We start from the raw sequence: 72089 nt of genomic DNA, 5'->3' as shown, positions 1-72089 counted from the left end.
AGTGACACCTGTTCTCTGGGCAAACCCACATGTATCTTTCTGTCTCTGTCTCTCTTGCAGTGTGTCTGTCTCATTTTGTGTGGCTTAGTCTGTGTGTCTCCCAAGAAAACACACTCAACACACATTCACAGTCACAATCACGTGACACACACACACACACACACACACACACACACACACACAGAACCACCCCGGGACTCATGCCCACAAAAACACACCCCACTCGAGGAATTCATTATCTTTCTCCTAGTGTAGAAGCATCCCATAGTTTTGTCACCTGGGAGGTAGGTCCTTCCCCCCCACTCACAAGCACCAGTCCTCCCTGGCCTCTGGAATTAGGGTAGCTCTCCAGAGTGAAGTCAACAACAATGCCCCACCTGCATCACCAGCTAAACATTTTTCTCAGCAAGAGACAGTTTCCGGGATACATACCCGTGTCCTGTGCTCCTTCGGCCACCTGAATGTTAGGAAAGAAAACACCATCAGGGTGAGATCATGACATACACTATTGGCACCACTCTTCAGTTCCCTTTGCGTCTTTACGATACAAGATGGGACTCAGCGGTTGAGTCGAAGGCCACAAAAGCCAATGAATAGGATGCCGGTCAGAAGTTGTTTCTCCTGGGGATGTGTCTCTCAGGACCACTGAGGATGCCTACTACAAAATTCTTCACCCAAGCAGGACAGATGGCTGCTGACGGAAAAGATCCTAGGACACTGTTTGTTACCAGGTTTGGCACTGCCAGTGGTCAATGTCCCCCTGGCCAAGGTGACCGTTGGCAAGAGGCAACCACTCACCACTGTCCCCATCCGGGAAAGCAACAGTATCCTCGAAAATGTAGACTGTCATAGGTACAACAGAGGTGGATTGGAAAGCCTCTAAGAAAGCAATTGTGCTCCTTCAGGGAAAGACAGGAAAGCTCACCTCAGCACCAGCCTGCTGCCTCCTTTCAGGAAGGGGCCGCCGCTTTTTCACCTTAGCGACACCTAGGAGGACACAGAATACATGTCACTATCTTCTTGGTGCTGCTCAAGAATACCTCCGGGACTGTTCCTTATAGGAACATGGGCGAGAGCGTACGGAGGCTTTTGCCAACTGCATGGACGGAATGTTACTGCTGAGCCACGCTCAGCAGTATTCCTGGAAGTGTGCAGTACGCAGAGATTTTTGAGAATGTAGACTTTGGTCAGTTTTCAGTGTCAGTGGCACATATCTCGTGGGCAAGCCCACGTCTGTCTCTCTCTCTCGCTCGCTCTCGCTCTCCCTCTCTTGAAATGTGTCTGTCTCTTTCTCTGTGTGGCTTTTTCTCTGTGTCTCTCAAGAAAACACACACACACGCAGACATACACTGTCACGATCCCGCGACATACACCCACATACAGAACAACCCCCAGACTCAACACACAAAATTACTCCGCACAAAAGATATACAGCATCTTTCTTATACTGTAGAAACATCACCTAGTTTGTCACCTGGGACGTCGGTCTTTCGCCCCCACCCTCGAGCACCAGTCCTCCCAGGACTCTGCATTGTAGATATCGGTCATTGTCGAATGTCAGTGGCCCATATCTCTGGGCAAACCCACATCTCTCTCTCTACTCTCTCTCTCCCTCTCTTTCACTGTGTCTGTCTCTTCCTGTGTGTGGCTCTGTCTCTCTGTCTCTGAGCCTCTCAAGAAAGCGCACGCACGCACGCACGCACGCACGCATACACACTCACCATCATGCGACATACAGAGATACAGAACAACCCCAAGACTCATGCACACACAATCACACCGCACAGATGGAATCCCTTGTCTTTCTCATACTACAGAAACATGGACATAGATTTCACCGGGGATGTCGGTCTTTCCCCCCCCACACTCAAGCACCTGTCCCCCCAGGACCCTGATATCCGGGTACTCTCCAGACTGAAGACAGCAAGAATGCCCCACCTACACCTCACCCGAAACATTTTCCTCAGCAAGAAACAGTTTCCAGGACACATACCTTCTTCTCGTGCTCCTACGGCCACCTGAATGTTAGAAAAGAAAACACCATCAGGGTGAGATCATGATGTACAGTATGTGTACCATTCTTCGGTTCGCTTGGTGACTTTGGGATTCAGGATGGGACACAGTGTTTGAGTCAAAGGCCACAAAAGCAGAGATAATATGCCTGTCAGAAGTCGTTTTGCCTGGAGATGTGTCTCTAAAGAACACCGAGGATGCAGACTACAAAATGGTTCCCCCAGAAGGAAAAAGTGCGGCTGGCGAAAAAGATCCTAGGACGCTGTTTACTAGCAGGTTTGGCACTGCCAGTGGAAAATGTCCCCCTGACCAAGGGGACAGTTGGCAAGAAACAACCATGGAAATTGACAACATGTTTCTCCCCACAGGGAAAATAACATTATCACCTCAACGGTACATTGTCACATTTACAACAGATGTTGATTGCAAAGACTCTACGGAAGCACTTGTGTTCCTCAAGGAAAGACAGGAAGCTCACCTCAGCAACAGCCTGGTGACTGGGCACAGGACGGGGCCGCCGTCTTTCCTCCTCGGGGACACCTAGAAAGACCACAACACCTGTCAGTACCATGTTGGTGCTGCTCAAGTATACCTCAGGGACTGTTCCTTGATATGAACATGGGCCAGAGCATATTGAGGCTTCGGTGACCTGCATGGACTAAATGTTACTGCTGAGCCGTGCACAGCAGTATTCCTTGAGGTGTGCAGTAGGAGGAGTGTGTGAGAATGTAGACATTAATCATTGTGCAGTGTCAGTGACACCTGTTCTCTGGGCAAACCCACATGTATCTTTCTGTCTCTGTCTCTCTTGCAGTGTGTCTGTCTCATTTTGTGTGGCTTAGTCTGTGTGTCTCCCAAGAAAACACACTCAACACACATTCACAGTCACAATCACGTGACACACACACACACACACACACACACACACACAGAACCACCCCGGGACTCATGCCCACAAAAACACACCCCACTCGAGGAATTCATTATCTTTCTCCTAGTGTAGAAGCATCCCATAGTTTTGTCACCTGGGAGGTAGGTCCTTCCCCCCCACTCACAAGCACCAGTCCTCCCTGGCCTCTGGAATTAGGGTAGCTCTCCAGACTGAAGTCAACAACAATGCCCCACCTGCATCACCAGCTAAACATTTTTCTCAGCAAGAGACAGTTTCCGGGATACATACCCGTGTCCTGTGCTCCTTCGGCCACCTGAATGTTAGGAAAGAAAACACCATCAGGGTGAGATCATGACATACACTATTGGCACCACTCTTCAGTTCCCTTTGCGTCTTTACGATACAAGATGGGACTCAGCGGTTGAGTCGAAGGCCACAAAAGCCAATGAATAGGATGCCGGTCAGAAGTTGTTTCTCCTGGGGATGTGTCTCTCAGGACCACTGAGGATGCCTACTACAAAATTCTTCACCCAAGCAGGACAGATGGCTGCTGACGGAAAAGATCCTAGGACACTGTTTGTTACCAGGTTTGGCACTGCCAGTGGTCAATGTCCCCCTGGCCAAGGTGACCGTTGGCAAGAGGCAACCACTCACCACTGTCCCCATCCGGGAAAGCAACAGTATCCTCGAAAATGTAGACTGTCATATGTACAACAGAGGTGGATTGGAAAGCCTCTAAGAAAGCAATTGTGCTCCTTCAGGGAAAGACAGGAAAGCTCACCTCAGCACCAGCCTGCTGCCTCCTTTCAGGAAGGGGCCGCCGCTTTTTCACCTTAGCGACACCTAGGAGGACACAGAATACATGTCACTATCTTCTTGGTGCTGCTCAAGAATACCTCCGGGACTGTTCCTTATAGGAACATGGGCGAGAGCGTACGGAGGCTTTTGCCAACTGCATGGACGGAATGTTACTGCTGAGCCACGCTCAGCAGTATTCCTGGAAGTGTGCAGTACGCAGAGATTTTTGAGAATGTAGACTTTGGTCAGTTTTCAGTGTCAGTGGCACATATCTCGTGGGCAAGCCCACGTCTGTCTCTCTCTCTCGCTCGCTCTCGCTCTCCCTCTCTTGAAATGTGTCTGTCTCTTTCTCTGTGTGGCTTTTTCTCTGTGTCTCTCAAGAAAACACACACACACGCAGACATACACTGTCACGATCCCGCGACATACACCCACATACAGAACAACCCCCAGACTCAACACACAAAATTACTCCGCACAAAAGATATACAGCATCTTTCTTATACTGTAGAAACATCACCTAGTTTGTCACCTGGGACGTCGGTCTTTCGCCCCCACCCTCGAGCACCAGTCCTCCCAGGACTCTGCATTGTAGATATCGGTCATTGTCGAATGTCAGTGGCCCATATCTCTGGGCAAACCCACATCTCTCTCTCTACTCTCTCTCTCCCTCTCTTTCACTGTGTCTGTCTCTTCCTGTGTGTGGCTCTGTCTCTCTGTCTCTGAGCCTCTCAAGAAAGCGCACGCACGCACGCACGCACGCACGCATACACACTCACCATCATGCGACATACAGAGATACAGAACAACCCCAAGACTCATGCACACACAATCACACCGCACAGATGGAATCCCTTGTCTTTCTCATACTACAGAAACATGGACATAGATTTCACCGGGGATGTCGGTCTTTCCCCCCCCACACTCAAGCACCTGTCCCCCCAGGACCCTGATATCCGGGTACTCTCCAGACTGAAGACAGCAAGAATGCCCCACCTACACCTCACCCGAAACATTTTCCTCAGCAAGAAACAGTTTCCAGGACACATACCTTCTTCTCGTGCTCCTACGGCCACCTGAATGTTAGAAAAGAAAACACCATCAGGGTGAGATCATGATGTACAGTATGTGTACCATTCTTCGGTTCGCTTGGTGACTTTGGGATTCAGGATGGGACACAGTGTTTGAGTCAAAGGCCACAAAAGCAGAGATAATATGCCTGTCAGAAGTCGTTTTGCCTGGAGATGTGTCTCTAAAGAACACCGAGGATGCAGACTACAAAATGGTTCCCCCAGAAGGAAAAAGTGCGGCTGGCGAAAAAGATCCTAGGACGCTGTTTACTAGCAGGTTTGGCACTGCCAGTGGAAAATGTCCCCCTGACCAAGGGGACAGTTGGCAAGAAACAACCATGGAAATTGACAACATGTTTCTCCCCACAGGGAAAATAACATTATCACCTCAACGGTACATTGTCACATTTACAACAGATGTTGATTGCAAAGACTCTACGGAAGCACTTGTGTTCCTCAAGGAAAGACAGGAAGCTCACCTCAGCAACAGCCTGGTGACTGGGCACAGGACGGGGCCGCCGTCTTTCCTCCTCGGGGACACCTAGAAAGACCACAACACCTGTCAGTACCATGTTGGTGCTGCTCAAGTATACCTCAGGGACTGTTCCTTGATATGAACATGGGCCAGAGCATATTGAGGCTTCGGTGACCTGCATGGACTAAATGTTACTGCTGAGCCGTGCACAGCAGTATTCCTTGAGGTGTGCAGTAGGAGGAGTGTGTGAGAATGTAGACATTAATCATTGTGCAGTGTCAGTGACACCTGTTCTCTGGGCAAACCCACATGTATCTTTCTGTCTCTGTCTCTCTTGCAGTGTGTCTGTCTCATTTTGTGTGGCTTAGTCTGTGTGTCTCCCAAGAAAACACACTCAACACACATTCACAGTCACAATCACGTGACACACACACACACACACACACACACACACACACAGAACCACCCCGGGACTCATGCCCACAAAAACACACCCCACTCGAGGAATTCATTATCTTTCTCCTAGTGTAGAAGCATCCCATAGTTTTGTCACCTGGGACGTAGGTCCTTCCCCCCCACTCACAAGCACCAGTCCTCCCTGGCCTCTGGAATTAGGGTAGCTCTCCAGACTGAAGTCAACAACAATGCCCCACCTGCATCACCAGCTAAACATTTTTCTCAGCAAGAGACAGTTTCCGGGATACATACCCGTGTCCTGTGCTCCTTCGGCCACCTGAATGTTAGGAAAGAAAACACCATCAGGGTGAGATCATGACATACACTATTGGCACCACTCTTCAGTTCCCTTTGCGTCTTTACGATACAAGATGGGACTCAGCGGTTGAGTCGAAGGCCACAAAAGCCAATGAATAGGATGCCGGTCAGAAGTTGTTTCTCCTGGGGATGTGTCTCTCAGGACCACTGAGGATGCCTACTACAAAATTCTTCACCCAAGCAGGACAGATGGCTGCTGACGGAAAAGATCCTAGGACACTGTTTGTTACCAGGTTTGGCACTGCCAGTGGTCAATGTCCCCCTGGCCAAGGTGACCGTTGGCAAGAGGCAACCACTCACCACTGTCCCCATCCGGGAAAGCAACAGTATCCTCGAAAATGTAGACTGTCATATGTACAACAGAGGTGGATTGGAAAGCCTCTAAGAAAGCAATTGTGCTCCTTCAGGGAAAGACAGGAAAGCTCACCTCAGCACCAGCCTGCTGCCTCCTTTCAGGAAGGGGCCGCCGCTTTTTCACCTTAGCGACACCTAGGAGGACACAGAATACATGTCACTATCTTCTTGGTGCTGCTCAAGAATACCTCCGGGACTGTTCCTTATAGGAACATGGGCGAGAGCGTACGGAGGCTTTTGCCAACTGCATGGACGGAATGTTACTGCTGAGCCACGCTCAGCAGTATTCCTGGAAGTGTGCAGTACGCAGAGATTTTTGAGAATGTAGACTTTGGTCAGTTTTCAGTGTCAGTGGCACATATCTCGTGGGCAAGCCCACGTCTGTCTCTCTCTCTCGCTCGCTCTCGCTCTCCCTCTCTTGAAATGTGTCTGTCTCTTTCTCTGTGTGGCTTTTTCTCTGTGTCTCTCAAGAAAACACACACACACGCAGACATACACTGTCACGATCCCGCGACATACACCCACATACAGAACAACCCCCAGACTCAACACACAAAATTACTCCGCACAAAAGATATACAGCATCTTTCTTATACTGTAGAAACATCACCTAGTTTGTCACCTGGGACGTCGGTCTTTCGCCCCCACCCTCGAGCACCAGTCCTCCCAGGACTCTGCATTGTAGATATCGGTCATTGTCGAATGTCAGTGGCCCATATCTCTGGGCAAACCCACATCTCTCTCTCTACTCTCTCTCTCCCTCTCTTTCACTGTGTCTGTCTCTTCCTGTGTGTGGCTCTGTCTCTCTGTCTCTGAGCCTCTCAAGAAAGCGCACGCACGCACGCACGCACGCACGCATACACACTCACCATCATGCGACATACAGAGATACAGAACAACCCCAAGACTCATGCACACACAATCACACCGCACAGATGGAATCCCTTGTCTTTCTCATACTACAGAAACATGGACATAGATTTCACCGGGGATGTCGGTCTTTCCCCCCCCACACTCAAGCACCTGTCCCCCCAGGACCCTGATATCCGGGTACTCTCCAGACTGAAGACAGCAAGAATGCCCCACCTACACCTCACCCGAAACATTTTCCTCAGCAAGAAACAGTTTCCAGGACACATACCTTCTTCTCGTGCTCCTACGGCCACCTGAATGTTAGAAAAGAAAACACCATCAGGGTGAGATCATGATGTACAGTATGTGTACCATTCTTCGGTTCGCTTGGTGACTTTGGGATTCAGGATGGGACACAGTGTTTGAGTCAAAGGCCACAAAAGCAGAGATAATATGCCTGTCAGAAGTCGTTTTGCCTGGAGATGTGTCTCTAAAGAACACCGAGGATGCAGACTACAAAATGGTTCCCCCAGAAGGAAAAAGTGCGGCTGGCGAAAAAGATCCTAGGACGCTGTTTACTAGCAGGTTTGGCACTGCCAGTGGAAAATGTCCCCCTGACCAAGGGGACAGTTGGCAAGAAACAACCATGGAAATTGACAACATGTTTCTCCCCACAGGGAAAATAACATTATCACCTCAACGGTACATTGTCACATTTACAACAGATGTTGATTGCAAAGACTCTACGGAAGCACTTGTGTTCCTCAAGGAAAGACAGGAAGCTCACCTCAGCCACAGCCTGATGACTGGGTACAGGATGGGGCCGCCGTCTTTCCTCCTCGGGGACACCTAGAAAGACCACAACACCTGTCAATACCATGTTGGTGCTGCTCAAGTATACCTCAGGGACTGTTCCTTGATATGAACATGGGCCAGAGCATATTGAGGCTTCGGTGACCTGCATGGACTAAATGTTACTGCTGAGCCGTGCATAGCAGTATTACTTGAGGTGTGCAGTAGGAGGAGTGTGTGAGAATGTAGACATTAATCATTGTGCAGTGTCAGTGACACGTATTCTCTGGGCAAACCCACATGTATCTTTCTCTCTCTGTCTCTCTTGCAGTGTGTCTGTCTCATTTTGTGTGGCTTAGTCTGTGTGTCTCCCAAGAAAACACACTCAACACACATTCACATCACCATCACGTGACACACACACACACACACACACACACACACACACACACACAGAACCACCTCGGGACTCTTGCCCACAAAAACACACCACACTCGAGGAATTCATTATCTTTCTCCTACTGTAGAAGCATCCCATAGTTTTCTCACCTGGGACGTAGGTCCTTCCCCCCCACTCACAAGCACCAGTCCTCCCAGGCCTCTGGAATTAGGGTAGCTCTCTAGACTGAAGTCAACAACAATGCCCCACCTGCATCACCATCTAAACATTATTCTCAGCAAGAGACAGTTTCCGGGATACATACCCGTGTCCTGTGCTCCTTCGGCCACCTGAATGTTAGGAAAGAAAACACCATCAGGGTGAGATCATGACATACACTATTGGCACCACTCTTCAGTTCCCTTTGCGTCTTTACGATACAAGATGGGACTCAGCAGTCGAGTGAAAGGCCACAAAAGCCAATGAATAGGATGCCGGTCAGAAGTTGTTTCTCCTGGGGATGTGTCTCTAAAGAACACTGAGGATGCAGACTACAAAATGGTTCACCCAGAAGGAAAAAGTGCGGCTGCCGAAAGACATCCTAGGACGCTGTTTGTTACCAGGTTTGGCACTGCCAGTGGTCAATGTCTCCCTGACCAAGGTGACCGTTGGCTAGAGGCAACCACTCTCCACTCTCCCCATCACGGATAGTAACAGTATCATCGAAAATATACATTGTCATATTTACCACAGAAGCTGATTGGAAAGACTCTAACATAGCACTTGTGTTTCTCAGGGAAAGACTGGCAAGCTCACCTCAGCAGCAACCTCATACCTCCTTGCATGATTGGCGCGCAGTGTTTCCTCATTTCGGACACCTAGAAGGACACAGAATATACCTCAGTATATTGTTTGAGGTGCTCAAGAATAACTCAGGGACTTTTCCACATGTGAACATTGGCCAGAGCATACAGAGGCTTTGGTTACCTGCATGGACTGAATGGTACTGAGTAGCCACGCTCAAGTGTATTTCTTGGCGTGTGCAGTATGAGTAGTTTTTTGATAGTGTAGACATTGGTAATGTGTAGTGTCAGTGGTACGTGTCTCCTGGGTCAACACACATCTCTCCTCTCTCTCTCACCTGTTTCTCTCTCTCTTATGAGTGTGTCTCATTCTCTTTGTGTGCTTCCCTGTCCCTCAGTTTTTGCCTGTCTCAAACACACACACACACACACACACACACACACACACACACACACACACAACAGCACCGTGACTACATTGTCTTCTCTCACTGTAAACATAGACACAGGTTTCCCCCTCAGAAATCTGTCTTTTCTCCACACCATCAAGCCTCTGTCCTGCAGGGAACCTGGGTTAAGGGTAGCTTCCACACTGATTCCAGCAGGAATGCCCGATCTTCCTGACCATATTGATTATTTCATCAGTTGGTTAAGTGTCCCTCTCTTGATTTCGACCCAGGTCATGATCTCAAGGTGTCTGGGATCAAATCCCTGCCTGGGATTCCACCCCGCTCCCTCAATCATTCATTCAATCAATCAATCAATCAATCAATGACCTTTTAAAAGTTGCCCAACAGAGTATGTAAACTGACGCAGTCAATATGAAAAAACAATATGGAAGTGCTTCAAGACATTTAAAAAAGAAGTACCATTTGATCTAGCAATCCCACTTTGGGCTAACACATCCAAAAGTATTGAAATCTGGTCTTCTGAATGATACCTACACTCCCGTGTTCTGCATTCACAAAAGCTAATATAGCGAAACAACTGAAGGTCCATTGATGAACAAATGCACAAAGACAATGTGGTGTGTCCATACAATGGGTGACTATTCAGCCTTCAAAAGGAAGGAAATCCTGTCAGTTGTGACAACATGGATGGCCCTGGGGGACTTGGTGTTAAGCGAAATAAGCCAGACACAGAAAGACAAATACTGCAGGATGACACTTACATGTGGAACCTAAAATAGTCAAATGCATAGGAACAGAGAATAGAATAGGGGCTGGAGGGAGGGGAAAGGGAGGAAATGTTGGTGTTCGGGGCACCAAGTTTCATTTATACAAAAGAAGTCAGTTCTGGAAACCTACCTTGCCACATAGGGCCTGTGATGAACTGCTTGAAAATCAGTAAGAGTGAGTTTGTAGGTTGAGTCCCCTTACCACGAAAGAAAAAGAAGAAAAGCTCCAACAGACACTGTTTGGGCAAATACCTTTATCTGGGTGAGACAGTATAGAAATCAGAACAATCCAGTCATTGAGAGCATGGGGTTGGTGCCTGTTGGGCTGTGCCTAAGTTCCCTGTACTGCACAATGAAAACTTTCTTAGGGGCTGCTTACTAGTGCTATGGTATGAAGTTGAAAGTGACTAAATGCAGGAAAAGTCTTCGGAAAAAAAATGACCGATGGTTCAGAAGCAGTGTGTTTAAGTGTTCAGTCACTAAATGTCTGGAACATTAACCTAAACACTTGGTAGTGGTTGAATCTAGAGTGGGGACTTGGATGGCTACAGGACAAAGGAGGATGGAAGCTTCCTTTTCATCCTGTCCATGGCTAGGACGCTTTACAGCTCATGGGGAAGTCCTGTTACCACCTCCTGGGATCCCCATATCAACCCCGTGGGGCAGAGAGGGCAGGGCCTGTGACCCATATTTTCTGTGAGAGATTAAGTGACTCACCAAGATTCACTATTCCGAAGAGTGGGAGGTCCAGGATAGGAATGTAGATGTTGCCCGGGGACAGAGATCCCTGAAAATCTGGGACCTTCCCAGGGCACCTGAGATCATGCCTTGAACCCCTGAGCCAGGTGCTCCCCCAGTCTCTTTATCAAATCTTCCTCCCCAAGGTCTCTGTGGAAGACAGTTGATGCCCTGGAGGAGGTGCCTAAGCTAGGAGAAAAGTGCAAATCCTAACTCAGCCTCCCAACTCTAGGTTTCAACCCCTGACCCAAGGCACAATGCAGTTACCACCAAGTGAAGCCCTTCTGAAGGAGCAGGGGAAGCCCAACAGTGGCCATCCTCACTCGGCCTCCACACTTCCAGGGCTCTCACAAGGAGCCTTCCCCAACGGCCACTTGGCCACTTTCAGTGGCCAGGGGTCTGCTCAGCTCCCAAGCTGACTCTGAAGCCACGACATTCCAAACCAACTGTCACGTGACGGCTCTGCCCAGAATTAGCTTCCCTTCAGTTGACTAAGCCTGGCTGAGCAGCTACTGTGAATTAACTGCCAAATTGGCCCATCGGGCTGGTGCTTTGATGGTTTATTGAGTGTAGGCTGGGACACTTAACGTGGCACTGACTATTGGTCTGTGGAACCATCTGAGCAGCCAGGACTAAGGCCTGGCTGGTGGAGGGCAGGGGCTGTACTGGCTCTGAGTGGGCCCCTTCCCAGTTCCTCCTCCTTCCCCAAAATCTGATCTGTACGGACTCCTCATCCTTCTTGAGACCCTGCAGTGGCAGGGGCCCATGTCCCATCTCCTTTTAGATGGACCCCTCCATACCCACGGCCTGGAGAAGGCTCCTCCCCCTCCACCGCCATGACTCTCCCTAAGGATCACCCGGACCTGCATTGATCTTTCATCTGCTGTTTACTGTTTTGCAGGTGATTATAACCAACCCTTTACTGAGAGACTAGATTCAAATCTAGGCACAGCAGTCTGTGTTGTTTAATCATAAATCCTTTGTTATGAAGCTCATGAATGATTAACAAATTGTACATAAGGAAAGCCCACCACTGAAAACCAAACAGTATTATTAATTATGTGCTATTTTTCTTCTAGTCTTGCCTTGCGATGCTACCCGGATATGTATTCATTAAGCATGTCAGCTATTGGCTTTCATTTACTAGCAAGCAATGGGATAGTTCATTAAGGAGCAAAGGCCCCACTGGAGCATGGGTGAGAGTGTCAAGACAAGGAGGATGGACACCGGGCTAGTAATCAAATGTTTGAGTTCTTATTGGTCACGGCCCCTAAAGCGTGTAGTTCTTGAGAATCAAGCTGTTTTTAGGGCTCATGCTGATAATGTTACCGAATATACTACATTATGTCCCTGGATCTTTTTTCCTGAATGAGTCTTCACACACCACATGCAACGGGGCCTGAACTCGTCACCCAGGGAGCAAGAGATGCATGCTCCAGCAGCTGAGTAAGGCACCAGCCCGACATGTTCCCGATTCTTAATCAGATTTGTGCCGTGTCCTGAAGAATGACCACACCATGAAACTGACTGAGCAGGCGCTGACCAGCTCTCTAACTCAGCTGTACAAGGGAGCAGCGATGAGGGTGATGGCACAAGGTTCATTGTGAATTGGTACTTCGAGGCTTCATTTTCATTGTCTCACGGGTAGGCTCACAGAACTTCAGCATTACTAGGGCTCACTCGTATTGACAATGCCATCCAACACCTCTAAAGGATCTCCTCAGTCCTTACTGGACTCAGGCCAAGTGCTGAGGAGTAGCTCAGCACTGGCAGAATTTGACCAGGTTTTCCTAACTTGTGCCTCCAAACTTTCAGAATCTTTGAACTGACCAGAACCATGTAAGATTTCTAGATCCTTTTCATATTAGTGACTACGGCAAGTTCTATAATAATCTGGCTTGAGAGTTTCCCTGGGCTATGGGACCACAGAGACTACCTCATAATAGTAGATAGCATGTGGGATTTTCCTTGGTCCAGGTGATTCCTGACATACACACACATGCTGGAATTGCTTTGCACAGCCAGTGATCCCATGGCTAAGTAGAAGTGCAGCTCAGTAGTTAAAGCATGAGCATTGGGACTACAGGCCTGGGTTCACATCCTGACTCTTAGGAGTTCATGCCCCTGGACACAAGAATCTCTGTGCCTCAGTTTCTCCTCCTGAGAAGTAGGAAGAGTAACAAACTATCACATAGGTTTGTGATGGCATTGAATGAATTATTGCATGGAAAGTGTGCGGTGTATGACAAGTGGTCAGAAAGATTCATTAGAGGGTATAGATATTAAACGAGACCTTACAATTTTTCAAGTTCCAGAGGTGGATTCAAACCTGGGACTCTGAGTTCCCAGACCATTGTTCTATGACACACAGCTGCTTTGCTTTGCCTAAAAACTATCATTTTACCTCAACATAATTTAGTTTTGACAGAATCAGAGGCATAAAAGAAAAAGGAACACAAAAGAAAAGAAAAAAGAAAAAAAAAGCTGTTGGTGACCCCTGGATCCCACTCTCTGTGGCCCTTGACCAGAAATATTCATGATTGTTCTCCAGAGTGATCCAATGTACACAGTGTAATTCTGGATAACACCCAAAGGATAAAAGTAAATGTGTGTTTGGGGGCCACAAATGGTTGAAACTCTCATATTGTTCGGGTCTCTTTGGACAACTCTTTATGTGAATGAAGGAACACATCTCCCCAAATACTGAACCCAATACCCCTTTTTGGTATAAAGAGTATAGGGAAAGCATGTTAAAAACAATGATGGATACCTTCCATATCAACCATTCTGGATCCACTCTACATTTCTGTAATGAGTAATTTGAATACATACTTTTGGAGTTTTAAAAGATCCTACATTACAATAGACATTGCCGTATGTTTTCTCCTAGGAATACCTAGTGGTGACAAGAAAGGGGTGCAGGATATAGTCCATTTTTCTCAATGGAGAAAAAATATCAAGGGAGCTATCTTGATGGAATAACCGAAAATCAAGAGAGAAAACAAAACTACAAAACATATCCATAACTCCGTACGACCAGATAGAGAGAGGAGATTTTAAACCATGAAAAAATATTTTGAGCAACAGCTAACTGTCCAGTTAGTAGCAGACAGTGTTAAGAAGATCTTTATGAACATACCACCGCAGCAACAAATCAGATTGCCCATCTTCGAAGACACTAGGTACAGATCTGAGAACTCACTCGTTATCAGAGTTGAACTGCTCAGCTCAGAGACTGGCAGTTGGAAAAAACGGGCATCTTACATCATTTCATCGCCATGGCAACAGAGCTTTCATGGGGAATGCAGGTGCACACCGTCCAACTTCTGCTGGGTGGACAGGTGCATCTCTACAGAGACAGGGGCACCATTGGAGATTAAGTGCTTGTGTTTCAAAAGCTGAATCCTGGTCTCACACGTTGTCATTCTCTGTTTTGAAAATAAATTACATGAAGGGAAATGACCTGACCCCTCCAACAACAATTATAATCACTAGTCAAAATTTCAGGGTGAAGAGGGAAAAAGAGAATATTTTGAGAATAGAGAGAGGTCCCATTTTTTATTTAAAACACAATCCATACCCATTTCTACCAACCTCAGTCCAAGGACACCTCTAGAATGAAGTTCAAAATTTGTCCCAGATGAAATACTAGAAGTAATCATTATATCTTAAAGTAATTTAGTCAGGTTATAGACCCATTAACTATAAACACAATTTGATGTGGAGTAATTACATAGAAGGCATATTTATTTTCTTAGCAAAGGTGTGGGACAAGGAGTTTACCTTTAGCTCTTCCCTGAAACACACATGCCTGTGTTTTTGATAAAAAAAACTATCAGCTACATTAATCACATGTTTTTTCTCTACCAAATTAGTCTAGAAGTTCAGAATCCGGGATGGTACATATAGAAAAAGTCATAAAATGAAAAATAGTAATTAAAATAATATTTACATTAAGAAAATAAAAAGAAAAATTTCAACTAAAACTAAGGTAAAATTTTCTTGTGTCAATATGGGAAAGGTGAACAGAAATGTTATCGTGTTCTTTTTGAATGGTAGAATCAGACTTCTATTAATTTTATATGTCCTAAATCTTAAGATTTTCTACTCTGCCATTGTATGTATGTTTTACTCAGAAAAACAATAGGGAAGGTATTAAATTAATATAAATGTTATAAATGTATAAAATTAAGTAATAAAGATATGTATTTACATTGCAAAAAAAGAAAAAAAATGTCCAGGGCTTTGAGCTGAGATGCAAGGAGGACCCAGACTTAGCAGGATCCCCCGTTCTGTCTGCATGTACTACCTGGCCTAGACATGAACCCAGGACAAGGGTGACTTTCAGGATTCCAACAGGGCACAATTCTCCACCTTCTAGGTCACTGTTCTCTGATAAAAATTATGCAAAGCACATACATAGTTTTGGCTTTGCCAGTAAACACACTGGAAAAAGGAAAATCAAAAACCGTGAAGCTAATGTGAGTAACATATTTTTGATCCGATACATCCAAAATGTTAAGATTTCCACTGTGACACATGAAACGCGACCACATTTCAAGGGCTCGAGAGCCGCTCAGAGCTGGTTGCTACCATAGAGGAGAGTGGAGATAGAGATCATTCACAGCACAGCAATAGAGTGGACGGTACGTTCAGGATCTCCTAGGCTCTACTTTAGGAACATAATGAAATAATCCACTTTGTCAGACTGAGTCCTGAGAATCACATCTCTGCCTGGAATCTCCAGACCCAGAGTCAGTGTGTGACAAAACCACATCCGTGTTGCCAAGCATGGATTGGATGGTAGGCACTCAGTAATGGTTTAATCATCTAAATTCTCCATCTTGCTATCTCCTTGGCCACCTCCTTTAAAATGTGAGAAACCAATTAATTTAATGACCGTATAGGAATCATTTAAACTAACTAAAAGAATTCAGCGCTCCCCTCACCTCCCCTTGAATCCTGGCCTCCAGACTTACATTGGAGTTTCCCTCTCTCACTCACTGTATTCACACCCTCTCAATGCCCCATTAGTCCAATATTACTGTTACTTAATTCAGGTACATACTAGATTATTGTACCTGGAGAGAGTACCTTCCCAGTTCTCTGGGACACATGATATTGGCTTCTGGTGGTCCCCGATCAGGGAGAAATTGGGCCCCCAGGGGACCTCTGGCAAATTCTGGATACATTTAAGGTGTCAACAGTGGGGAAGGCACGGCTGGCATTTGGCAGGCTGAGGCCAGGGATGCAGCTAAACACTTTGTAAGGCATCCTGCAGCTCCTCACAAGACTTACCTTGCGCAAAATGTCAACAGAGCCCAGTTTAAGAAACCCTGTCTTAAGCCATGTCTATTAAGTCTCTCTAAGAAAAAGGAGGATTCCTCCCAATCTCTTTGAACCCAATGTTAAAGGGTCGCTATCTATCTATCTATAAGGAATTAGGCACAGCCCCCACTGGTGTGAATGCAATAAATATATTCTCAGAGTTAGATTTTGTAAAAAGTAATGAGGGCTCGCCTGGCTGGCTCGATCCATGGAGTGTGTGACTCTTGATCTGGGAGTCGTGAAGTTGAGCCCCAAATGGGTGCAGAGATTACTTAAAAGGAAAATTAAAAAAAAAATTTTAAGGTTTATTTATTTTTGGGAGACAGAGAGACAGAGTAGGGGAGGGGCAGAGAGAGAGAGGGAGACACAAAATCCAAAGCAGGCTCCAGGCTCTGAGCCAGTCAGCACAGAGCCCAACACACGGCTCAAACTCACGAGGCGCGGGATCGTGAGCTGGGCCGAAGTCGGATGCTCAACTGACTGAGCCACCCAGGCGCCCCAAACATAAATTTTTTTTAATGTTTACTTGTTTTTGAGAGGCAGACAGACAGACAGACAGAGTGTGAGTGGGGGAGGGGCGGAGAGAGAGGGAGAACACAGAATCCTAAGCAGGCTCCAGGCTCTGAGCTGTCAGCACAGAGCTGATGTGGGGCTTGAACGGTAAAACAACAAATCATGACCTGAGCCAAAGTCGGATGCTTAACTGACTGAGCTACCCAGGGGCCCTGTTAAAATCGAAAATGTTTGAATGAAATGTAGCAATCATTGTTTCGAGAAGTGTACTCTAAAAGCTCACTCCGTGGACACCATCATTTCTCCCCAGATATTTCTCTCTGTGATTGCAAATATGTATTTTCAAGGATTTGTGAAGCAAACTGGAGTGTGTGCAAAATCACAGGAAATTGGACAACAACGTTTCTGTTTTGAAACTCCTGCTACCGAATGTAACAGAAATGAGACCATAATGTTACAATAAATCCTATCCTGCATCTTCTATCTAAACCAACATTCACATCAAAACTATTATTGATTAGCCATCTCACAGCATTTCCACCCCTTGGTAATCCTAGTAAAGTGTATGAGGTTTAAATCTGTTGGTGGCTGACAAAGGTGTGAACTCAGAGCATTTATAGTCCATTTAGAACAATGTCTCTCAAAGTCAAAAACAACCACCGCTTCTCAATATTGGCATTGTATGAGTTTCATGTTTGCTTTCCTTTGTTCAGCTCAAGTTTGGAAATGTGTGAAAATGTACAAGAAGCACGAGAATTGAGAAGCACTTGACTTCTGAGGTAGGAAATTAGAAATAATTCTTAGATAATCTTAATATTTCCCCTTCTTGATGTCGTGCCACAATTCAGGCAAGTTTCCTTTGCTTTATTCTTTCTTTTTTTGTTTCAACGTTTATTTATTTTTGGGACAGAGAGAGACAGAGCATGAACGGGGGAGGGGCAGAGAGAGAGGGAGACACAGAATCGGAAACAGGCTCCAGGCTCCGAGCCGTCAGCCCGGAGCCCGACGCGGGGCTCGAACTCCCGGACCGCGAGATCGTGACCTGGCTGAAGTTGGACGCTCAACCGACTGAGCCACCCAGGCGCCCCCATAACTCTTGAACATTTACTGCATAGGTGGGCTCAGGCAAAGCAACGGGCTCCCAGTTATTATGGGCAATTCAACTGGGCAGAGGATGGGCTTGCCAGTGTTCATCTAAGAGCTGGTGGCCGGACGCTCAACTGACTGAGCCACCCAGGCGCCCCTGACTTATAACTCTTATAAACAACCCCAACTGCCACAGAGTTGATCTGATTATCATTACCTTCCTGATGACATGCAGGAATCTGCCAGTGTTCTTTCTGGGCCAAAAAAAAAAAAATAATAAAGAAAAAAGGAGTGGAGGGCAGTGGGAGAGAAGGTGGTATTTAAGTTGGAAAACTGGGGATAAACAGTCAAAAAGCGGTAGACGACTAAATGCAATTTGGATATACAGTCTGTACATATACTGGATCTACACCCATTCTTGCATGAACTTATGTATGTATGGATTTATTTACACCTGAAATGAGAAAACACAATCACACACCAAAATAAACCTAATGGAAGAGGCTGGCAAAATGGAGGGTGAAAAAACTAAGGTGGTTCTTTAAGAAATCAAGATAGCAGCTAAGCGGCCAAACCACCAAGAAGCCTAATTAAGACAAAAAGAAAGCGCCGAGAATCTGTGCAAAGATAATGAAGAAAGGATCACAGAGAGGGAAAGGATGAGAAGAGGAATAATTAGCAGGCCTCTGCAAAGTGATGGAGAAACCTGGGTAAAAGGGATGGCCGTCTACACCACCTTCCATAAAATCACATCAAGTGCTCCTTCTCTGCTTCCTTCATGTTTCCCTCCCACACCTTGTTCCCACGCCTCTGCTTCTAGGAGAGAGATCACATGCTACACGTTCCTACCCAAAGAAACAAATAGCCACGAAAGAACACACACCCATTTCTGGAGGTGATGAATATGTTTAGTACCTTCATTATAGTGATGGTATCACAGGGGAGTGCATAGGAGAAAATTCATCAAGATGTATACAATCAATGTGTGCAATTTGTTGTAAAAAGAGGGAGGCAGAGAACATCAAGTTAAGGCAGCAAATGTTAACAGTTGATGAATCGCAGTTAACAACTGATGAATTCAGTTGATCAATATATCAAGATGCTTTGTGCTGTGCTTGAATTCCTCCGCCCACCACCCCCACAGGTTTCAAATTGTATCAAAATTCAGAGGCCTAGAAGCTGTGAAGAAAGCATTTGTGCATTCCTACTTAGCAAATGCAGGATGTAAGGTGTCAACTGAGAGAAGAGGCAGAGCTGAAATAAAAGCAAGGTTATTTATTTGGGGTCTCAGAATTGCAGTTTGGGAAAGACACCTGTGGGCAGCAACCAAAAGAGTGCCTCTACCCTCCCCACCCCCATCTAGGGAATAAAAGTAAGAGGTTTTTGAAGACAAGAGGGAATGCTTGTATAAGTCATTTACTACGAATTCTGATGACCAAGACTGGTGTTGGTGGCAGGAAAGTAAACTTGGTGACCGTACCTGGTTTCTAAGGCTATCACTAAGCGGGGTCTCTCACTGTAGCAAGCTGCAGGTGTTTGGCCCGGTTCCAACATTTGTGCTTCTCCTACCGGTGAGGATGTGCATAAGGCCCATCTCCTTCCTGGCCTCTGGCTCCATTGGAAAACCTGTTGACATAAGTGACTATTTCATGTCACCTTTCACAATGTAATATATTGAAGAAGATAATATTAAGAGGCCAAAAGTGAAGCTTGGGCTCATGTCCGTGTTGTGGTGAAAGCAGGCAACCCAAACCCTAAAGCCCTTGATGCAGTGGCTGGCACACAGTGGGTCCTCCATATAGGGTTCTAGTATATGGGGGGGGGGTGTTGGTTACCAAGCAACCATTTCGCATTCTCTGGGCCCCCCGGGGACTCTCGGTGGAGATAGTGGGGTGGTGGGATTGTGGCTGAGGCTCCCCTTGCCCAGCAAGAAGCAGGCGTAGGTCTCAGGCCAGGCCAGTAGGATGCTCCGTCCTTGGAACGGGAACCTCCAACAGCTGGAGCTCCTTCCCCCTGAGTGGTGGCACCCTAACCACTCTGTCCTTGCCAGGCGACTATTCCCAAGGGTCTCTCTTTCTGGGGCTACCTTGCTTTCAGCCCAGTCCTCCAGGCCCCCCTTGGACTCGGGGAATGCCCATTATCCTTCCAGCTTCTTTTCTTTTCCCTCGGCTAGTCAAAATCCTCTTCTCTGGCTTAGGACACTGACACATGGAGACAAGGGGCTCTGAATCTCCTCAGCAAGAGGGCTGCTCTGAGCTGTCCCCAGTCCTAGTGACCAGAGGGCTGAAACCCGGAGGGGCTCTCGAGGGCAGGATGCAAGTCCTTTAAGCGGACTTCAAAGCCTTAACAGGACCTTGGAAGACTGCCAATCCTTCTTGTTCATGCCACTCCAGCCCCACTGGCCTCCTAGCTAGTTGTCCCACCCAGTGGCACCCTGCTACCTCAGGGCCTTTGCACTTGCTGTTCCCTTTGCCTGGAATGCTCTTCCTCCAGAAATCCCCCAATCTACGCTTCTCCTCTTTGCTCAATGGCATCTCCTCATGGGGCCTCCCTCAATCACCCTACTTCAAAAATACACCTGTCTCCTTTGCCTACTTCAGTTTTCTCCAGAAACTTCCAACATCCCACATCATCTGCTTATTTGTTTTTCTGTCTACCTCCTACGCCCTGTGAGGGCAGGCTTTTGCCCAACTTGCTCACTCCCGTATCCTCAGTACAGTAACCTGGCCTGTGGTAGGTGTCAATAAACGTTTGTAAACCCGAGGTGCCGTCTGGGTGGACGCGGTCAGGAACCTGGTGGAAGGAGCGTTGGTCGCAAAGGGTCTTGGCTGACTCAGTCCTGGCAGACAAGTGCCCTATTGGGGTCCTGGAAGGATCCCTCTCTGCCACTCTCCCAGTGACCTGCGTGCGGGGGAGGGAGCCACGCAAGGCCCGGCCAATCTGGGTGGAGAGCCACTGTGTCTTGGAAGACTCATAATAATAATGATGATGATGATGATGATGATGACGGCAGCTTTTATGGTTGCGGGTGTTTTTTCCTAGGTCTCTGTTAAGTGCTTTATATTCACTATCTCGTTTGCGTCTGGTATCGTTCCGAAGAGGTGGTCCTAGTACATCCATTGGATACATACACATATATTTTAATGTTTGTTTATTTTAGAGACAGACAAAGCACAAGCGGAGTCGGGGCACAGACAGAGGGAGACAGAATGGGAAACAGGTTCCAGGCTCTCAGCAGTCAGCACAGAGCCCGACGCGGGGCTCGAACCCGCGAACCGTGAGATCATGACCTGAGCCGAAGTCGGACACTCAACCGACTGAGCCACCCAGGCGCCTCTATTACATCCATTTAAAGACGGGAACCATGGGGCTTGGAGCGTGTCAGTAACAGGCTCCACCGCCTCAGGCCACTTCCCTGCAGCCCGGCCAGGAGCTGCTCTGGGCCTGAACGCTGCATTTCCGCCCTGCCCAAAGGAGGGGGAGTGGGCGCTGGGCCGCCGGGCGTGGGAGGCGGGGCTTCCCGCGGAGGCGGGGCTGCTGGTGGTAGGGGCCCAGAGCGTGCGACGCCCCGAGGACCTTCCCGCCAGGGGCCAGGCTGCGCGGCGGGCGGCGGCGGCTCCTCACCGGAAGCGCGGCGGCCGCGGGGGCGGCTCCTCACCGGAAGCGGGCCGCGGCGGCTGCGGCGGCTCCTCACCGGAAGCGCGGCGGCGGCGGTGGCTCCTCACCGGATGTGCGGCGGCGGCTCCTCACCGGAAGCGCGGCGGCTCCTCACCGGAAGCGCGGCGGCGGCGGCGGCGGCGGCGCCTCACGGAAGCGCGGCGGCGGCGGCGGCGGCGGCGCCTCACCGGAAGCGCGGCGGCGGCGGCGGCGGCGCCTCACCGGAAGCGCGGCGGCGGCGGCGGCTCCTCACCGGAAGCGCGGCGTCTGCGGCGCCGGGTCGTCACCGGAAGCGGGGCCGCGGCGGCTCCTCACCAGATGTGCGGCGGCGGCGGCTCCTCACCGGAAGCGCGGCGACGGCGGCGGCGGCTCCTCATCGGAAGCGCGGCGGCGGCGGCGGCTCCCCGGAAGCGCGGCGGCGGCAGCGGCGGCGGCTCCTCACCGGAAGCGCGGCGGCGGCGGCGGCTCCTCACCGGAAGCGCGGCGGCCTCGGCGGCGGCTCCTCACCGGAAGCGGGCCGCGGCGGCGGCGGCGGCTCCTCACCGGAAGCGCGGCGGCGGCGGCGGCGGCGGCTCCTCATCGGAAGCGCGGCGGCGGCGGCGGCTCACCGGAAGCGCGGCGGCGGCGGCGGCGGCGGCGCCTCACCGGAGGCGCGGCGGCGGCGGCGGCGGCGGCGCCTCACCGGAGGCGCGGCGGCGGCGGCGGCGGCGGCGCCTCACCGGAGGCGCGGCGGCGGCGGCGGCGGCGGCGCCTCACCGGGGGCGCGGCGGCGGCGGCGGCGACGGCGCCCCACTGGAGGCGCGGCGCGGGCGGAGGCGCGGCGCGGCCTGACGTAACCGGGCGCTCGGCCCCGCCGAACGCGGCTGACGCTGCGCGGCCAGAGAGCAGGCCCCGCCGCCGCCTGGGCTTGGAACGCAGCGCGCGCGGCCATGGCCTCCGGCGCCGCAGCTAAGCGGGCGCAGGGCGAGCGGGCGGCGGGACGGCAGCCCCGGCCCCGGCCCCGGCCCCAGCGCGGGGCTGACCGTGTGCCCCCTCGTCTCGTCCCACAGAGGCGGACCCTCGACAGAGGCTGCTGCGCACCGTCAAGAAGGAGGTGGGTGCCGCAGGCGGGGGCGGGGGCTCGGGGCGCGATCCTGGGGGAGGGGGCTTCCAAAGATGGATCCAAAGATCCAGCAGACAGCGTTGGGATCATTAAGGTGCTCATAACAGAAGAGAGCTGTCCCTGCGGTTTTTGAAACAGAAAAGTTTCTGTGGTTTGTAAGAAGAATTTTCAAAGGAGTTTAATTTATTCATGTCCATTTGTTCACTTCACAAGTAACTCTTCAGTGCCTGTTAGCTACTAAGTGTTATCCTGTTGTTGTAGAATACAAACGTTCCAAAACCAGGCTCTGCACCCCAGGAGTTTGTTTTCAGCACTGTCCTTTGTGTTATTTACTCTATTTAGTGCTTACTAGGTGCCAGAGTCTCGTAGAGCTTGTAGTGATCATTGTTATTTTGTATTGGCATTTGTTCCAGTTACCGTAAGTTCCCGTGAGGAATCCGAGTTTTCAAGGACTGGGTAGAATCGACGGTAAGCGTGCAGAGTGAGTCGTTCAGTTTGCCAGGTAGAGAGGCAGAAGGGCCGACATTTGCAAACTGTCACGATTACGTGCTTGGCGGGGTACACAGCAGTGCAGAGGCGAAGGTGTGCGAGTGACCTTAGCGGGATTTATGAGCAGCTGGGTTTTGCTGGTAGAAAACGTGTGCTAGGACAATGGTTGGGAATGGGGTGAATACCTAGGTAAGACAAGCTTATGGAAGTTTCTTAGTGCTGTAGGAAGGAGTAGATCTTCCCCGATAGGCCTCGGGCAATTTCTTCGGTAGAATGCTTTTAGCGGCAAATAATGGGTGACGTCTAACAGTGACTAAAACAGCAGGAACCAGAAATGTTTTGATGGTTCAGTGATGTCATCAGGATGCCAGTCGTCTCTTGTTCAGGTTTGGAGCTGGTGGTATTTTTCTTTCTCCTTTCCGGGGTGGCTAATTAGCCACGGCTCCAGGTGTCACATTCTCGCACGGCAACTTCCAGTGGGTGGGAAGGACTGCTTTCCTTTGGGTGTTTCTTTTCACTAGGAAGAGGCTTGCAGCAGACTTCCTCTAACATCTTAAAGACTAGGTTAGGTCACACACTCATTCTCAACGGGTCCCTGGTAAATCAGGTTCTGTGATTGGCTTAGAATAATCCTTTCTCTTTTTGAAGCCGGGGTGAGGCCACCTTCTCTGTGTATGGAGACAATAAATATCCAAATAAAGTTGTGATTCTCTAGCAAGAATGAAGACTGTGCAATGGCTCTTAGGGAGGGAGCCAGCAGTATTTGATGCAGGGATTTTGGAGGATTTGAGGCAGAAGACTAATAGGATTAGATTTGAGTTAGGACACTCCGGTTGATGCATAAAATACAGATCACCAAGCCTTTTTCCTAAAGAGCCAGTGAATGTTTTAGGTGATGTGGTCTCTGAGCTCTGCCCTTGTAGTGTGAAAGTAGCCATAGCAGTATGCAAGTGAAGACATGGGACTATGCCCCAAGAAAACACTGTTTACAGAACCAGATGGCAGGTAGGATTTGGCCTGTGGCCGTAGTTTGCTGAAGCCTCATATGGAGGATAGGTTATAGGAAACCACATAAAGAGACTGGGAGGCAAAGGAAGCTCCTGTTTCCTTAGCCTAGTATTAGGCCATTATGAAACTTTCAGCTGTGTAGATTGAAAACGTCAGGGGGTTCAATTTATTCCATTAATTTTTCTTTCTGGGCCTTGTGTCTTTCTCACTTGTTTTGGTTAACTTTGTTTTAATCACTTAAGAAATAAGAATAATATTTGGTGCCTTTTTTTTTTCCCTGCGAAAATCATCAGTTAAGAACTCATGTTTGACTAGGGCGCTGGCAGGGGAAAGATAAAGCAGAGACCGAAACAGTATAGTTAATACGAATTTGTGATTCCTGACTCTAAAAAGTTAGAGGGTGAGAGAGAACTCTCAGAATATTCCGAGGTTTCCAGGTTGTGTGCAGGCATTTAAATTGGACGTGAAGAATGAGTAGGACTTTATCAGATGAACAGAGGAGAGCAGCAGGAATGAGGACACAGTAATTATGAGTTTTGATTATCTTGGCAATAACTGCCTTTAATAGGTGAACTATTTTTTAATTTTTTAAGAAATGAAGGAAAGGAAACAAACAAACAAAAAACTATAATCAGTAGTATGTTTTTATACTGGGTCTGATAGTTCTGTTTTTTCTAGAACAATCCCTGTTACTTCTCTTGATTCCTATCTGCCAGAAAAAATGAACTAAGTCCTAGTGTGTGGGAGAAAGTTAACTGATTTTTCATATTTGAGAGGAACTTGTATATGGTAGAACATAGTGGCAACCACCAGGATTCTCTTTTTTTTTTTTCTGAGTAAAATAGGATTGTTGCTTGTTGCACGCTTTCTGACATCAAGATTTCATCTATTTCTTTTAAACCATTCTTCAAATGGATATATAGGAATGTAGGACTTTTCAAGGCAAATACCAAGAAAAAGAGTTTCCAGGAAATGTATTCTGTGACATAACCTTCTGACTGTAACCACGTGTAAGACATCAACCCAAATAATAGAAATTTCGTATAACTCAGTTGTGTTGGAGGCACCCTAACGACACCCAGATTTGATTATTGACTAGAAGAGCTCACAGACCTCGGCATATACTTGTACTCGTGCCTGTGGTTTGGTATGGGGACAGGCTGGAAAGGCCAATCTGCACCGAGCAATATCGTGCATGGGGTGAAGTCCAGAGGAGACCAAGCGCAGGCTTCCAGGAATCCTTTCTGTATGGAGTTAGTAGGATGTGCTAAATTCCTCCAGCATGAAATTAGGACAGCACAAGTGAAATGTTGTGGGCCAGTACGAGGCTTATGGATACTCAGTGCCCGAGGTTTCATCAAATGCTAATCACATAGCCATCTTCTCCTTAGCATGTCCCCAAATTCCAGGTGTCCAGAAGGAAATCAAGTGTGCGGCCTGAAGCACATTGATTGTACCAGCACTTAGGCAGAGTGAGCGACTCTTAACCAGCTAGGGAATGGTGGGAACCCTCCTGAAATCCAAGATCCCAGGGAACCACCAAGGGCCAGTCATTCAAGCAGGATGTTCTGAGGGTAGCCCTCTTTGGCCCGCTGGATGAAACCTGTTCTGCATAGGAATTATAGCCCTGACTTAATTTTTGGTGCTGTCTTAAGAGTTTATTGCACTAGCAAGTAATATGATGGTTACCATGGTACTGGTTTCAGTTTCATCATCCATATGAAGTAGGTATTTGCACAAAAATTACTAGGGCAATATTAGGTCATTATAATCTTTTTTTATGTGGCTAAGCTTTCATTATGACTCTTACGTATGGTAAATGTAATGATTTTCGACTTAAAATTAGAATAAAATCTCTTAATTATATGGAAAACCCAGGTTTGATTCATAGTGCTGAATCCCTGTTTAAATTTTTTTTTTCAACGTTTTTTTAATTTATTTTTGGGACAGAGAGAGACAGAGCATGAACGGGGGAGGGGCAGAGAGAGAGGGAGACACAGAATCGGAAACAGGCTCCAGGCTCCGAGCCATCAGCCCAGAGCCTGACGCGGGGCTCGAACTCACGGACCGCGAGATCGTGACCTGGCTGAAGTCAGATGCTTAACCGTCTGCACCACCCAGGCGCCCCTGAATCCCTGTTTATACTTACAAGATATTTGATCATATTCACCAATTGTTTTCTTGCCTAAGTATACAAATAACTTTTGTATTTTTGTATTTTGCTGTATGTATTTTCATATACTTCCATATAGGAGACAGTCCCCCTATTGTGTTACTTTGATCTCTGTCTTAATTTTCAAGGTGACTGTATCATGCGTTAATATATGCTAAGAGTAGCTTCAGTGGATACCATGTGTTGTTGTTGGTGTTGTTTTATGCATTTAAGAAGCCTTATTTTTACAGAAGTTTTAAGTTCACAGCAAAATATAATCGAAAGTACAGAGTCTCCATATACCATACCCCTGTACACACCTAGCCTCCCCTGTTGTCAACATCTTGCACGACAGTGGTCCATTTTTAGTAGTATATTTGTTTCAGTTCCTTGGTTTAGTTTTGAGCAAGAGAGCATGCATGTGTGTGAGCAGAAAAGGGGCAGGGGAGAGGGGGGAAAGAATCCTGTGCTGTCAGGACAGAGCCTGATGTAGGACTTGATCCCATGAACTGTGAGATCATGACATGAGCTCAGATCCAGACTTGGATGCTGAACCAACTGAGCCACCCAGGCACCCTGAGAGCAGTGGTGCATTTTGTATGGACACTAACTCTTCATTTTGAGGCCCAGTCTCTAATTTGCATTAGTGTTCATCCTTGGTGTTCTAGATTCTAGGAGTTTTCACAAATGTGTAATGATGTGAATCCACCTTTGTGGTATCGTGTGAAAGAGTTTCACTGCCTTAAAAGTCCTCTGTGCTGTACCCCTTTATCCCTTCATTCACCCCAACCCTTACCTCCATAGCCGTGCTCTTTCCAGAGTGTCATATAGTTAGAATCATACGGTGGATATCTTTGAATGTTTAGAAAGTTAAAATTCCCTGGTAATTGAAGGTCGGCATTCAAGACATTCTTTGCCCTTTGTTTTGTTTTGTTGCTCTTCAGTAGAGGATCTGATGACCTATGCCTTCCATGAAAAAAAGCATGATTTCTCTAGCTGTGTGTCACCTAATGGGGAGGGTTGAGAAAAATGACATCATGAACCACTACATAGCACTCACATTGGGATCATCCTCCTCTGTGATGTGCGGTGGGTGTAGACAGACTCTCTAGCAATGGAAGAAGACAGTCCCAAGAGGTTAGAACTTTATCAAAGCGGAATGCCAAATCCTTCTTACTTACCTTGCCATTGGAAATAAGGTCAGGGAGAGTGTGTTTGCTATGGTGTGGCCATGCTGCAAAGGACAATAGCTATAGAGCACACTTTGTGAGGCAGTGTTTCATCCTAAAAGTGAACAGTCTCTACTGAAGGCTGGGGCAGTTCTGCCGTGTTAGAGCAAAATAAAGATACTGTCTTTTAACTCCTCTAGTAGTGGAAGTCCAGAAAAATCATGCTAGTTTCAGTTTGACATTGTCAGCTTACGACCATCATTCTCCTAACGATACCATTTTTCTCCAGTGTCATAGAGTCAGTCAGTGATGGTCATTGGAAACATCGGTTCACCTGTAGGTGTCAAATTCTGATAAAACCTATTCTTGCTTTTGGTCAATAAGGAGGAGAAAGTAAGATTTCTTAGTGCTTGAACCCTACCAATCGTATAATTACCATTCAGTGTAGTGCGGTTTCCAGGTGTGGTCCCAAAGGCATACTTTTTAACAAATCATAAGCCGTACACTTGTAATTTCCTCTATTTTTCGATTGTTGATTTAACATGTATTTTGCTTTCTTCTCTAGGAGGAGATAAGAATGCTGAGGAAGACTCTATAACCAGGTAGGATTTTTATGGATTTGTAAAAATCACATTTGTTGGGGTACCTGGGGGGCTCAGTCGGTTAAGGGTGTGACTCTTGATTTCCACTCAGGTTTGTGAGTTCAAGCCCCACGTCGGGTTTTGCGCTGACAGGCTCCATGGGATCTCTTCCCCTCTTTCTGTGTGCACTCACTCTCAAAGTATAAAGGAATGAAATGAAATGAAATGAAATGGAAATTGAAAGGAAAGGAAAGGAAAGGAAATGAATGAAGTGAAAATTATGTGTTTCCTAAGGGAACGCAGAGAACAAAAGCAGTTGTTGTGTGTTCTACCCTGGACTAGACACTATGTCTTATGGGTAACATCTGTTCAGTTATATAGTCACTGCATAGCTTTGCAAAGTAGCTGTGTTATTGTAGCCTACCTTTTATTTCTTTGGCAAATGTGGTTCAGGGAGGTGGATTACTTGCCCCACGATTGCATAGTTAATGAGTAGCTGAGGGCTTTGCCCATCAGCCCGTGAAGCTTCCACATCCATTCTCTGGTTCCTCAGCAGCTCTGAGATGAAGATAGAGATCCTAGTGCAGATCAACTCAGAATGTCAAAGGTAATGATGTCGGAACTCTAATTGAGGGTTTTCTTAAGAATCCAGGTTAGTCCAAGCATTTGCCCTTATATACTTGACCACTAGTGCTGACAAAAGTCATTAGTGCAGTGGCAACTAGTCCCTTGCTTTTACCATCAGAGATTTTAGGGTGGATGTCAGCTATGGCCATGGTGTCACGGCTTTTACATAATAAGCAAGATCTTGTCAGGCAGCACCTTAGATGTGGTGATATCTCCTCTTTTGAGCCAAATGATTTTTCTGTAAGGGAAGGATATCTAGTTGTAGACCATGTTACGTTAATTAAATTCAGCCTCTTTTTCGAGGATTTTGCTCTATGATTCTCTGTTGCCTAAGTTCCCAGTCTGGTTTCCCTTTGGGCTAGTACCCTTGACTAGTTCTAGGAAGCTTTTTCTTTGTTTGGAGTTGTGTTTCCCCATGACTTTTCTGTACTGTGTTTTTGCCTTTTAACTTTTTTCTCTGGTTTTCTTGGTATTTTTTTCCATTAATTTTTCCACTTCTGCCAGCAAAGGACTCTCCATTTCTCCAGAGGCCAAATCAAAAGCACTTAGAATCTCATGATTTAGGGAACCTCAGAGATTAATTCATCAAAATACCCTCTGGTACTTCAACCTCTGTTTAACTTCCTTGCCCAATGGTTGTTTCCATGGAGAACTTGAAACTCAAAAGAGATTGAAGTGACCTATTTGGATATGATAAGTGACAGAAATGAGATTTCAATTCGGGTTCTTTTCTTGGTTTCTTTCTTTCCTTTACTTGTTTCTTTTTTGTCTTCATCTTGCAGGCAAATGTTTTAATAATAGAAAGCTGGAGAGTGTTACTTATGAATACAATGAAGGAGAATAAGAATCGAATTAGCAGAGGAGAGCAGGTTTCAAGAAGAACAACACTGAGTTGGATAGGAATAAGAGTTTTAGAAGAGACGTCAGAATATGGGGGTTTATGCCAAGTAAGATAAAGGCGAATGACACGAATGAAGGACCCAGGATTAGGGGAGTTGTTTAGAAAGGCATATTCGGGGCGCCTGGGTGGCGCAGTCGGTTAAGCGTCCGACTTCAGCCAGGTCACGAACTCGCGGTCCGTGAGTTCGAGCCCCGCGTCAGGCTCTGGGCTGATGGCTCGGAGCCTGGAGCCTGCTTCCGATTCTGTGTCTCCCTCTCTCTCTGCCCCTCCCCTGTTCATGCTCTGTCTCTCTCTGTCCCAAAAATAAATAAATATTGGGAAAAAAAAAAAAAAAAGAAAGGCATATTCAACTAGAGTGTTCAAGAGGGTCCTGACCAGGTTTCTGGTTTTGTGTGTGTTGGGTTCATTGAAGGTGCGAGCATACTTCAGATTTTCTGATGAGAGAGATTAAAAATCATTTGAGCTGCTGGGAAGAGTCTGTTTACAGCAAGTAGAACTGTGATATCATCTACTTCCACCCCAACTGAGGGAGGATGGCTTAGATCCTCTGAAGGAATTGGGGGTGGGGGGTGGAGATTCTGAACAACAGAGATGTATGGCCCAAGGCAAGCTGTCTCCTCACTCCACTCTTTGCCTAAATCTGTGATGCCCTTCCCATGTACCTGGAGGGCTGGGCACGGGTAGGACTGACTTGTGAAATCAGTAAGGGAGCTTCATCTGGATCGGTGATAACATGCCTATGTTGAGGTGACTGTGTGGATGACTGAGACTCCCAATTCGCTTGTTCTCCAGGAGCAGGACATGGCTCCTACCCTCGGTCATTTGAGCCCATCCTTGTTGTAGGAGTCTGTGCCTTCACAACCTAAAAATTGAAAGGTTGGAGAAAGCCACTGAGCCATGCCAAAGAGTGATACAGGAGTGGGAGCTCATCGGGAAGAAAATATTCAGGCAGCGTATAGAGAAATAGAGGCACAACTACCAGGACCATTTTGTTTGCAGTCTGTCTTCTTGGGTAGCTGAATGCCCCTGAAGGCGTGGAAGGTCTTGCTAGTTATGATGGACCAAAATAAGGCAAGACCAGTGGAGGAGAAGAGTTGGCCTTGGTAAGTTTTTATCTTTTATTCTCTAGTTAGTACTTCCAGTCATATCATAGAAACATTTACTTTGGTAAATTTCCTTAATTGGATGTCTACCTGACACACAATGTAAATGTGATGCAACAACCCTGGATGGTCCACCATGCCCGCCATAAGTGTCGCTTCCATCTGTTAACGTATAATGCTATTACGATACCACTGACTAGATTCCCTATGCTGTACCTTTGATCCTTGTGATTTATTCATTCTATAACTGGAACCCTGAACTTCCCTCTCCCCTTCACCCACTTTGTCCATCCCTTCACCTCCCCTCCCTTCTGGCAACAGTCAATTCTCTGCATTTATGGGTCTGTTTCTGCTTTTTCTCTGTTTGCTCATTTGTTCCCTTTTTTAGATTCTACATAGAAGTGAAATCATATAGGATTTGTCTTTCTCTGACTTATTTCACTTAGCCTCATACCATCTAGGTATATCCATGTTGTTGCAGACGGCAAGATCTCATTCTGTTTTATAGCTGTGTAATATTCCAGTGTGTGTGTGTGTGTGTGTGTGTGTGTGTGTGTATGGGTGTGTGTGTTATGGTCTGTTCATCTGTTGATGGACAATTGGGTTGCTTCCATATCTTGTCTATTGTAAATAATGCTATTATAAAGATAGGGGTGCATATATCTTTTCAAATTAGTATTCCATTTCCCTTGGGTAACGAAATACCCAGTAGTGGAATTACTGGATCCTATGGTATTTGTATTTTTAATTTGTTGAGGCCCCTCCATACTGGCTTTCACTGTGGCGATACCAATTTACATCCCGACCAGTGCGCAAGGGTTGTTTTTTCTCCACACCCTGAGCAACCCTTGTTGTTTCCTGTGTGTTGAAATTGAGCCATTCTGACAGATGTGAGGTGAGAAGTCATTGTGGTAACGTTTGTAGATTTAATTTTCAACCATTTCAGAGAATTCCCTGCTTGTCACCCTTGGTTATGGAAACTCAGACTGGGTCTTTCCTGGAGATTTCACAGGTTAGGAGAGGTGGAGGCAAAACAGCGAACGGAAAGCTTTTTTAAAACGGGGTCCAAATTTTGTAAGACCTGTACTCTTGAAACCGTAAAACACTGATGAAAGAAATTGAAGGTGACGGAAAGAGAAAGACATCCGATGCTCATAGATGGGAAGAATACTTATTTTGAAAGTGTCTACACTACCCAAAGCAATCTACAGATGTAATGCAATCCCTGTCACCGTACCAGCAGCATTTGTCACAGAGCTAGACAAACAATCCTAAACGTTGTATAGAACCACAAAAGACCTTGAATGGCCAAAGCAATATTGCGAAAGAGGAAACCTGGAGGTATCGCAATCTCAGATTTCAATTTTATTCCAAAGCTGTAGTAATCCGAACAGTATGGTGGGTACTGGCGTAAAAAGTAGCCACATAGCTCAATGGACTAGAACCGAAAACCCAGAACTAAATCCACCACTGTATGGTCAGTTCATCTTCCACAAACAGGAAACACTACGCAGTGGGGAAAAGGCCGTCTCTTCACCAAATGGTGTTGGGAAGAGTGGACAAGCCACATGCAAAGAATGAACCTGGAGCAATTTCTTCACCATACACACAAATAAAATGTATTAAAGACCTAAGTGTGAGACTTGAAACCATAAAAAAAAAAATCCTTGAAGAGAGCACAGGCCGTCATTTCTCTGACTGTGGCTGTAGCAACATTTTACTAGTTCTGTCTCCTGAGCCAAGGGAAACAAAGCAAGAACAAACTATGGGGACTACATCAAGCTACAAAGCTTTTGCACCGTGAAGGAAACCGTCAAAACTAAAAGGCAACCTCTGGGATGGGAGAACATATTTGCAAATGTTTTGCAAATCCAGTAAAGGGTTAGTATCCACAACGTATAAAAAATTGATACAAGTCAACACCCCCCTCCAAAAAACCCCAGTTTCAAAATGAGCAGAAGACATGACCAGACATTTTTCCAAAGACACCATACAGATGGTCAACAGACACATGTAAAGATGCTCCCCAAAACTACAACGAGATGCCACGTCACACCTATCAGAATGGCTAAACTCCAGGACACAAGAAGCAAGTGTCTGCGAGGATGTGGAGACAAGGGAACCCTCTTGCACTGTTGGTGGAAATGCAAGTGGGTGAAGCCCCTGTGGAAAATAGTATGGAGGTTCCTCAAAAACTTAAAAACAGAACTATCCTATGATCCAGTAATTGCACTACTGGATACTACCCAAGAGAATACAAAAACACGAATTCCATGGGACACACGCACCCCTGTGTTTATTGCAGCATTATTTCCAGTAGCCATCTCAAGCGTCCTTTGACAAATGAGTGAACGAGGAAGAAGTCTTATATGTATGTGTGTGTGTGAATATGTATATCCATACACACACACACACACACACACACACACACACACACACACACACACACACACTGGAATATTACTCAACCATAAAACAATGAACTCTTGCCATTTGCAATCACCTGGATGGAGCCTGAGAGTAGTATGTTAAGCAAAGTCAGGGAAAGACAAACACCATATGATTTTACTCGTGTAGCACTTAAGAAACAACGGATGAGCAAAGGGAGAGAAAAAAGGGGGGAAAAAGCAAGAAACAGGCTCTTAACTGCCGAGAACAGATGGTTCCCAGAGACGAGGTGTGTGGTGGGCGGCGTGAAGGAGGTGATGGGGATGATGGAGTGAGTGCCCTTGTCATGATGAGCACGGGGTGAGTATGGAGTTGATGAATCACTGTATTGTACAACTTAAACTAATATAACACTGGGTTTTTAAAAAAAATTTTTTTCAACGTTTTTTATTTATTTTTGGGACAGAGAGACACAGAGCATGAACGGGGGAGGGGCAGAGAGAGAGGGAGACACAGAATCGGAAACAGGCTCCAGGCTCCGAGCCATCAGCCCAGAGCCTGATGCGGGGCTAGAACTCACGGACCGCGAGATCGTGACCTGGCTGAAGTCGGACGCTTAACCGACTGCGCCACCCAGGCGCCCCTACTGGATGTTAATATTACTGGAATTAAAATAAAACTTAGTGGAAGAAACAGAGGCCAACTTTTAATTATAATAAGAAACTTCGTTGAATAAACAGATAGCTGACCTTTCACTTAATTTTTGAAATTTTGTTTTTAAAAAAGTGAACATGTTTTTGTTGTATATTTTTGCTCTAAAGGCTTTCTGACAAACCTGGTCCTGGAGATTCATGGCCTACATCAGCTAGCCAAGACGTAGATTTCGGTACCAAGGTAAAGTACCCTCCTGTGAAACTCCCTTTCCTTCCCTGAATTTAGTTTTCTCCCTTTTTTACTCTGAAAATTTAAGAGTAGCCTGTGCATCATCATTTTATGTGTGTAATGGATATTTAGCAAGAACAAACCCCTCGACAGATACATGACACGTTGAATTTTTTGTTTTGTTTTGTTTTGTTTTACTTTGGTAAATCCTAGGGGTGGGGGCTGAGAAAAGAATCGGCTGGAAAATATATAATGACCGTTGAATTATATTGGGAAAAGGTTTCCCATAATGGAGGAAATATGACATTTGGTTAAGGATAAGGATGCTTACTGTGATACTAACATGACTGATAATACTGAAGCCTAATGAAATCTTATTGGATCCAATTATCTATTGTATGTTGCCCCCGCCCCAGGCAATTTTTATTTTGAGAGCGAGATACAGGATTTTCCTTTGTCTCTATCCTTTGTTCTATATTTAGACTAAAATAATATAGAAAATGTAGAAACTTAGATGTTTACATTATTTCTCAACATTTACCTTACAAAGGTGTTTCCCTGTATTTTTGAAATAACTCCATGAAGAGTAAGTTAAAATTGTGCATCTCCCTGAAGAATACGTATTTTGCTGAGAAGAGTAGCCCTATGAGCAGAGGCTCTTCTTAGCCAAGTTGTCAAGTTTCTAATTTCAGAAATCTTTCATATTCTAGCTTTTAAAAATATCTCCTCCTAGTCCTTGTGTCTGATTCTAAAATTTAAAGTTTCAGACATCTGGTAGTTATTTAAATATTCCTTTCAAAGCCCCTAAATCATTATAAGCTACTGGAGGTTAGGAAACATACTTGTTTGACTCCAGGAGCTCCTAGAATGAAGTCTTGCTTGGAAGAAGCAATGTCATAGGTTTTGAATGTGAAAAAATGAGTAGGGAAATGGAATTCCGTAGAATGGAATTTGAAAAGTAATGAAATAGGCATGATGTATCACAATTAGATATGTGAATTTAAAAAGTCAGGCTTCAGTTTATATTCCGTTTAGTGTTTAATACGTATAAACGCAAAGGAATTCTATTGAGAAAATCAGGAGTTACATACGAAAGAAGGTTACCATATATTTTTAGTCTCCTCCCATTGTGAGCTTAGAATTGCAGAAAAAAAGTCCTCAGCCTTTGTTTTTTCAACCCCATCTGTGTCCCGTCACATACATCATTTGAAGGTTCACATTTCTTTCTAGAATTCTCATTACCAGTTCTTTCTCCATAGTGAAAGTTGATGTGTTAGAAACCTTTCTTTTTCTGTTTTTTCGTTGGTCCAGTAAGAATTTATAGCTTTTAGGAAGCGATAGATGCCAGTAATCGAACAATTTATTTTATAGTGAAAAAACTTAAATATTACAGTATTTATAACCAGATAACTGTAGAGTGCTAAAAGTCAGTATTATTAGGGATACACTGTGAATCAAAGCCTCTGTTTTACGTATACGTTATATATATATACTATATATGCATACGCTATATATTTATATACTATATATATGTACTATATATATACTATATATATACTATATATATACTATATATATGTACTATATATATACTATATATATATATACACTATATACCTATAGTGTATATATATATGCTATATATATACACTATATATATACTATATATATATACACTATATATATACACTATATATATTCACTATATATACACTATATGTGTACTATATCTATATATACTGTATAGATATATATAACATATATATATGTATATATATATATACACTACTGTTCATAGTATATTCCCAATCCTACTTATGTACCTGTTGAAAAATATATGTTGTTTCCACTTACCTTATTTTGCTCACATTTCTCCTTTTCTTTCTTGTCTTAAGCTCATGCTTGATTGATTCGTCGTGTCTTATATTGTTTCCTTTTTTCCTCTTCTCCCCCCATAGTTTTTAATGTAATTTTTATGTTTTAAAAGTTTATTTATATTGGAGAGAGAGAGAGAGAGACAGACAGAGTGCAAGTGGGGTAGGGGTAGAGGCAGAGGGAGACACAGAATCCAAAGCGGGCTCCAGGCTCCGAGCTGTCAACACAGAGCTCAATGAAGGTCTCAAACCCACAAACCGGGAGATCATGACTCATGAGCTGAAATTGGAGGCTGAACTGACTGAGCCACCGACGTGTCCCCCCCCCACCATGCTCTTTTTTAATGATTTACCCCTACCCTAATTTGTCTTTGCAGAAAACATTTCTTTAGTGTCTGTTCTTTTAGTACATCACTGTCAACTCCATTGTCAACATATTGGTTATGGAATTCTACTGTCTGTGTGGTTTACATCCATGACTCATTGCCCCACAAGGTTTATTATTCTTTTCTTCTCTTTCTTGGAAGGAGGTGAGCTAAATGTTTTTGTAATGTTTGTATTCCTCTTGGAAAGGGAGGGAGAGAGAGAAAGAATGACCAAGTGCTTATTGTTGTGATCTGAAAATATGAAAGGTATGATCTCAGTCCTTTTTTATTTGTCGAGGGCTGTTTTGTGACCCAGGATGTCATTTATATTGGAGAATGTTCAATGTGGACTTAAGAAGAATGTGCATTCTACTGCTGTTGGACGAAGAGATCTCAATATATCGGTGTTGATATCCATGTATGTAAATGTATATATTAAGGCCAATATATATGTATGTATATCTGAATACATCTGGTCCAATGACACATAGGATCTGTGTTTTCTTACTGATTTTCTGCCTTGACGATCCGCCTATTGCCCCGAGTGGAGTCTTAAAGTCGTCTACAATCATGGTATTTGTATGTATACATTTATTCATGTTTGTGATTCATCGATCCATACATGTGGGCCTTTCACTTTGGGGACATAAACATTTATAATTGTTAGCTCCTCTTGATGGATAGACCCCTTAATTACGATATAATGTCCTTCTGAATCTGTTACTACAGTGTTTGGTTTAAAATCTAGTCTTTCTGGTGGAAGTGTGGTGACTCCAGCTTTCTTTTGACTTCTAGTAGCATGATAGGTGGTTCCCCATAGCTTCACTTTGACTCTGGAGGTGTCCTGGGGGCTAAAATCAGTGTCTTGTTGACAGCATATAGATGGATCTTGTTCTTTGGTTTTGTTTTGTGTTTTATCCATTCGGATTCCCTGTGTCTTTTGATTGGGGCATTGAGTCTATTCACACTCAGAGTGATTAGTTAAAGATATGGATTTAGTGTCATTGTGTTATCTGAAGGTTTCATGCTTTTGGTGAGGCCTCTGGTCCTTTGTAGTCTCTGCTGCTTTCCACTCACAGAGTCGCCCCTTAGGGTCTCCTGCAGGGCTGATTTAGTGTTCATGAACTCCATTAGGTTGTGTTTGTCTTGGAAAGCCTTTCTGTCATTTTCTATTCTAAATGACAGCCTTGCTGGGGAAAGGATTCTTTGCTGCATATGTTCCCATTTATCACATTGACTGTTTCCTACCCCTCCCTTCTGCCCTGCCAAGTTTCATTGGACAGGTCTCCTGCTACCCTTATGTGTCTTCCCTTGCAGATTAAGCCCCGTTTGTCCCTAGCTGCTTTCAGAATTCTCTCTTGATCTTTGTATTTTTCCGGTTTCGCTTTGACATGTTGTGGTGTTGACCTGGTTTTGTTGATTTGGAAGGGAATTCTCTGTGCTGCCAGGACTTGGATGCCTGTTTCCTCCCCCAGATGAGGGAAGCTCTCAGCTATAAGTTGTTCAAATAAACCTTCTGCCCCTTTCTCTCACTCTTCTTCTTCTGGGACTCCTATGATGTGGCTATTATTTCGTCTTACTGAATCAATTAGATCTCTGGTACCTGCCTCGTGGTCTAGTCATTTCGTTTCTTTCCTTTCTCTGCTTCATCTTTGTCCATATCTTCTGTTTCACCGATTCTGTCTGCTTCTTTACCCATCCTTGCTGTCACTGCATCTAGTTTATGTTGTATCTCCTTTACAACATTTCGTTTTCAGCATTCAACGTGACGATTCCAAAAACTTGATCAGATATATTGTTTCTGTCTCTTTTGAGCACTTGTCTGGCTGTCCTTTCGTCCTGGAATTGTTTTTGAGGAGAATTCTTCCGTTTTGTCGTTTTGGCTAGTTTCCTGTCCTTTATGTGTTGTAATAGCTTGTTCTGTGTCCCACACCTGTGAGTACTACTGTATTAAAAAGGGATCACACACTGTCCAGAGCCTGGCAGTCGAACGAGTGTTTTTGGGGTGTGTTGTGTGCACTCTTTTGGTGCATCTTTGCTTGCTTCTCACACTACTTGGAGTGGTAGTTTGGGCCTTCCACCCGGTGTGCTTTGATTTGTTTGTTGATGTAATCTTGGGAAAAAGGAGAAGAGGGTGGTGAAGAATCCTTAGCCCAAACAAAGAGAGAAGTGACAGGAGTGGAAAAAAAGACCAGGCAGTGACTCAAAGGAGCTCTAGGGCTTAATGTAGAAAGAGAGGGAGGAAAATGCAGGAGATCTGGAAAAGTATAGAGAAAATGCCCGATCAAACAAACAAGGAACCAGAACAGAGGAACAAAGAATCTCTCTCTCTCTCTCTCTCTCACACACACACACACACACACACACACACACACACACAAATATACATGTATATATGTGTATATATGTGTATATATATATATTTATTTACATATGTATATGTGTATATATATATATTTATATATATACATACTTCCTCTTCTCCCTGATTCCAGAGGGAGAAGAGGAAAGAGGAGAGTAGAAAGAGAAAAAAGGGAAAAGACAAGAAAGGGAAAGAAAAGATGGGCGCCTGAGTGGCTCAGTTGGTGAAGCGTCTGACTCTTGAATTTGGGTCAGGTCATGTTCTCGCTGTTGGTGGGTTCGATACCCCCACCAGGCTCTGCAGTGAGAGGATGGAACCTCCTCGGATTCTCTCTCTCTCCCTCTCTCTGCCTGTCTTCTGCTTGATCACTCACTCTCTCTCTCTCCAAATAAAGAAATAAATGTTAAAAAAGAAAAGGAAAGACAAAAGAATAATAACTCAAATGAAAACAAACAAACTAAGATAGAAAACCGGAGGAGAGTTGTCTATTGGTGCCTGGGACTGGTGGCTGTGCTGGTCTAGACGACGGGCTGTCTGGTCCCATCAGTGTCAGTCTCACTCCCATAGAGAAGCAGTTACCAGGCACAGAGAGGCAGGGTTTGGTGTAATAGGCTGCCTCCACGGAGGCTCACTGTCCGTTCCCTGAAGCCCCACGATGTAGGTCATGGGGAGAGAAATGGCGACCTCCCAATCTCTCCTGCCCACACGAGGTGTCTCAAAACTCACTGTTTAGGCCATCCTCACAGAATAGCCTGGGGGGCCGGCTTGCCCTGCTGCACAGTCTCCTGTGCTCCCTGAGCACTGAGCTGGGATTCAAAACCTTGTAGGATCCCGCTTTGCTCGGACCTGGTAGTGGAGTTGCACCACTGTGCGCAGTGGACAGAGGGCCTCTGGCTCGTGCCTGGCTCGTCTTTTTCCCTTGGGCAGGGCAATACCTCCTCTTTCCACCATACTCAAGGTGTTCTCTCCCAGTGTAGCCCTGAGATTGCTACCAAGCCTAAGGGCGGCTCCCTCCCCACCAGGCATGGGAGGTGGCAGCTCTGGTCTAGAGAAAGTCTGGAAACCTTGAACATTCTGTTTTTTGGCTTCTAAGGCTGTTTTGCAAAGTAGAAACTGGCTCTCTGGACCTCTCCTTGGTCGGTGGTCCGGACAGGTTTTCTCTTATCCAAATACACTTCCCACAGCCTCTCTCTCTTCCTTTCATTTCTCCACCAAAGGGCTTCCCCCACTCTATGCCTGTGCTGCCCATTTTATTTCTTCCAATTCACATACACACACTTCTGTCCCGCCAAGCTGTCTGTTTGCACATGTGGAGATTTTTCTGTCCTTCTGCAGCCTGTGTTTCTGGCATTCCAAGTGTTGTGACCTCAATACTGCTGTGTTTGAGGGACAAGGGAAATTCTGATCCCCCTCCTCTGCCATCTGAACTCCTCCCGCCTCCCTTTACTTTCCTTTTCACAACTTCAGAGTTCTGTGTAGGTTTGCATTATTATATCAGTTCAATATGTTTTATAGATATTTATGATGGGCTTTTTTCTTACTTGAACTGTATTGATCTGAATTTTCTGTCTTTTTGTTTTTTTTAAGTTTATTCATTTATTAATTGGAGAGAGAGACAGAGAGAGCACAAGTGGGGAGGGGCAGAGAGACAGAGGGAGAGAGAGAAGATCCCAAGCAGACCCTGCACTGTCAGCGCAGAACCAGATGGGGGGCTTGAACCCATGAACTGTGAGATCATGCCCGGAGCCAAAATCAAGAGTCAGGTGCTAACTGACTGAGGCATCCAGGCGGCCCTAACATTTTCTTCCTACGTCCACGGGGTACTTTAAATTTAATATGCCCTAGTTTAAAGACATTGTTTCTGACGCTTTCCCTTTCCTCTTTCCCGACTCTTTGTAATCTGCTCTGTCATTTGTGTTCCCTAGTCTAATAAATAGCATTCCCGAAACAGGAAAAGTCCTGGACTCCGAACTTCCCTGAAATGACCGCATGCTGTCACTCACCACATTCGATAGTTTGTACCTGCTTCCCATTTTTCATATGTTATTCCTGTAATTCACTCTCTCACCTATAATTTTGCAGTACTCTTCTGGTTTTGCTGTCTTTACGTTCATCCTACATTGCCTACATTGTCCTACATCCTACATTGCCAGAGTGACCTTTCTAAAATATACTTGTGACGATGTCACTCCTCTGCTTATTCAATGGATCTCCATTACCTGAAGGAGAAAATTCTTGTTCTAGCATAACACTGCTCTTTTTGTTTTTTTTTTTTTTTTTTTTGGTTTCGTCCTGATGTTCCGGTAATATCTCTCTGTCTATCCCATTCCCAATAACTGTTCCAGGTTTGCCATATTGCATAGGTGTTGTCACTTACTATGTTATTTCATACTTGATCCTTTTGCTCATTCTAGAATGCCCTTCACACCCTCCCCGTGCACTTTGTCTTTTAAGATACAGCCCTATCTTCCCAGCGTTTGCTGAGCTTCCCAAATGTAAGTGTTTCCTCCTTTGTGCGTTCACTGTATGTTATTCACTTCCCTTGTAGAACTAGAGGATGGTATTTTTCTGTCCTTACCTGTTTTCATGCATCTCTACCGCTACTAGCATATAGAACAGGTCTGTCTTTTATTTCTCTTTCCAGCTCCTCCCCGGATCGTGGCTGTGACTTGACAGATACAGTATGTGCTTGTCTTTCCGAGTGGGTGAGTGCATGACCAAATGAATTAATGTGATGTTTTCCTGAAGTTGGGTTTTTGTTTTGTGCTGTTTTTCTAGGAAGGAACAGCAAAGTCAGCAATGGAAGCAAAGGAAGATGGTGTTGGTATTATTGAAAATGTGCCACCAGAGCAAACAGTTAATGACAGTGTGACTTCTGCTGGTGGAGTGCATAAAAATTGCAGAAGTGGTAAGCTAGTGAATCTCTGTGAGTTGTTTTCCTATGATTCAATACTAGTATGAGAAAAATCTAAAAGTATGTAGATCCAAATATATTATCCTTTTTTCGTGAAGATATTTTTCTGTTGCTATCTTTCTTTATGAGTATCCCAAGTACGACCCCCTTTTACTTCCGGAAAATCTCGAACCCCCTGAACATCTTTTCTGCTATTGCTTTTATTTTATTGAAATATTCATGAATGGAGATAGACTTGTGTATGTGTTTAAAGTTCATAGTAACACATGTTTTCATTAATTTATCTGTGACCGTATTCTCTAGATATGATGTCAGCATTAGAATTAGGAGAAGAGGAAGATGTAGAATCACCTTCTCTTCCTGAGGTACTGTCTTCTTCTTATTTTTAAGTTTAAGCATGGAGTGATGTTAAAACGTCCAAGAGATGCTTTGACTTCACTCTCTCATCTCTGCATTTGCCCACAGAAACAACTTCCTTCTATGTTTTCCTATATGTGATAAAATAATTATGTGTTAATTATGAGCACACAGCATAGTAGAGTTCTGCTAATTTGCAGACGTAATGAAAGTTGTGTAGTATTAGTGCAGAAAACGAAGGCTTGGAGGGAATGAGTTTGGGTTTTGAAGTTAAGGTATCTGAAACACTAAAGAATTACTCTAGGTCAACGTATGGCCAAGTGTATGATCCTGTGGTGTATACGGGATCATGTGTCAGACTCCTCCTGACATCCAGAAAGAGTTTGGATTATGGTGTTTACAACTTGAACCTTCCAAAGATATGGCCTGGGACTTGATAATAATATGTTTGGATTGTCAAGTAGATCTACAAGGAGCATTGGGATTATGATGAGCACAGTTTGGTTTAGTGGTGCTTCAATAAGTAAAACCCATTTTGGATAATTAAAATAACTTCGCAGTCCTACTTGTGGTAATGTAAGTAAAGTAATGATGACCTATTCTAAGGTGACAACTAGGGAAGGAGGTGAAAAGGTTCTGATCTCTTAGGCTCAGGCAGCTGCTGCATAATGCTACAAGCACTGTACTTGAAATCAAAAGACACGCTAGCATCTTGGTTCCGTCACTTCCTAGCTGTGGCATCTTGGAAAAACTTGCTTGAATGTCAATGACCTCGTTCCTAAAAATGGCACTAATAGCCACCTCTTGGTTATGTGGAATGAACAAATGTGGCAACGTTTTGTAAACTGTAAAGCGTGCTATAGAAATAGAAGACAAAATGATCGCAGTGGCTTTTAGTGACTTACTATATATTGAGGATACTTTGTTTGGTGAATGTTTGTTTATTGTTGAGAGCAGGGTGGGGGGACAGAAGATCCGAAGCAGGCTCTGCACTGAGAGCAAGGAGCCCAATGCAGGACTCGAACTCATGAAATTGAGAACATGACCTGAGCCAAAGTTGGGCGCCTAGTCGACTAAGTCACCCAGGCCCCCCAAGAAAATACTTGTTTGAAATGTGAAGATGTCTGAAGGCCAATAAAATGGCCATAGTGTCCAGAAAAGAATGGGAAAGTAGGAACGGGGTTTTGATTTTCTAATTTGGCTCTATGTTAAGTTCCAGTAATCTCTTGGTGGAGACATCATACAGGTATGCAGTTGACCCTTGAACCAGGTGGGTTTGTACCGTGGGAGTCCACTTACACACAGATATTTTTCAATAAATAGAGTACTCTCCTGTAAACGTATTTTCTGTTCCTTATGATTTTATTTTTCTTCTTTTTTTTTAATTATTTATTTTGAGAGAGAGAGTGGACAGAGCATGTTAGTAGGGGAAGCGGGGGCAGAGAGAGAATCTTCATCAGGCTCCACACTGCCAGTGCTGAACCTATCATGGGGCTTGAACGCAAGAAGTATACATCATGATCTGAGCCAAAGTCAAGAGCCTGACCTTTAACCGACAGTGCCACCCAGCACCCCTTCCTTCCGATTTTCTTAGTAACCTTTTCTTTAGTTTATAGTGTAAGAAGACAGTATGTTAGATATATATCATATATATGTATGTATATATTTTATACATATACACGTATATATGTGTATATATATATATATACATATATATAACAGAGGAAACATGCATTAATCGATTGTTTATATTGTTGGTAAGGTCAGCATTCCATTATCCTAACCCTGAACTTCCATGCTCAGTTTATAGAGTTAATGGCCAAATGAGGCCGAAAAGGTAGTTTAGATCCAGAGAGCACGTACAAGGGCTTCTGCTTTAATGTTCTGGTTTTTAACATATATATATATATATGTATACACTTTTTGATTTTTATGTGTAATTGCTTTTAAAGTAGGAAATTTAGTAGGAGGTTTTTTTTTTTTTGGATTTTGTTTTTGAGGATTCAAAAGATACTTGTGGATTTTCAAGTGCATGGCCATCAGAGCCCGTAACCCTTGCTAAAGCAGCCTAACATAAACAGTATGGACATGAAATGATTGAGGAATTTTATTTTATCAAGACTCTATTATTTCCATGTCAGTGGCTTTCCCTTGCGTCCGATGGTCATGTAAAGGATCTACTACTGAATCAAGGAGGGGCTATTTCTACTGTAGTCTGTGAACATTGTCCACTGAGTGGTATAGAGTGGAAGTCAGTTAAAAGGATTATAAGTGGAAAAAAGTACTGTTGGTTAGTGGCATTGGCAAAGTTGTTTGAAGTACTGAGGAGAGATTCTGGGCCTCAAGCTCCCCATTTGCTGCCACTTGTGGTAGAATAAAGAATAACTTGAGTATAATTTGTATGGGGACCACTTGTATTGGCATGCCACCTGCCTGAAGTATCACATTGTATTGGAACGCAAAATATAGCAACAGTAATCAATGCAGACATTTAGAGCTGACTATGTGCCACGTACCCTTCTAAGTTGTTCATGTGTTTTTTCCTATTGTAATCTTCCCAACATCCCAGTGAAGTAGATACTATTAGTATTTATTTTGAGATCACTTTTTTAAGGTTATTTGTTTTCAGAGATAGAGAGAGAGAGAGAAAGAGGTTGTGGGGAAGGGCAAGTAGGGAGAGAGAGAAAGACGGGGGTGGGGGGGAGAGAGAGAGAGAGAGAGAGAGAGAGAGAGAGAAAGAGAGAGAGAGAGAATGAATCCCAAACAGGCTCCTCGCTGTCCACACAGAGCTCATTGTGGGGCTCAATCACATGACCCTGAAATCATGTCCTGAGCCGAAATCAAGAGCCAGACACTGAAGCGACTGAGCCACCCAGGTGCCCCAGTAGGTGATGTTATTACCTTCATTTTACAGATGCAGAGACTGACACACGGAAGTTTTCGGTAGTGTACTCAAGGTCGTACAGCTCATAACCAGCAGAATTGGGAATTCAGACCCAGGCATTCTGGCTCCTACTAGGATACTGCTTCTCAGTCTGTTCCATGAAATATCTTGTTGTCACTGAAAACAGCATGTTCAGTTTTATCATCACGAGAATAACAATGTCATTCACCTATGTGAAAATTTAAAATCATAGTTGATGCGGTGCTTGTAATGTGAAAACCGAAATGTTTACCATAAGGCAATTTCCTAGATTTCCTCCATTTGACCAGTAGATACATTTGTACGGTTATCTGATCATATATAATTTAAAATCATTAAAAACGTTATGTTGTTGTAGTACAGTAAGGTTGGTAAACTATTCTGTAAGAGTATTGAAACATTTCATCTTTGTTGGCCATAGCCTCTGTTGTAGCAGCTCAACTCTGCTGTTCTGACCTCAAAGTAGCCATCATCAGCATGTAGGGGAGAGTGTGACTGGGTCCAATAAGATTTTAGTTACAGGGGCACTTGGGCGGCTTAGTTGGTTGAGCGTCCTGTCTCTTAATTTCCACTCAGGTCATGATCCCAAACCCCACATCATGAGACCGGTCATGAGACCGGTCATGAGACCGAGCCCCACATCAGGCTTCACCCTGAGCTTGGAGCCTGCTTACGATTTTCTCTGTCTCTCCCTCTGCCTCTCTTCCCCATTTGTGCATGTTCTCTCTCTCTCTCTCTCTCTCTCTCTCTCTCTCTCACTCTCACTCTCTCAAGTCAAAAAAGAAAATAATTTAGTTACAGAAATAGGTGATGGTGTTCTATTAGATTGTCAGTAGTTAAAATTATTTTTTTCTTTATTTTAGTTGCAAGAAGCAAAGGATCGACATGCAGAGGCCATAAGACATGCTGAGGAGATGAAAGATCATATGCAAAAGTAGAATTCTACCCTCAGAGAAAATAGCGTGAGTATTTATAGAGCAGATAAGCAGTGTAGTATGAGAAATGTATTAGTTATGCCAGTATATCATTGTTAAGTGGATACAAATTCCAGCTTTGAGCTAGTTTGAAATGCAGAATCGTGGCATCTTATCTCTCAATTTTGTACCTTATCCACAAAACACAAAGAGGAAAATGGCACAATTGCCAAATCTTCCTCTTGATAAAATTTTAAGAATTTATGTAATAATACCCTCATTTGTTCAGAAATTATATGGTATTTTTTTAAATTTATGTGTGAGAATAATTATCTTAAGATCTGCATTTTAGGCTAAAAGTTCAACATGCCAGATGGGAAGAAACCATTAAACAGCAAGTGGCCCAAATTCAAGATCTTCAGAGCAACTTGTTAAGGATAAGTTTGGTAAGTGGGTCTCTTAATGTCTGTCCTACTGAAAAGGAATCCTTATTTCACTAGTAGTAGTACATGAGAATGTTTTGGCTCATATGGAAAATCTCACTGATCTAAAGGTTAGGTTGAGGGGCGCCTGGGTGGCGCAGTCGGTTAAGCGTCCGACTTCAGCCAAGTCACGATCTCGCGGTCCGTGAGTTCGAGCCCCGCGTCAGGCTCTGGGCTGATGGCTCACAGCCTGGAGCCTGTTTCTGATTCTGTGTCTCCCTCTCTCTGCCCCTCCCCCGTTCATGCTCTGTCTCTCTCTGTCCCAAAAATAAATAAACGTTGAAAAAAAAATTAAAAAAAATAAAAATAAAAATGAAGGTTAGGTTGATATTGTTCCTACTTGCTACTAGTGATGTAATTCTTCTATAGAGATGACGCTGGGACGCCTGGGTGGCGCAGTCGGTTAAGCGTCCGACTTCAGCCAGGTCACGATCTCGTGGTCTGGGAATTCGAGCCCCACGTCAGGCTCTGGGCTGATGGCTCAGAGCCTGGAGCCTGTTTCCGATTCTGTGTCTCCCTCTCTCTCTGCCCCTCCCCCGTTCATGCTCTGTCTCTCTCTGTCCCAAAAATAAATAAACGTTGAGAAAAAAATTAAAAAAAAAAAAGAGATGAAGTTGATTGAATTCATAAAGGAATGATGTTTGTAGTGAGATTTTCATAAAACCATTGTGAGAGTCTAAGTAAAGCAACATTTTATATATACCACAGTGAGCGTTTGGTTTAGTCCACCTTTTGGCTATTGTTAATAATGCTGCTGTGAACATTGGCATACAGATGTGTGAGTCCCTGCTAATATTTTTCAGGGTGTTTCAAACTTGTGCAAACTTTGAGTGATCATTTGATCTTGAATTGTGACTTTCTTTTGTAATCTCATCCCTTTAGTGACAGTTTCGAACGGGTTATTTTAATGATGATTTGTTGTAGTTTGTAATTAGAAGTTTGCAATTTATTGTCTTTATCAAGAATGACTAGCAGGTCGTTATGCAAACGTCCTTCAAAGGAATGGAGTTTTCTCTTTGTTGGATTTGTAAAGGAAAAGAAATGCCAGTAAAATAGTAGAAATGTCTGCTCTGTCAGGGCCTTATCTAGTAACATAGTGCTCCTACCTTTGCAAGTTCAGGAACTCATTTTCTTTTTCCACTCACTTGAGTTAATCAGCCTTCCAGAGGTTTCACAATTCAATCTCAGAAAAGACTAATGTGCCGTTCAAGATTCTAATTTATTGATATGTAGTGAAACCCCAACTGTTTTCCAAGCAGAACGGTTAATGTCATCGCACTCTCAGCCTCCTTTGTAGGATTTACATTGTAAATCCTAAGTGGGTGCAATGAGGTAGATACACTGACCAACTCGTTTCTGTCCATCACACAAGCTATATAATAATACACATGCAAGTTTCATTAGACAGCTATACCCGTCAGGGGAACTAGAACATCCTGTTGACTGGTCCTTTTTGTGGCTGAAGAGACACTGAAAATTATTTTCTTTTCTAGACCTCTTATAAATGAATCACATTGTATTAGGGTACTTTCACGCAAGTAACATGACACTCTGTTGATCAGTCTTCTGTGAATGAGAGTGCTAGGCGTTGTCCTGCTACTGTGTCCTAAAGAAATCTTTAAGGTCTCAAAGACTAAAATTTGTAAGAATATCTGAAACTGATGAAGCTTATTAAAGAATAAGGAGGGATTTTCTGTAGATCCCTATAGAAAGGAATTAGGGTTATGGCACGAAATTAGCTGCCACTTTAAGGTGTTCCCTGTGAATCAAAAACTTAAGATAGCTTCCAGCCAACTCAGTCCATAGCCCTGACTTCTCTAGAAGGTCCTTATCTCCTGAATCCCCAAACCAGAGGCTACCTGGGTGAAGATATTTGATGCACACAGTTTTGAGGTGAAGAATCTGAATTGGGAAGAAGAGGTAGCTCTAGCCAACTTAACCTTCCTAACAATATAGCCAAGTATGCGTCTGAAAGGAACTTCAGAAGACTTCCATAAGTTGAGATCTCTATGGACTAAGAAATTACTCAAAAGGAAACAAGGCAAACCAGTGATCACCCAGCCCTTGTGATAAGTATTGTGTTATAAATGAAAAGTGAGACAAAGTATGCTGGTCAGCATCCTAAGGGTAAGGGTGCCTCCTAAGACTCAATAAGAAAAACACACTCAAAGTAACACCGAAAAGAGCCCCAATAAAATGTACATGATTAGCTGTCTACAGAGGTAATCCATGTCAAGTAATGATTTTTGAGTGTGTGGTTGAGGATGTTGTCTATGAACACCTAGACGATAGAGCAAAAAGTCCACATGGCCTAGGTAAAGGGGTCAGAGCCGGAAATGTGAGTTGGAGAATCTGGTTTTGAAGCCTTAAGAGCAATTCAAAAGACAGATAGCAAGGGGCAAGAACTCAATGCCAGGGGTTGCCGTCCTTTAGAAATAAGGTGGGGTTCGAAGAGCAGAGGGAGGGTATGGGCATTGTTACCCGCTGCTGCTAAGAAGTGAAGCAGGATAAAGACTTTAAAAAGTTAAAACAAAAAAAAGGTCCTTGATGACCCTCAAAATTTCTTAGTGGAATGATGGGAATGAAAGTTAGATTTTAGGGGCGCCTGGGTGGCGCAGTCGGTTGAGCGTCCGACTTCAGCCAGGTCACGATCTCGCGGCCCGTGGGTTCGAGCCCCGCGTCGGGCTCTGGGCTGATGGCTCAGAGCCTGGAGCCTGTTTCCGATGCTGTGTCTCCCTCTCTCTCTGCCCCTCCCCCGTTCATGCTCTGTCTCTCTCTGTCCCAAAAATAAATAAATGTTGAAAAAAAAATTTAAAAAAAAAAAAAAAAAAAAAAAAAAAGAAAGTTAGATTTTAGTGTAAAAGAAGGAAATAAGTGAAGAAAAGTTGAATCTGTGGATGAGACGATACATTAAAGAATGTTCGAGTCCACTGCAAGGGGAGAAGCAGGGTGATAGATGGACAAGGCTTCAAAACTTAAGCAAATGGTTAGTAGAAAAGGAGAAATTGCAGTCTTTCTTCCTTATGCAGCCAGAACTGGGATTTACACATTTATAGCATTTTACCAACTGCCAAGCTCTGGGGACAGCTCTTCTGATATGCTTTTACCACAAAGCCTTAATCTCTTCATCAGAGTACCTGCTAAAGCAGCCTAACGTAAATAGTATGGATATGAAATGATTGAGGAACTTTAGTTTCGCAAGACTTGATTATTTCCATGTCAGTGGCTTTCCCTTGCCTCTGATGGTCATGTAAAGCATCTATTACTCAATCTAGGAGGTGCTATTTGTACTGTAGTCTGTGAGTATTGTCCACTGAGTAGTATAGAGAGGGAGTTAGTTAAAAGTAGTATAAGTGGGGAAAAAAAAGTACTGTTTGCTAGGGGCGCCTGGGTGGCTTGGTCGGTTAAGCGTCCGACTTCGGCTCAGGTCATGATCTCACCGTCCATGAGTTCGAGCCCCGCGTCGGGCTCTGTGCTGACCGCTCGGAGCCTGCAGCCTGTTTCAGATTCTGTGTCTCCCTCTCTCTTTGCCCCTCCACTGTTCATGCTCTGTCTCTCTCTGTCTCAAAAATAAATAAACGTTAAAAAAAAAAAGTACTGTTTGCTAGTGGCATTGGCAAAAGTTGTGTGAAGTACTGAGGAGAGATTCTGGGCCTCATGCTCCCCGTTTGCTGCCACTTGGCGGTGGTATGAAGAATAACTTCAGTATAATTTGTATAGGGGACCACTTGTATTGGCATGCCACCTGCCTAAACTATCACATTGTATTGGAACGCCAAATACAGCAACAGTAATCAGGCTAAATGCATACACTTAGAGCTGACTATGTGCCACGTACCCTTCTAAGTTGTTCATGTATTATTTCCTAATTTTATGTTCCCAAGATCCCAGTGCGGTAGATACTATTATTATTTATTTTGAGATCACTTTTATAAGGTTATTTGTTTTCAGAGAGAGAGCGAGAGAGAGGGAAATTGTGGGGAAGGGCAGGTAGGGAGAGAGAGAAAGAGGGTAGAGACAGAGTGGGAGGGAGGGAGGGAGGGAGGGTGGGAGGGAGGGGAGAGAGAGAGAGAGAGAGAGAGAGAGAGAGAAAGAGAGAATGAGAATCCCAAGCAGGCTCCTCGCTGTCCACACAGAGCTCGCTGTGGGGCTCAGTCACGTGACCCTGAGATCACGTCCTGAGCCAAAGTCAAAAGCCAGACACTGAAGCGACTGAGCCACCCAGGTGCCCCAGTAGGTGCTATTATTACCTTCATTTTACAGATGCAGAGACTGAGACACGGAAGTTTTAGGTAGTGTGCTCAAGGTCATACAGCTCATAATGAGCAGAAGTGGGAATTCACACCCAGGCATTCTGGCTCCTACCTAGGTTACTGCTTCTCAAACTGTTCCATGAAATATCTTGTTGTCACTGAAAACAGCATGTTCAGTTTTATAATCACGAGAATAACAGTGTCATTCACATGTGTGTATATGTAAAATCATAGTTGATGTGGTGCTTGGAATATGAAAATAGAAATGTTTACCCTAAGGGAATTTCCTATATTTCCTCCATTTGACAAGTAAATACATTTGTATGTTTATCAGATCATATATCATATAAAAACATTAAAATTTGGTATTCCAGAGTTTTCTCCTCTTCTTCTCCCTACACCCTCTCTCAGGCTACCTTCATCAAAGAAACCAGAATCTGAAAGCAGAACACTCAATTGACATGGCCCCCACCAGAGGGCACCTGAGCCAGTTTCCAGGGTGCTCTCTATACAGCAATTGGATACCCCTAAACATCTTCCTTGGAATCACTTATGAGCACAAGGATTTTCCAGGAAAACCTTAGTGAAGACTCTGCGACTCGGAAGAACTAAATCGATGTCTAAATTCAATCCAACCTCAGGTCACCAGGCAATAGTGTTTAGTATATTCTGGAACTTAATGCACTGACTCGAAAACTCATTTGAAGGAACAGCCAGGGATTTTCAAGTGCTTAGCCAATTTAGGCTTTTCTAGTGCTCAGAATACTTTCAAGATCAAGGAACAAGACATCGTGTTACTGGTACACCAGACAAAGCAGAACTGAGTTTGCAGTTAGAGCCAAAGGAACACACAGGTTTCTGCAGAATTACGATGGGACTTCAAAGCAGGGGCAAGGTTAGGATTATTTTAGAAATGGTGTCAGATAACTCTCTGAGTTAAAATGAGTGTCCATTGGAAACTAATGCAATGCTGTTACGCTACCTGGAATGAAACTAAAAAAGTTAAACAATGAAATGGGTATCCAGTGTGTGCATCAAGGATTTAAATGCAAGACAATGCAATTACAAAACTAAAGAATTAGTGAATTAAAAAAAACAGTGTTAAGTGGCAAAGTCAAAGAGTGACAGAAACTCGGAAGCAATGGACAAAAAGAGCCTGATTCGACAACAACAACAATTTTTTTTTTAATTACACCAATGCTTAAAAGCTTACAAATCACTGCAAACCCACTTGTAGGGATCTAGGCCAAGGAGAGGATGATGAAGGAGCCTAGATTTGGATCCAAGGATAGTCACGGTGGTTACAATGTAGTTTTATTGGGAGCCGTGGGGAACTGGTTAAAATATTAAGTGGTAAGGGCCAAAGTTTCTGGAGCTCCATGTGCACTTCGTTGGGTGAAGTCACTGGCAGGTTAATCGGGGGATGGTTGGTGGGGGGAGGTTGGGCGGGGCAGGAGAGCAGGCAGAACCACCCACGCCCATCCCCCTGAGACTCAGAGCACCTTTGAAAGCGCCAGGTGCACTACTAGGTAGGCCTCATGTGGGCCTGGATGGAGGCGGTGCCTGAAGGGGCTGGGCCAGCAGGGTTGAACTAGAAATGAGGGTGGGGGCTGGTCGGGGCCAGCCTTGCTGACTGTGGGAGCGTCCCGCGAGGAGGCCAGGCTAGTCCTACTGCCCCTCGGTGACGGCGGTGAGGTACAGGTACAGGGCCAGTCCCGGGAAAGGCTGGCCCTTTCAGAGAGGAGCTTTGCCCCTCTGACCCCGCGGACGTCAGTGCTCAGGCGCTGCGGGGCTGGAAGAGGAACCCTAGGCTACAGGGCATGAAAGAAGGCAACTAAAACCCCACAGATCAGACTAATGCTTCAGGAGGCAGGAACGAAGGTGAGTTGTGTCAGCGGAGTCGGGTGGGTGACCCGTTCGGGTGGCGGTAGCCCTGGGTGTATGTGCCTGTGGGTGTGGGGTGTGTGTGTGTGTGTGTGTGTGTGTGTGCGCGCGTGCGCGCGCGCAGGCGCACCATGGGGATAGGCGGTAGGTGTGAACTCCATGCACACCGGACTCCTACAAGCAAGCAGGGTAACCCACAGTGACCTGTGACTTGGTGTGGGGGGAAAGAATCCTAGTCAATAATTTTCTGCACATCTCCAAGAATGTCTTACCAGGTTCCCTGTTACCACAGGATCCTCCTCTGACAACTTGGCAGTTAGCGGTGTTTGGGGCGTGATTGGAAAACACGTGTAGTTAGCAACCTGAAGCCTTCTTCAAAGTCCTGGTTTGTAAAAGGTGACCAGACAACTACCTAGAGAAGTCGAACATAACTGTGCCCCCTTCCAGGGTCTGTCCCCTTCTGGGCAGCAATGTCAGGTCGGGCCAGGACCCGAGCCCGAGGCCGCGGGCAAGGTCGGGCGCCCTCTCAACGCGCCCCGCTGCAGGGAGCCGCCGCACCTCCCCCGCCTGGAGCCTCCACAGCCTGTTCAGTCTCCTTGGTGCAAAAGATGCTTTATCTTCTTCTCCTACTACTTCCTTCTCATGCGTTTTCTCATCTGCGAATAGACTTCCCTTCCACCCGAGTGGATGGAAAGGTTTCTAAAGAGCTTGGCCGTAGCCAATGACCCCTCTTGGAAAGTGACTTCAAAACAGGCAGCTAACACCCCACAGACATCTCTGAGCTCCTGATTCTCCCTCCCAGACTTGTCGTTTGAAGAAGCTCCATTCTTCCATGTGCTCAGGCGAAAGTCTTTGCATCCGCCCTAGATTCCTGTCGCGAGCCCAAACTTTTCCTGCACACCAGCATCCAGGAAACACTGTCGTCTCCCAATTTTCCAAAAGGTATCTGGCATCTGACAATGTGTCACCACCTCTGTTCCTACCCTCTGGCCCAAGCCACCAGCATCCCTTGCTGCACCTGGCAAGTGGTCTCCAAACTAGTCTTGCTTCCACCCTGGGTTTCCTTCTGCCTGTTTCCCAGCACACAGAACCATATAAATCGGTCCATGCAGTTCCTCTGCCCGACATCCTGTAAAGGTTCCCATTTTCCCAGTCAGAGGCGCATTCTTTGAGATGGCTTCCCTCCTGGGGTGCACCGGTGGCTCATTCCATTAAGCCCTGACTTCAGCTCAAGTCACGATCTCACGGTTTGTAGGTTTGAGCCCCAAGTGTGACGGTGCAGAGCCCGCTTTGGATCCTCTGTCTTTCTCTCTCTCTCTCTCTCTCTCTCCCCCTCTCCCTCCCCCTCTCCCTCTCCCTCCCCCTCTCCCTCTCCCCCTCCCCTGCTTGTTCTCTCTCCCTCCCTCCCTCTCTCTCTCTCTCAGAAATAAACATTGAAAAAAATGGCCTCTCTCCCACTACCTTTCTGACCTAAGCTTCTCTACCTCGTGCTCACCTTGCAGCAGTCACATCGGCCACCTTGTTGTTTCTTGCACGGTTTCTACATTAGAAGATTTGCTCTTTCCTCTACCTGTGGCTCGTATAACCTTGTAACTCAGTCTCCTCTTTCCGGTCTTTGATTCAGCGGCAACTTCTCCCTGAGGGTCTGCTTTGTCCCCCATGAATTCAACCAGCCCCCTCACATCCCACCTTCTGGTAATACCCAGTTTTCTGTACTTTGCTTGGTTCTACATTCATATGTCTGTTTGCCATTTACATGTCCTCTTTGGAGAGATGCCGATTCAGGTCCTTTCCCCATTAACAAAAAATGGGTTATTAGGTTTTTTGGCTATTGAGTAACAGGAGTTCCTTATATTTTTTTAATTAACCCCTTATACATGGTTTGCAAATACTTTCTCCCATTCCGTAAGTTGCCTTTCATTCTGTTGATTGATTCATTTGCTGTGCAGAAAGTTTTTAGGTTGAATTCCCACTTGTCTATTTTGCTCCTGTTTCCTCTGCTTTTGGTATCCTCTGTTGTAGATACTTTTATAATAAACTGAGACAAAATCCAGACCCCTAAGACGACATGATAAACATGAATATACAATATTAAGACACCTATTTTTACATCTCAGGGGTTTTTAATATTTTATGTAAGTACACCGTATGTAGCAAGTACTAGTGAATGATGCTTGGTGTTTTCTTTCACTGAAAGTTTGAATATGATAAATTTGATTGCTGGGTGTGTCAGGAATTAGTTGAGAGTTTGATAAAAATCATTTAAAAACTTATGTGTAAAATGAAATGATTTTCTATTATGGAAATTCAGACTGTGTTTGTTTAAGAGCATCATAAGCTAGGGATAATAGCTTCCAGAAGTAACATTTTGAAGAAAACCAGTTTGTGCAACCCAAGGCATGGACTGTATTACCCATTTACGGAAGTTTCTTTCATAATCTGTGAAAGGTTGCCTTGCACTGTGCTCAAATAGTCACCTTGTAAAATAGTTCAATTAGATGAATATTACAGTGTGATAAAAATAACATGAGAGCCTTTCCCAGTTGCTGTTAAAAAAAATCGATCAGTTGTTTTAAAAAAAAAACATGAAACTGGCTTTTGATAATTTTTTTTTCAGTTTGTTGATGTAGAGAGACCGAGAGAGCAAGAGCAGGGGAGGGGCAGAGAGAGAATCCCAAGCAGACTCCATGCTGTCAGCACAGAGCTCTGATGCAGGGCTCGAATTCAGGAACTGTGAAATAATGATCTGAGCTGCAACCAAGAGTCCTCAGCTTCATCCACTGAGGCCACTCAAACACCTCTCATGCATTTTTTTTTGAAAGGACTGTTTATTTAGTCAGCATTTTCTGATGCCCACTAGAGGGCACTCTGGTACCAGGTGATTAGCCTATAAAGAAAGTAGAGAAAGGACAAAGTTTCTGATTAGAAGAAGCTTGCCCTCTGAACAAATACCGGATGAAAGGAGGCAAACGCCATAGCAGCAATGAATGTGGTGCTCGGGTAGCCGCTGACACGGAATGGGGTCTTGTTGAGAAAGGCTTCTGGGTAACATTCACCTTCTCTGGTGATCCATTACCGAACTACTGTTGTTTGGATCCTTTGACAACCCTCTTTTCTACCTCCAACCACCTCAACTTAAGTTGTACTTAACATTGTCCTTTGTTTACGTTTCCATTTGTTTTTTATCCTATAAAATTCACGGTTTTTGCATTTGTTTCTGTGCAGAGGAACTTCAGCGGGGGGCTGGATTGCAGGCACTGTCGCTGAAGGGGAAAAGGGTTCTTGGAGCCATTTTTCAAGACCAGGTGGTGAATACCCGACAGTACTTGGAACATGTGAAAGACTCCACAACAGGTGTGGTGGCCTTTAACAACCTAGCGTTAGGGAATTGTTCGTGTTGATCTTGTTCTGAGGTTCCTTTGTGTTTGAGAATCTTAGAGCTTCACCCCATCACTGTGAGTAGAGGTACCTTCCCACCCTCTCATGTTGTAATAACCTCCACCTTTGCAGAAATAGAGACCTATTTTAGGGACCTGGATGTACTTGCCAGTTTTCTTTTCCTTTTATAGCAACTAAAATCAAATGACCCAGTTCTTTGGTTGTGCTGAGCCTTTTTTTTTTTTTTTTGAATGCTAAACACTATTACAAACAGTGGCTCCCCACTCGCCCTCCCCTTTTGGAAGCTTTGTGTTACAAGAGGTTTTCTTTTGATCTCTTGTTACTGTTAATTTAATATTTTAATCTCCTGTTTTAACTCTAAATGTATGTTTGTGTGAGGATTCCTCTAAAAGGCCGGTACATAGTCTGGGCATCAGGTGTGTATAAGTGTACGTTACTTGTTCATGTCTTGGTTTGACCTAACTTAAGCTCTCAAGATTGTGGTGTCTCCATTGTTTTGGGAGCGATTGGTCAACTTGTTTCATTATTGACATGTGCCTCGGTTTTTGCAGGAATGCAAGGTAGAGTGGTGAAGCTATTCACCAACCATTTCCGAGTGACCTCTCGCCCTCAACTCCTCACGTATAAGTACAACATTGATTACATGCCAGAGGTTGAAGATGGAAAAGTTCGTACAGATTTGCTCTTCCAGCATAAACATGTAATTGGAGAGTGTCCCACATTAGATGGGAACTCTTTATTACTGCCTCATAAACTACAAAAGCAGGGTAAGTAATGTGATTGGACATTTTCTTTAAGTTTATTGACTTATTTTGAGAGAGAGAAAGCACATGTAGGGGAGGAGCAGAGAGCAAGGGCGAGAGAATCCCAAGCAGGCTCTGCACTGATTGTGCAGGGCCACAGGGCTTGAACCCACAAACCACAAGATCATGACCTGTGCTGAAGTCAAGAGTTGGGCACTTAACCAACTGAGCCATGCAGGCACTCCTGTTAGTGGACATTTTCTTGACCTTTGTTCTTTCTTTCTCTCACATTCTCCCTGTATTATAGCAAATACACCTTTTTCATACAATGGTTCATGGACACCTCTCGATCTCTTGCCCATAGGATTTGTAACAAAACCCACATGCCGTGTTTGGCTATCACTGATGTTCCCTCATGCCTCATTTTTGTGGTTAAAATGAATTTAAGAACAAAATATATATTTTTTACCTTTCCAATGGCAAATAGGGCTCAAATGCTAACGAAGTATTGAAAAAGTTTTTATTTCTTGTTCCAAATCTTCACACACACACACACGCATACACACACAGAACTGGAAGGACTTAATATTCCATTTCTTTTCCTTAATTTAATATTTTTGAGAGTGAGCAATTGGGGGAGGGGCAGAGAGAAAGAATCTTAAGCAGGTTTGACACAGCACAGAGCCTGAAGTGGGGCTCAAACCCCTGAACCGTGAGATCATAACCTGAGCTGAAATCAAGAGTCAGAGGCTTAACTGACTGAGCCACCCAGCCGACCCTCTTCAATAAACTTTAAAAACTATTTTTTTAAACGTTTATTTTTGAGAGAGAGAGAGAGAGAGAGAGAGGCAGAGTGTGAGCAGGGGAGGGGCAGAGAGAGAGGGAGACACAGAATCTGAAGCTGGCACCAGGCTCTGAGCTGTCAGCACAAAGCCCGATATAGGGCTAGAGCCCGTAAAATGTGAGATCATGATCGGAGCTGAAGTCAGACATTTCACCGACTGAGCCACCCAGACACCCCACTTCAATAAACTCCTGTATTTAGTTAGCAAGTGCATAATTTACAGGAGCTTAAGTTAAAAAAAAATCATTGTAAATATTCAACTCGGACCCTCATTTGGGTCTCCTAAATCGTATATTCTACCTGCCTGTGTCTCTGGGGGTTAAGATTGCTCCTGTCAGACACCCAAGTGACCTGTTGATTTGTGGTCCAGTAATGAGCGTCCTCTCCTTGGAAGGAGCACTAGACCGTTTTGTTGTTTCTTTACCTCAGAAAACAGAACTGGTCAGCCGGTGGGGCAACAAGATTGTGAAGGTCATCACTGAATTCTTCAGTGACTCAAACCCACCTCACTGGACTGCTTACGTTATTACAACACTCTCTCTAGCAAGTGTGTTTGTGAGATTTCATTTGCTTGAGATTTGGTTGTATGTTAGTGTGTCAGTGGCACTGTACATAGCTGTTTGGTCCTAGAATTTGTGTTCTCGAGGTCTCCTCATGTTCTGGGAGGGCAAGCGATCTTTGAGGTGCATCGGCACTGGAACCTCACCTAGATGTGCTTGAGTTCTGTGGCTTATTGTTGACATTGTTCTTCCTGCCTACCCCCACATCCCATGCCTGCTCCCTGTCGAGGGAGGGGCAGATGTCAACTGTGCACAGCGATGCCTCTTTCTCCTGGAGTAAATGTGCATTTGTTTTCTTTTCTTAATGTTTTTTTATTTTTGTAAGAGAGAGAGAAAGAGCACAAGCAGGGGAGGGGCAGAGAGAGGGAGACACAAAATCTGAAGCAGGATCCAGGCTCCGAGCTGTCAGCACAGAGCCCAGTGCGGGGCTTGAGCCCTCAGTGCAAGATCATGCCCTGAGCCAAAGTCTGGCGCAGGCACCCCTACATTTGTTTGGTGGTCTACACTTACGGTGATGCACAAATAGTGAAAACGAAAATTAGAGGCACGTAGTCTGCAAAAGAGGTTTCAGTTCATTTCTGGGGATGAAGGACCTTCTGATGACCTTCCCATGACCCTTTGTTGTAGATTATGTAAAGGAGGGAAAAATGGAGGTTCAAGGGGCCTTAATATCTACCTTACAATGTCATTTCCTTGTTGTATCAGGCACTTCCTGTTAATCGTTTGTAAAACAAAGTCACTGATCGATTTCTTCGCCCCAGTGTATCTCCGTGTTTGTTAGTAAATCTTAATAATATTCACTGCGGTTGGCACGAAATCCATTCTTCCAATTTCTAGAATTTTGAAGATGATGGATTTGAAGCAAGTTGGTCGCAACTATTACAACGAGAATGAGGCCACGGAGTTCCTCAATCGTAAGTACACAGTGGAAAGCCTCACATTCTACAGACCTGACCATAGAAGCATTTGAGAAAGTGACTCTCATTTGAAGCAGTAGGATTTATAAGTGATGGTCTTTTCAGTGGTACCCACTGGCCATGAACGATTCAGTTAGAATTTCATGTAAATTTGAAACGAAGTGAAAAGATTCACTCTTACAGTCCTAGAATGATAAGCATAAACCTTGAGGTATTCGGTAGTTATATAAACCTCATAAGAAGTCTAAATCTTCTCAAATTTGGATAATAAATTTTTCTTAAATACTTTCAATCATAGTAATTATAGCTACATGTATGTATGTATGTATGTATGTATATATATTGTGTATATGTTTATACTTTATACACCTATATCCTATATATTCTCACATACATACATATATACGCATGTGTGTGGCTATAGGTGTGTGAGCCTGTGGGTGGTAACAATATGGTTTAACAAAGAGAGTGTAAGAGTTATAACTAGCCCATCAGGTAAATCTCTATTGGAAAGGTCCTTCAAAAGATCAGTTCTTACTAGAAATAAGAAATTGAAACTGCTTGACTCCTAAGCACCAATTTTAGACCCCAAGTTCCAACCCTGGGACGCTTGCTTCCTTGTTCAGAGCTTGGACTTTGACCCTTACATCTAATGTCTTCTGTTTGCAGGCTGGTAATCTGGCCTGGATATAGTGCTTCTATTCTTGAGTATGAAACCAGCATTACCCTCTGTGCTGATGTGAACCACAAACTGCTCCGAATGCAAACTGCTTGATCTAATAATGCATGTTGATAACAAATCCCAAAGGAAAGATGCTATGGAAATTTTAAAGAATTAGTTGGATCAATTGTTTTTACATCTGTGTTCATTAACTTTTTTAATGTTTATTATTTTTTTTGAGAGAAGCAGAGAGAGTGTGGGGGAGGGGCAGAGAGAGAGACAGAGACAGAGACAGAGAGGGAGACACAGAATCTGAAGCAGGCTCCAGGCTCTGCACTGTCAGCACAGAGTCTGATGTGGGGCTCGAACCCACGAACCATGAGATCATGACCTGAGCTGAAGTCGGACACTTGACCAACTGCGCCACACAGGTGTCCTGTGAGTCTGCTTTTTACAAACCTATCCAATCTCTTTGAGAACCTTTTCCCCCCATAAGAGATGGTCCTACAGTTTTCGAATCAATAAACATAAAGGTCAGAGGCAGAAATAGCATGGGAATGGTGAGAATCCATCCACGCTTTCCTCATCTGGCTCTACAGCATGAGAGAGAGATAAGATTCAGTTGTAGATTTTGCTGCTCTTGTGATTCCTGATGTTGATCCAGTCACCTGCTCTGAACCTGCTCTCACATGTAACAGAATATGCTCCTTCCAAATTTCATTTCTCTTGCTTTGTGTCTAACTATTTTTAAAAATCAGGGCTTAATTATCATCCATTCGCAAATGTCCACTTGACGGAAGTGTTTTACTTTTAATCTTCTTCTAGACCAGACATTTTAAGCTGAAGAGCGTGGATGTAAAGCTGCTTGGCCAGCATCATCTTAGGAGTCCTCGACTTTATTCTTGCTTCCCAATTTCAAAATTTACGACAAAGCTCTCGGAATCAGGACAGTGGGATACTGGTATGACGATAGACCTAAAAATCAATGGAATAGAATTGGGAATTCTGGAGTTAACCCTCACATTTATAGTCCATTGATTTTTTTTTCAGCAAGAGTTTCAAGACCGCTTTCTTGGGGAAGGAATACTCGTTTCCTCAAATATTGCTGGGACCACTGGATATCCACCTGGCCATTCCTCACAGAAGATACAAAATTAACTCCAATTTGTCCCCCAAATTAACTAAAAATAGACCTAAAGGTAAGCGTTAAAACTCTATAAAATTCCTAGAAGGAAATCTAGGAGTAAATTTTCTTGACTTTGGCTTAGAGAAAACCTTATAAAATAAAATGCCAACAGAGAAGGGATGACAGAAGGAAAACATAAATTGGACTTCACCAAATTGAAAACTTTCTTTCTTTGAAGTAAAAAAAAAAAAGGGGGGGGGGGCGCCTGGGTGGCTCAGTCGGTTAAGCGTCCGACTTCAACTCAGGTCACGATGTCGCAGTCCGCGTCGGGCTCTGGGCTGATGGCTAGGAGCCTGGAGCCTGCTTCAGATTCTGTGTCTTCCTCTCTCTCTGCCCCTCCCCTGTTCATGCTCTGTCTCTCTCTGTCTCAACAATAAATAAACGTTACAAAAAATTTAAAGTTAAGAAAAAGAAAGAAAAAAAAAGGAACAGAATGAGAGAACGTTTGAAATCACATATCTCCGGAACAACTTGCTTCTCCATATGTAAGAAATGTTTACAAGTCAATAATGAAAAGAGAACCTAACTTTCACTTATTTCTTTAACCCAACTTTCAAAAAATGGGCAAAGGATCTGAATAGACAGGCTTCCAAAGAAAATATACAAATGGCCAATAATCACATGAAAAGATACTCAATATTATTGGCCATCAGGGAAATGCAAAGTCAAACCACAGTGAAATACCCCTTCATAGTATGATGGCTAAATTTGAAAAGGCAGAGATTAAGTGTTAGCAAGGATGTGAAAAAGTTGGAACCACCCGTCAAATACTGCTGGTAGAAGTAAAAATGGTGTGGTCTCTTTGGAAAACAGGATGGCCCTTCTCAATATGCTAAATATAGTGTCACCATATGAGTCAGCAATTTATTCCTAGTTTTATACCCAAGAGAAATGAACACCAATGCCTACCAGAATTGATACATGAATGTCCATAATCTCATTTTTCATAATAGCTCAAAGGTGTTAACAACTCAAATGTTCATCAGCTGACAAATGGAAAAATAAAAATGTATATCCATAAAATAGTGTGTCATTTGGCAACAAAAAGGAATGAAATACCAATCATGCTACAGCATAGATAAACCTTGAAAAGTAGTACACGAAGTGGAAGAAGGCTGTCAGGAAAGGTCACATACTGTATCATTCAATTCATGTGAAATAGGGTGGGTAGGCAAATGTATAGGATTTACAACTCTGTGAATATACTGAAACCATTGGATTGTAGCCTTACATAGGTGAATTATATGTCATATGAATTTACTAAAGTGGATATATCCTGAAATTTCTTGTAGGATTTAAAGCTTCTCACTTCTTACATGATCCCATGCCATAAATATGTTGGGAATAATACTAGGTGTTGTGACCATTCCACTGGTATAACAATAGAACCTATCGAGTGGATACTATTAATTGGGAGGAGACTCCCAGAAGTACGTTTAAGAAATCAGGTGGTGAGGAAATCACCTTTGTAGACTACCAGAAGGAGGTAGGAAATCTCCTGTCTTTCAATGTATTTAAATCTCATTTTGTTCTTATTATGTAGTCAAATATATGTCTCATAGTATGTTAGATTCTAATAATATAACATCATCTATTAACCTATAACATATATATAATCTATTATAAAATTTCTCCTTAGTGGTATTGTAACTTGACAGATCTATTATCCATGCATTCGAGTGCCTCATATATAGGGTAATGTCACATGATTAGAATGGCTCCAATATGGCCTCTCCCGTGGGCCTAAGAGGAGGCCATGGTAGTTTGAAACATGTTGATGGAACATTGGGTAGAAAATATGGCAAGACTTCGTATGTGAACACTTTCCTTATATAGAAGTTTGAGCCCTATAGAATTTGGTTTGAAAAGAAGAAACAAATGACCAATTACCACCTGGAAAGATGTCAGCTGTGTGTGGAATCGCAGAACTCATGGATTCCTCAATCTCTGTTCAGAAAAACCTAAGTAAACTTAGCTTGGTGCACAAAGATACACTAGTTGACGAGATTAGTTTTCTAGCTTTGGCAGATGAGAGAAAGGAATTACAGATATCTGTAGCAAATGGAAAGAACTCATAAATATTTTTTTAAAAAAACAGCTTGTATTTTTATACTGGAATCCAAACCATGGCTACTTGGAACCACTAAGGCTACACAGCCTTCTGGCATCCCTTCAAGGGGATGGTGCTATTACATTATCCTCACTTGTGCTTCATACTTAGTTCTTGTTCATTCAGTCCAAAAAAGCACTTAATGAGTGCCCATTACACATCTTGGGTATACATTGGTAAGACTACTGAGTTGTCTGTTCTTAAGGAACTTGCATCCTTACAGCAGGAAGAGATACGGCAGACAAGACTGTTCTAAGGGTTATGAGGGATATATCCACATAATGAACACTGAGAGGTATTATGGACGGTGTCTGGTGGTTCAGAGTAGGTGGTCATGGAAAGCTCTGAGAAGCTGGTATGTGAAGGTCTGAAAGGAGCAAGCTGTGTGCAAATGAGGGAGAAGAGAAAAGACCCCACTTTCCAGATGGGCGAGATGTATCCAGATCCCAAACAAGGCTAGATTATTCTGTGAAGAAGTGCACATGGTTGCGGGGAGGACATCCTTGGGTTGTAGGGTATGAAATCAGAGGATGAAGTGGGGGCCACGTTGTATAAAGTTCTGTCCACTGAGACAAATGAGATATTGTCAGATGTTATACAGATGGATGAAGTGATACGTTTTATTTTACAGATATGTGTCTAATTACAAGGAACGGGCTGTATGTGGGTAAAAAGGGAGGCAGAGACATCAGTGAGGAGGTGGCTAAGTCACTTTAGGTCAATGATAAAGGTGACCGGGATTAGGGTGGGAGAGGTAGGAAGTGAGTGGATGCCAGAGTTATTTACTACAATGGGGGAGTCGGTGTGAGAAGATTAGGGACTTTGGGGTTGACTTAGGCTCTGATGGAGGTGGTAGATGGAGATACCAGGCTGATATTTGCTTGTTCATTCTCCAAATTGACCTCAAATGTCCTTGACTGAGAAGAACCGTGCTGGGTATCCAGAGTACATCCGCCCCACCCCCACACCAACCTGCAACCTCAGGCCTCTGTGGGGTCCCCCTGTTCTGTTGTGCTCTTGCATTTCATAGCGTCTATCCCAATTCGGAATTCTGTATTTGAGTGGTTATTTTATGAATCTCTCCCCTCTCTGTAGACAGAGTTCTACCAGGGCATGACAATGTTGGTTTTGCTCCTTGTAAATACCTCTTCTGTCTGATACCATGACTAGTACATAGAAGTTCAAATATATATAGGTTGTAGTAAATTCACACATGCTGGCATCACAGAGCAGTGGGTTTGGGGATAATTAGACGATTTGTCACATGAAGACAAACTACCTTCTTGGCACGAGTTGATAGGCAGGAGCCTTGGATGTAAAAGAAACCTAAGACTGTGGTTTCAGCAGGTTTAATTGAGAAAAAACACCAGATGGGCTGAAATATTTGAAACGATTTGGGTCGTCTTGGGATGCCCTGGTGGGAACTCAGTCTAATGACAGATGGCAATTTAGTTGTCCTGTTGTCATGATCTCTAGAAAAATCCTGGAATCGATCGATGAGCCCTTAGAAGGAAAGTACCATCCTGGCCTTCAAGAAAGATTTCATAATGCTGTAAAGAAGGACCACAGAACTCCTGTTTAGATGCAGAAGTTGATGTTGGAGGAGGAGATCCTTCTAGGATGTTGCATGGCAGCTATGGGAAATAAGAGGCGTGTTTCCCAAAGTTTTTGACAGGAAGAATAGCTCGTCCAAAGGTTTTGATAGATGAGGCCCTAAAAGGATGCCATGATTCTACACACATGTAGACACCTGCACAAGCTTGGGCCTGAAGACTCTAGAACCAGGAAAATGGGGGTGAATCCCAGCTGTCTTTCAAATAACTAAAGACTACTCTAAGGGTGAAAAAAAACCTGTTAGCGTCACGTGTGGCTGTGGCCGTGGAGCGTCCCCCTACAGGGTTATCGGAGTGTGCCGGCAGCCGCCAGCCCCACGCTGGCTCAGGAAAGCACCCCTCTGCCCTTCTCACAGCCTCAGGCAGCTTTAGGGTCTCAGAGCTGGTGGCCATGACTGTCTTGTCCCAGGGGAGCAACTACCAGACCCGCCCCCTGCACAGGGGGCCCAGGCCGTGTCGTGTCGCCAGTGCAGGGGGCTCACGACCACTGGGCCTGCTTTCGGCTGTTCGGGCCCCTTGGTGCGACTCAGCTCCGCTGGGCCCTCAGCCTCACCCTCCCCGGCTGGGCACGTCTGGCCACATCCAGCCCTGTGGCTCCTCCCCGGGTATATGCCCTTTCCTGGCAATGGCACATCTCCCACCCACAAAGAGGGACGCACCTATTTCCAGTCGGCGTGGCCCAGTCCACCCCTCCCCGACTCACGCCGCTACACTGGACGTGGCTCCCCGTGCCAGCACCGCACTGGGGCCAGCTAGCTGCCCCTTCCTGGTCTTTTGTGGCCCCAGCCCGTGAGCAGAGATCGGCTGACCTCCGATCCAGGGGACCTTCCTGTGTGCCTCAGTCTCTGGCCCCTTCTTGTAACGTTAGACAATGCCTCCTTCTGAAGACATCTCGTAGAAACGACAAGATCCAAAAGCCATGTGAAGGCAGAGGTCCTCAGACACCCCGGCTTCCACGAACCGCGATCGGGAAACCAACTGGAAGCGTCAGCTTGGCCCCTGGGCTGCAGCCTGGGCGTCATGGGAACGGGCAGCTGAGGGCTGGCCCTCAGAGGGACCACCAGCCTTGGTTCTCAGAGGAACCCTTAGCTGAGCCCCTGAGGGACCATTCCTAGCTGGACTAGTCCTCAGGGGATGCGTCAGCAGTACTGCTGGTCCCTGGGGGAGTTTGAGGGCCCAATGGGGGGACTAATTTCCCTTGATGCCTCCTGGGGCCCTCCCGTGGCGCCGATGGGAACAGTGGGCCCAGAGTGGAGGGAGCGACGGTACCCGTAGCGGTCAGTGGACAGGCTGCTTCTGGTCTCCAGGGAACTCCTGAGGGTGAGAGAAGTGAGACAGGGTTACCGGTGACCCCCGACACACAACAAATGCTCCCGGGGGCCGTGCCGGCTCAGGCCACACTGGGTGGTCCCAGGACAGGTCCTGGGGTGGGTGAGCAGCCCCGGGAAGGGTTTGGTGCCCACATGCAAGAAACCATGTGCTTTGTCGCCCTCTGTCTCTCTCCCACAGCCCCGCTCAGAGAGCTCAGTTACAAAGCATCTTTAGCAGCATCAAGTCCAGCTGCTCTCTGTTCGCTGGGGAAGCCAAGGCCCGAGGTCCCCCAGGGAGTCTCCCAGGCCGAGGCTCTTTGTAGTCAGAGACCCAACTGGGGCCTTGGCCTGCTAGTGTGCAGCTCTGCTCATGGGCCCCCCCCCACCCCCGCCACTGACAAACCCTTGCCACGCAGAAGCTGGCCCCTGCGTCTGCACCCTCATCTCATCCTACCCCTTTTTACAGAAGTCGCTTGTTCAGGATTCTCAGCCGGCGAGCAGAGCCAGATTTGACCCCAGGTCCTGCTGTGAACACTGCCCAAGGCCACAATACACTCCTTGCCCCCGTGGACACACCTCCAACCAACCTGCCTCCTTGCTTGTTCCTGCAACATGTTCCTGCCCCAGGGCCTTTGCACTTGTTCCCTTTACTTAGGATGCTCAGTCCCCATCACTCACTTGCCAGAGAGGCCTTTCCTTGGTGTCTATAGTGGCCCCAGCCCCTTATGCTCTCCACTCATCACTCAGTTTTATTTCTTTCAGAGCCCTAGGTAAAAAGGGCTAAGCCATTTATCTGTGTGCTTGTTCACTGCCTTTTGGGTGTCCCTCCCCAAAGGCAGGGCCTTGTGTGCCCTGGACATTTTTGGCTCCACTAAGGGCAGGTGGGTGCAGTCAGATGAGAGGAGGGGGCCCTGCCTGAGGTCCCACAGCAACCTGCAAGGCAGCCTCTTAGCCCCCATTGTGGGTGAGGAAACTGAGGCTCAGAGGGGTTAGCACCATGCACAGAGTCTAACAGCTCTGAGAGGCTGGGCTGGGATTGGGACTCAGGTCTGTCCGGCCTGGGACCACTGTGTTCTGTCCCCAAAGAGGCCTCCCGGCCGAGTCCTTGCAGACCACAGGCCAGGCCTACGATCTCCATGCCCAGAGCCCAGAGGCCCGGCAAAGAGACTTGATGTCCAGCTTTGGATCTGGCCCCAGAGACAGCCCAACCTGAGGTCAGGGCCCGTTCCACCCTTGACTCACCATGGATTTGGTACAAGTCCCTTCACCCCTCTGTGCCTCAGTTTCCACATTTGCAAAAGGATGGTAAGTAACAGTAAGTCACTCACAGGGGGAAGTAATGGATGTGAAATGACTGTGGAGAAAGAAACAGGAGCCTCTGTTTGCTACGCACGGTGGCATGGCCAGTGTCTGAGGCCTTTGGGGTCTTAGGGTGTGCCTGTCACTACTCGGTGGCCTGGCTCCCCCTGCCCTGTCCCTGCCTTTCCAGGCAGCGGCTGCTATGACAGCCGACACAGCCGTGGAGGCACTGTCCCTGGACTCCACCTCTCCTCCCACGCCAGGCCGCCTTTCCTCATGGGACACCACCTCTCCCCACTGGGGTCCCCTGCACACCTCTCCCCCACCCAATGTCTCAGAAGCCCAGGTCCCCTGCTTCCCGTGGGCCTGTGCTTGGTGCTTGGGCTTTGCCATTCTGAGCCAATGCTGGGTGCTTACCACGGGTCATCCGAACTTCGGCCTCGGTTTACCTACTTGTCCTTACCACAGCCTTGATGGAAACTCTCCCTGCTGGAGGCTGACCCCCCGCCCCTTCCACATCCCCACTTCTGGTCCAACGGAAGCATCGCTGGTTTGCTGGGTCCCGTATTCAGCAGATTAGCTTCCCCAGAACCAAGCCCTGCCCCAGGCTCCGCCTCCTTCTCCATCCCTGGCTGAAGAGGCCAAGGACAAGCTTCCCTCCCCCCTGGAGACAGAGCCGCCCCAGGGCCTTGCACTGTGCCTGTGTCAACAGCGCCTTGCCAGAGCCCAACGAGAAAAGGGGACGTAAAGGACGGTGTCAGGATGCCACCCCGTCACTGTCCCAGTCTGTTTGCTGTCCTGTGCCTGCCCCAGTGAGCGATGGCTTTTCTGGGTGGGAGAGAGGGTGGGGCTGGCGAGGCAGGCCTCACCTCCCTGCCACGCCAGGACCCTCACTGGCAGAGGCCAGCAATTCCTGCCTTTGGGAAGCCCCTAGTCCAGACAAGGGGACCCGGCCCTCAACGCCTGTCGCCCAGTGACTGGCCTCTCCAGTCAGGTGAGGAGATACCAGTACGAGAGCCCCCTAGTGCCAGGTGCATTTCTCATCTAACCCTTGCATAAACCTCATGAGGCACAAGGAATTTACAAACGCTACCAGTGCAGCTCAGAGGCACTCTATACCCGGAACACCACTCCACCCCCTGCCTCTTTATCCCGCAGCAAACTCCTATTCACCCTGCAAAACTTTGCTCAAATGTCAACTCCTTGGTGCAGCCTTCTTTGCCCACCCTGACCCCCCACGCAGACTACCGTCTCCCGTCCTTCCTCCTTTCCCCTCTCCCTCCTTCCCTCCCTTCCTTCTCTCTCCCACTCCCCCAATGACCATGAGTATATTTTGAGCAGTTCCTGTGTGCTACGAGGGAGGCGTTGCGGTTAACACTTTATGGCGATCAACTCATTCAGTCTTCGCCGGAGCCCAGGAGGGAGGTACAGTGACACTCTGCTATATTGTGACACACGGGTCCAAGATGTTGAAGGGTGCATGAGATTTTCCAAGCAGATAGTACTGTCACTGATGTATGCATGTGAAGATGGGGACTGTCTGTTGAGCACCACCTGCCCCCACAGGACTGAGGGGCCCTAATAGCCATGCAGGGCTGACCTGGCCTGCCGTGGCCCAACCCTAAACCCTGTGGCGGGTGGTGACCTCTGCTTGGGCTCTCCACTACTCCCCACCCTCTCTGCCTATCCCTGGGGTCCCCTCGGTGGCCTGAGCCCCTTGGCGGTCCCCTTCCTGCTGTCTCACTGACCCTCCATCAGCCCAGTGAGGACTGGCTCTAAGAGGAGAACCAGCCTCTGCCATGCACCCTGCTGGGTCCATGCAGCCTGCTGGGTCCATGCAGCTTTGGAGTCACAGATGGAGGCCCGTTCCGCTCACCACTGTCTGCTGCTCAGCCCAGCGGTCAACAGGAAAGGTTTGGGCCCGCGAAGGACAGGCCAAGGTTGAGGGTGCTCGGAGAACACGAGAGACCGCCTGGCTGAGCATACCTGGCTTTGGAACCAACCACCTGAGCTCACACCCCAGTCCAACCTTGGGGGCGACAGAAACTCGAAGCCTCGACCTCCTCCTCCGGTGATAATAAGAGCTCCACCTCACACGGATGATGCGAGATGAGGTGGTCAGCACAGAGCCCGATGCAGGGCTTAAACCTATGAACCGTGAGATCATGACCTGAGCCGAATCTGGATGCTTAACTGACCGAGCCACCCAGCCACCCTATTGGTTTATACATTTAAAGCACTTAAGACAATGCCAGATACAGAATCAGCATTCCATAAATGCCAGCTATCATTAGTATAGATAGGATTCAAAAGATTTGCGTATTACTCAATATATCTTATGTTATATAACATACGATATATAATATATTAATGCCTCACACCAACAGTATAGAAGTGAAATATTAATGTGTTACATTAACATTGATTCTACATTAGTAGATATTTGTGTTATTCACATATATAAAATCCTCATTTTATATGCAGGGAAACTGAGAGGTGGTTTCTTCAATGCCACCAGTCCTACGTGAGGACTGGTGCTGCTGTACCTCCCCCTGCTCAGGGGCCCCAGGATCTTTGGGGGACCCTGGACCAGGTTCATGGACACAGGGCTCTCAGTCAGCCAGGCAGGGCTCCAGCTCCTCTTCTGGTCTCCAGTTCTAGCTCAGGGCATAAATAGCCCATTCCGGCCACCCTGGACAAGGAAGACCGCCCCGGGACAGTCCTTCCACTGAATCCCCCACCCCCAGCCCTCCTTTATGGGGCTCCTGGGGAGGCCACTTCCTTTTCCTTCAGAATTAACTGGATGCTCCAGTCTCCCCTGGCACAGCTTCTAAACAGCACCCAACTATTTACACAAAGTTCAGGAACAGGAAAAACTCCTCTGTGTGTTGTAAGAAGTCAGGGGAGGGCTCCCCTGGGGGATGGGCCAAGACTGGCAGGGCCCCAGGGGGGCCCCAGGGGGCTTGATCATGAGTGGGGTTCTAGAGGGGGCCTGGGTCATCTTGGTTTTGGGGCCTTGGTGCTGATTACATGAGTGTGTTGTTTGTGACAATGCAATAAGCTGTACACTGTATTTTAATAAAAGTTTACGTGAAAACAAACTGCCTGGTTCAGTCCCAGCCCGGGGCAGCAGGAAAAACCTTGGGCCGCTTGCAGCTGGATGCCATCCCCTTCAGTCACCCTGCAGCAGCTCTGTGGCCCTGGGAAAACCCCTTCCCCTCTCTGGCCTCAGTTTCCCTCTGCTGAATGAGGAAGTGGTCAGTGTGTCTATTCTTGGCTGTACAGCAGGAACGGAGCCTCTGAGAAACACTGATGTACGGATGCCTGGGCCCTAAGACGGACCAATTAAGTCATATAGCCTCTGGGGGTGTGTTTCTGCACCTTTGCTTTGTTCTAATTCTTTCCTTTGAAAAAACCATAGCTTCACAGGAAGCTGTAAAATACAACGTCCTGGGAGGTCCCATGAACCCCCATCCCCAGCCTTCTCTAGCCATAACCCGTTGTGCAACTGCAGACACCATCCAGACCAGGAAACTGACCTAGGTAAATCCGCCGAGGTTATTCCGACTTCACCAGACGAGCACATGGGTGTGCGTGCATGTGGGTCTCCATGTAATTTTACACCCGGGTCGCTTGCGGTAGTCCCCCGCCCGCCGTGATCAATCACACAACTGTTCCATCACCAGGCTCTCGGTGCTACCCCCCCAGAACCACGCCCACCTGTCCTCCGCAGTCCCTCCCTGCCAACAGCCACCAATCTGTCCCCGGGCTCCACCATTTTGCCCTTTCAGGAATGCTATACAAACGAAACCGTAGACTTTCACTCAGTGTCCCTGGAAGTTCATCATTACTTCCTGCCTCTTGACGGCTGCGGAATACATGCCCCTCGGCACAGATGCACCAGTTTAGTATCCATTCGCCCCCCGAAGGGCATCTGGGCACCTTCCAGTTTGGGGGCTGTTCTGAATAGAACCACGATGACCATTCGGATACAGGATGTTGTGTGACCATAAGTCTTCATTTCTCTGGAATAAATGCCCAAGAGTGCAATAGCTAGGTCATACGAGAAGCGTGCATTTACTCTGAAAGGAAACCGCCAAACTGTCTTCCGGAGCAGCTGGACCGTCTCACATCCCCAACAGGGAGGCAGCAGCCGTCCGGTTTCTCCACATCCCTGCCAGCGTCTCATGCTGCTACTATTTTTTTTTTTTTTTTACATCAGCCACTCTCATAGCTACGGGGCGAGAGCTCACTGTGGTTTTGGGGTGCATCTCACTGATGGCCCATGTTGTTGACCATTATTGTTACGTGTGTTTACCTGCCAGCCGCGTATCTTCTTTGGTGAAATGTCTGTTTGTGTGCACCTTCATTTTTAAAAGCTCCCCGGATGGGTTCGATGTGCAACCAGCTAATCCCCTAGGAGCTTCCGAACTTGGGAAGTTCTGTCAGTTTTAAAAAGAACATGGTCGCTGCTGTAAGAATTCTGGGCAGCCTGCGCTTTCTGGAAGGGCTACCTGCAGAGTTCTGTGGTGGGGTCCAGGCTGCTACAGGTGGCTTGGAGTTACTGTATCTCAGGCCAGAGGGGGAAGTTTGTCTGTTCCTGAGAAGGAATGGGGAGAAAACAGAGAGCAGAGACAGAGGGGAGAAGGAGGCTCTGGAGGCCACGTGGCATAGGAGGGGACCCCTCCCCCCCACGGGAGCCTCTACAGGTATTACTGTCTCGTACAGAGCAGTGAGTGGCTAAGTCCATGTCTAGGGCGAGGGCATGACCCAGGAGGGAACTTGAGGCAAGCCAGCTCCAGACTGTCGCAGGCCCCAGAATGGACCTATTTGTGGAGTTTACATCAGTCTCCAAAGGGGTGGGGAAGGCCGTACCCCTCCAGTTATAGGGCCCACTCCCTCTCATTAAATAAGCAATAAATGCCCACTGCACCAACTGTAGAAATAACAGCAGAGCACAACAAGGAAATAAAATCATCCGCCGTCCCAGCTCTCTAGGGACTAACCAGTGTAACT

General features: G+C 45.7%; 1 protein-coding gene across 1 annotated transcript; it reads left to right on the top strand.

The window, feature by feature from the left end:
* The first annotated feature begins 22569 nt into the window (after window positions 1-22569).
* Window positions 22570-56525, top strand: LOC125159782 (ankyrin repeat domain-containing protein 26-like). The gene is made up of 9 exons (XM_047848407.1): window positions 22570-22794; window positions 28187-28223; window positions 34043-34115; window positions 41483-41612; window positions 41922-41983; window positions 45762-45832; window positions 46165-46258; window positions 55657-55785; window positions 56382-56525. The coding sequence occupies exons 4-8, from the start codon at window positions 41504-41506 to the stop codon at window positions 55696-55698; spliced, it is 378 nt and encodes a 125-aa protein (XP_047704363.1). The 5' UTR covers window positions 22570-22794; window positions 28187-28223; window positions 34043-34115; window positions 41483-41503; the 3' UTR covers window positions 55699-55785; window positions 56382-56525.
* Window positions 56526-72089: the final 15564 nt, after the last annotated feature.

Source organism: Prionailurus viverrinus, unplaced genomic scaffold, assembly GCF_022837055.1.
Source record: "Prionailurus viverrinus isolate Anna unplaced genomic scaffold, UM_Priviv_1.0 scaffold_61, whole genome shotgun sequence".
Classification (NCBI taxonomy): domain Eukaryota; kingdom Metazoa; phylum Chordata; class Mammalia; order Carnivora; family Felidae; genus Prionailurus; species Prionailurus viverrinus.
The sequence above is the reverse complement of the archived record's forward strand: the minus strand, read 5'-3'. Positions and strand labels throughout refer to the sequence as shown.

Bases quoted from the DNA above. Each gene is read 5' to 3' on its own strand.
- LOC125159782 (XM_047848407.1), top strand. From the start codon at position 41,504: ATGGAAGCAAAGGAAGATGGTGTTGGTATTATTGAAAATGTGCCACCA. The intron at 41,613-41,921 runs GTAAGCTAGTGA...CGTATTCTCTAG, and splicing joins GCATAAAAATTGCAGAAGTG to ATATGATGTCAGCATTAGAA. The intron at 41,984-45,761 runs GTACTGTCTTCT...TCTTTATTTTAG, and splicing joins AATCACCTTCTCTTCCTGAG to TTGCAAGAAGCAAAGGATCG.